This window comes from Bidens hawaiensis, unplaced genomic scaffold (assembly GCF_021521415.1).
Source record: "Bidens hawaiensis isolate Kalapana, Puna unplaced genomic scaffold, B.hawaiensis_p1.1 tig00006805_1, whole genome shotgun sequence".
NCBI classification, from domain to species: Eukaryota; Viridiplantae; Streptophyta; class Magnoliopsida; order Asterales; family Asteraceae; genus Bidens; species Bidens hawaiensis.
Window position 1 is genome coordinate 503,776 of NW_027491464.1, and position 60,948 is coordinate 564,723.

At 40.3% G+C, this 60,948-nt stretch overlaps 3 protein-coding genes across 3 annotated transcripts; all 3 read right to left on the bottom strand.

Moving 5' to 3' along the window:
* Window positions 1-19,062: 19,062 nt before the first annotated feature.
* LOC143633582 (uncharacterized) lies at window positions 19,063-28,028 on the bottom strand. Its single transcript, XM_077101855.1, has 14 exons — window positions 27,934-28,028; window positions 27,072-27,216; window positions 26,867-26,934; window positions 26,701-26,754; window positions 26,530-26,613; window positions 26,346-26,431; window positions 26,131-26,211; window positions 25,674-25,804; window positions 25,455-25,496; window positions 25,284-25,360; window positions 25,109-25,199; window positions 24,945-25,026; window positions 19,680-19,752; window positions 19,063-19,596 (listed from the first exon to the last, which is right to left on the bottom strand). The coding sequence occupies exons 1-14, from the start codon at window positions 28,026-28,028 to the stop codon at window positions 19,386-19,388; spliced, it is 1,320 nt and encodes a 439-aa protein (XP_076957970.1). The 3' UTR covers window positions 19,063-19,385.
* Window positions 28,029-29,104: 1,076 nt separating this feature from the next.
* LOC143633567 (protein KINESIN LIGHT CHAIN-RELATED 2-like) lies at window positions 29,105-32,235 on the bottom strand. The gene is made up of 2 exons (XM_077101842.1): window positions 30,118-32,235; window positions 29,105-29,494 (listed from the first exon to the last, which is right to left on the bottom strand). Exons 1-2 carry the CDS (start codon window positions 32,000-32,002, stop codon window positions 29,310-29,312), a joined length of 2,070 nt encoding a protein of 689 aa, XP_076957957.1. The 5' UTR covers window positions 32,003-32,235; the 3' UTR covers window positions 29,105-29,309.
* A 24,200-nt stretch (window positions 32,236-56,435) lies between these two features.
* On the bottom strand, window positions 56,436-60,464 carry LOC143633602 (protein FAR1-RELATED SEQUENCE 5-like). The gene is made up of 6 exons (XM_077101871.1): window positions 60,401-60,464; window positions 59,271-59,432; window positions 58,355-59,158; window positions 58,010-58,278; window positions 57,161-57,724; window positions 56,436-57,062 (listed from the first exon to the last, which is right to left on the bottom strand). Exons 1-6 carry the CDS (start codon window positions 60,462-60,464, stop codon window positions 56,436-56,438), a joined length of 2,490 nt encoding a protein of 829 aa, XP_076957986.1.
* Between the last annotated feature and the right edge of the window lie 484 nt (window positions 60,465-60,948).

The following is a 60,948-nucleotide window of genomic DNA, read 5'->3' on the forward strand; positions in this document are numbered from 1 at the left end:
CGGCCCGGACGTCAACCCGGAACCCTTACCGGGACAAAGGTCGGACCGACCCGAGAGGGCGGACCGGTGTTTGACCCGGTGACGTCATAAATAAAATAAATAATATATATTTATATATATTGTAAAAGTAGTAAGATATGTACAATTTCTAATGCACTAATATGTAAAAGTTTAGGGTCACTTTTGCTAAAACTATAATATTAAGGATGAAGAATGTAATTTGTATTAAAGAAAAGGTTAAAAAAAAAAAAATCTTTGCTTTTAACCTAAACCCACTGCCGCCACTCAGTCATCTCCCAATCTTCATCTCTTTCATCTCCTCATCTTCTTCATGTCCAAAATAAACAACTTTCTATCACAAAATCAACATGATTATTCCATTTATTCTTTGTTCAATGCACTATGTTGCACGGAAACGGCATTTAGTCGCCGTACCCCGTCCCGGAAACTCCCCGGGGACGAAAACACCTACGGGGACGGCCAGGGACGTTTCTTGACTTTTCGAAAAGTCAAAGGGTGTTTCCTAAACGAACCCGTTAAATGGGGACGGTCAACAAACGATTCCAAAACGTTTCTACAGCCAGTAGCATGGCGGAGCGGCCACACAGTATATTCCGGTGAAGAATTCTGGCGTCGGAAAAGCCATGAAAAGAAGGAAGAAGAAGAAAGTGGCGGCTGATTGATATTGTGTTTGTTTTTGTTAGGGTTAAATAAGTTCAGTTTTAACATTTAAACCCTTGATCTTTTCCTTGTTTGCATTTACTCTCTCAAACTTGTTAAGTTTTACATAAAAAATGTTAGATTACTTTATGCATTTTAACATTTAACCCTCTCTATCTAGTATACTTTATATTTGGCCCTCAACTTATAATTTTATACATAGAATGTTTAAAATTGACATTATATATAGATAAAAATTATATATTTATTTATTTTTTATTGATAATTAATTATCTATGGTTAATATATTTGTATTTTTTTATATTATTTTTGTCGTACCCGTGCTGTACCCGTTTCTTGATTTTTTGAGCTTCGCCGTTTCCCGTTCCCGTACCCGTGCCCGTTCCCGTACCAGTTCCCGTGCAACATAGTCAATGCATCTAAGCTTTAATATAGAAGAAGGATGAGAAATTAAGAGAAGACTGCATCACAAATTCCTTAATCGGATCATTCTTTAATTTTCCGATCTGTAACTGAATATCAATTCCGGTCACTTTTTATTTAATAAACAAAAATAAAAGCTTTTACCGGCCCAACCGGCGATTCGCCGGTTCCGGTCAAACCGCAACCCGCCAAACCCGGCCGGGTTTTTAGAAACCGGGTTGTATGAGTGAACCGGACCAGAATTTATAGCGGGTCCCGGTCGGACCGGCCGGTCCAGTCCGGGTTTCAAAACATTGGAAAAAACCCAAATTGAACTGGCATACATGAAACTCTAAACATTTAGGACAAATATTGGGGTATTACACCTAGTGATGATTGGTATGGGACGGATATGATATTAGGTGATTCACACCATGCTTACTAAAACATACAATACCCTAACAATGCCCATACACATTTTTTTTAATTGTTTTCGTTTTTAAGGTGAAGATATTGCAACCAATCAATCAACCGGTAATGATAAAGCCTCATTTTTTTACTTTAAGCACCCGAAAGTTTTCCAAATCATAAGGGGTGGTGTTCTCAAGCTTATCGATTCACTTTTCCACACAAATCAATATTGTTCTAGCTTTTTATACATTCAGATTCGCATACTCCGAGTTTCTTCCTCGAATGAATTTGCGGAACCATAAGGGGTGGTGTTGGAGAACTATCTTAACCCGGATTGGTTTTCCACGACGCTCCTCACACCCCGACTTACGGCCTAGGTGTGACACCTGTTAGTTGGTATTTGTTTTGTAAATGTATCAGAGTTGCAGGTTTGTTTTAGCGGAAGTCTTTAAATTAAAATATTCTTTTTTTATAAAATGCCGGGTTAAAATACCCGTTAACGTTTACAAAGCATGTTAGAGAAAACATGTTCTTTTCAACGGAAGTTTTTGAATAAAATATTATTATATTGAAAGCTTGGGATTTAATACCGTTTGATAATTAAAATACATGTTTTTAGAAAACATAATTTTTTATAATAATTTGAAATAAAATATCTGAGCCATCAGATAATAGGGGTGTTCAAAACTATCCGAATCCGAATCTGTATCCGTATTATCCGACTATCCGTATCCGAACTATCCGAATTTTCGGATATCCGATTCCCGGATATCCGAAAATTCGGATTCGGATTCGGATAGCAGTTTTCAGATTTTTCGGATATCCGAATTATCCGGTATATTTTAATTTTAGTTTTTTTTTAATTTAATTTTATATTATATATAATATAAAACCCTATCTCTTTGACTCTTATAACACACACATACCACAAACACGTAACACAAGCTGCAGCAGGCATCCCTCTTCTTCTCTATCAATGTTCAAACATTAATCCTCGCTCCCCCGTCCTCACTCCTCACGGCAGCCGCAGCAGCACCACCACCGTCGCAGCACCACCACCGTTCGTCCCACCCTCACGGCAGCACCAACACCACCGTCGCAGCACCACCGTTTTCCATCCCACCCTCACGGCCCAGGACCACCATCGTCCGTCTCCGTCAGTCCCAACCTCACAATTTTTTTATTTCTTTTTCGGATATTCGGATATCCGAACTTCGGATATCCGAAGTTTCGGATTCGGATGTCTGGTTTTGAACAGCCCTAACAGATAACATCTAATGACTATATCTCTAATTCTTCTATCATGTCTTGCTTGTCTATTCTAACCTTTCTGATTTCATGTAAAATGGGTTGGAAAATACGTAAGCACACAGCTGGTGAATGACACTGGCTCTGTTATAAAATATTTTCAATACCATTGTGAAATCAACAACAATACCTTTGTAACACTCATTAGACACCCAACTTAATGGAGAATAATTACCCTATGTACATGTTCAATTAAAACGAGAAATTTTCCACAAATCAATATTGTTCTAGCTTTTTATACATTCAGATTCGCATACTCCGAGTTTCTTCCTCGAATGAATTTGCGGAACCATAAGGGGTGGTGTTGGAGAACTATCTTAACCCGGATTGGTTTTCCACGACGCCCCTCACACCCCAACTTACGGCCTAGGTGTGACACCCGTTAGTTGGTATTTGTTTTGTAAATGTATCAGGTTGCAGGTTTGTTTTAGCGGAAGTATTTAAATTAAAATATTCTTTTTTATAAAATGTCGGGTTAAAATACTCGTTAACATTTATAAAGCATGTTTGAGAAAACATGTTCTTTTCAACGGAAGTTTTTGAGTAAAATATTATTATATTGAAAGCTTGGAATTTAATACCATTTGATAATTAAAATACATGTCTTTAGAAAACATAATTTTTTATAATAATTTGAAATAAATATCTAAGCCACCAGATAATAGGGGTGTTCAAAACTATCCAAATCTGAATCTGTATCCGGATTATCCGACTATCCGTATCCGAACTATTCGAATTTTCGGATATCCGAAAATTCGAATATCCGATTCCGGATATCTGAACATTCGGATTCGGATAGCAGTTTTCAGATTTTCGGATATCCGAATTATCTGGTATTTTATTTTTAATTTTTTTTAATTTTATTTTATATTATATATAATATAAAACCCTATCTCTTTGACTCTTATAACACACACATACCACAAACACGTAACACAAGCTGCAGCAGGCATCCCTCTTCTTCTCTATCAATGTTCAAACATTAACCCTCGCTCCCCCGTCCTCACTCCATACTGCAGCCGCAGCAGCTGCACCACCGTCGCAGCACCACCACCGTTCGTCCCACCCTCACGGCAGCACCAACACCACCGTCGCAGCGCCACCGTTTTCCATCCCACCCTCACGACAGCACCAGGACCACCATCGTCCGTCTCCCTCAGTCCCAACTTCACAATTTTTTTTATTTCTTTTTCGGATATTTGAAGTTTCGGATTCGGATTTGGATAGTGATTTTCACTATCCGAAAGGTTCGGATATCCGGTTTTGAACAGCCTTAACAGATAACATCTAATGACTATATCTCCAATTCTTCTATCATGTCTTGCTTGTCTATTCTAACCTTTCTGATTTCATGTAAAATGGGTTGGAAAATACGTAAGCACACAGCTGGTGAATGGCACTGCCTATGTTATAAAATATTTTCAATACCATTGTGAAATCAACAACAATACCTTTGTAACACTCATTAGACACCCAACTTAATAGGGTTGAATTACCCTAAGTACATGTTCAATTAAAACATATACACACAATAATTTCTCTGAACAGTCCAGTAGACTTCCAGAGGCGTCTAAATGATTTGCATGGCCTCGGTAAAAACTAAGTCACCATGTATGAATGGATCCAGACACATGTATACTTTTAATCAGAGTGTCCGTTTCTTATTATTGTAACACTAGGTTTTAAGGACTCATAGATCCTATGCAAACATTCTGACTTTTAAAGAGTTTGTAAAAGTTTAGGATGTATTCACATTTTCTGTTTATGATCAGTTTCTGATACTGATTTCTGCTTTTGATTGTTACCTCGGACCTATAGTACGAGAATAATCTTTGTATAAAATACCTAGATCAACGATCTAGCTTTAGACCTTTAGTCTGTTTTATTATAGCTTTAACCTTAACAATCACTTGTTTATATAAAACGTGTAGACCTTTAGTCCCTTTGTTTATTTATCAATTATATGTTACGTTTCTTTTACATGAAGAAACATCTATACTGAGTTTATTCTTCAAGAAGAAACATTAATTTAATTATAATCTTTTATATGAATATTATATTTCTTAATTATAAAGAAATATTATTTTTACTATACCCCTTGTATATAAAAGCTTACGTTTCTTATTCATGAAGAAACAATCTTCTATCTATAACCTCTATTTATGAAAAGTTACATTAAGCGTTAATGAAATCAAGGTTCGTGATATACCCCCGACAATGGTCTAAGCCTTTATAATAATAAAATAATAACTTAAGCGAAACCCCTACCTTACACGGGCATTCGGAGTTAGACGCCTAAGACTGATCGAGCAGCACTTCTACTCTCTATTGTGTACTAGCGTTTAAACTGTCAGAACTTCGGAGCTTGACACGCAGTTTGAGAACCGGCACGCTTCCTGAGACAAACTATGTGAAAATAAGGTGTTTTGGTGTGTGAAATGAACATGTCATGAGCCCTCATATATATAGCAACTTTGTGTTACTTCGCGTCGCGCAAAAAAACAAGCATATGTCAATTTGCGTCGAGCGACCGACATCAAATCTAATGAGTCATCACAAGGTTGCCATGTGGCTCCACGTGGTATGACACGTGATGCCACGTCTCCACACGTGTCACACATGCAGAATGGCCACTTAGCGTAGCGTGAAGACGTACTTTCCAGGGTTTTGTGTTTTGTCCTTTGCGTAGCGCGAAGAGTCTCCTTATAATCCTTCGTGTAGCGCGAAATGTCTAAAATACCAAAATTTCCATTTTAGTCCCTTAACTTATATGATTGATATTTTTAGTCTTTATACTTTCTAAAATACTAAGGCGGATCTCAAGCGTTTTGCGACGATACGAGCGTGCGAATTGCAAAGTGCGACATTAAAGCGCCACAATGCGCCCATCGCTTGAGCACGTGTCCATGCGCGTCGGGTGGTTTGCATCCTCCGCTAGGACCACTGGTTGCATCTTGGCATATAAGAATATTACTTTGGAAATTCATTTCCTTATAAAGATCTTCCAAGTTTTATAATCTTTCCATGTGGGAGGAAATTTTCTTTCTTATTTATACCCATGTGGAATGCTTCAACTTTATTCTTACTTTTCATGTGGGATGAACTTTCTTATTTTCTTAGCATGGAATGTTTTAATTTCCTTATCCATTTTTCATATGATTTATCTTGAATATTATTGATTCCTCATCTTTATTGTATTATAATTTTGGACCGAAATTTTCAGGATGCTACATCCTCCCCGCCTTGGAATGAATCTCGTCCTCGAGATTCGTAGTTTAGGGATTGATATCTTTTACTTATTGATTCATAATTAGATTCTATCTAATATGATTCATGAGTTTAACTCTAAATGAAAAATGGTTGAAAGTTCTGATTTGTTGTTAACTTACATATTTAAATGATGTATTCAGTTTAATAGTTCAGAACATCATAAGTAATTGTAAATTGCTAAGCACAATGGTCTATTGTGTTTAATTATTTACCTAACCTTTTGTATTCTAAATATTTACCGACGCTAATCAGGTTGTTGTTTGGATTCATTCCGTCGAATCTATTCCATCTCTAATCCTGATAATTGATTTTCCTTGTATTCTGACAGTTTCATTGTACTCTTGCTTAATCATATGTGTTATCCCACCATCTGTATTTCTTGAATCTTCTCGAACTCTTTTTCTGACTTTTTGATCAATCATAGTTGATTTTCTATCAACTATATTTCCTGCGGATCTTGTGGTTGATCAGAAATTCCTTTCAATAATATATTGTCCTTATATATTTGATGTTTTACATTTTTTATTTATCTTTTTCCCTTCTAGTCATCCTTTGAGATGATAAGTTAAATTAGCATGATATTGGTTCGGAGTGTCAGAAAATTCTTCAGATTTAAACAACCGATTGTCTTTCTTTTAAAGACAATGAATATAAGCATTCTTGTGTATTGACACGATCGGTATGCTAGCATTTTATTTATAACATAGGGAATTCAATGCCCTTATTTTGTTTACAAAATTTCTCGTTTGAAAACGAGTTACAACTAACGTACAAAAGTTAATCAAATCCATTTGACATTCCTTTTATATGCTCTAGTCTTGATTGTTATCATATGTCTCAATATTAGTCTTGATTAGTTTTTCTTTTCGGCAATTGGTTTTAAAGTGACCCGTTTCTCCACATATAAAACATATTCCTAACTTCTTTCGGCATTCTTCTATTGCGTGTCCTGCTCTCTTGCAGTATGCACAATTTTCTGTGCCTTTTAATCGACACTTCCCGGCATGTTTTCTTCCACATGTTTTACATGTTGACTTTGGAATATAATATTCTTTTTCTATCTTGTCTAAATCCTTCGGCTTCTTGGTTTCTTTTTCTTCCTTTTTTTCTTCCTCTTGATTCCTTATCATACTGTTAATTAAGTATTCAGCCAATTCCATAGCCGAATCAACTGCTTGTGGCATATTAGATCATACCCTGTCTCTTATTTCTCTCGGTAATCCATATATATAACGAGTTACTTTGTTATATTCAGGAGTAACTAGATATGGAACCAATCGGCAATATTCAAGGAATTTAGTATTATATTCCTTAAGATTTGTACCAACAACCTTGTGATTCCATAACTGAGTTTAAATTTGATCCATTTCATGAATTAGACAAAATTTCTGTATAACGAAACTTTTGAATGTTTACCAATTTAGATTATACATTGTTTCACTACCCTTATTTTGAATCAGGGTATTCCGCTATTCAAGAGCTTCTCCCTTAAATATTTGTGATGAATAATAGATAGCTTCTTCACTAGTACACTTGCTAATGTAGATAATTGCTTCTTGCTCTTCTAACCATCATAGAGCGGCTATAGCATCCTTATCTCTATAAAATTCTTTAGGATTGTAGGCTTTACTGTTTTTAAAGCTACATTATTTTTGAATTTTTATTTTTTCTTTCGTGTTTTGTCCCTTGTATTATGGTTAGATGTAAATGCGCCATCAAAGTGTCACATTGCGCCCATCGCCCGAGCCCATGTACGTGTGCGTCGGGTGCTTTATACCCTCTGCTAGGACCGTTGGTTGCATATTGTCATATAATAATATTACTTTGGAAATTCATTTCCTTATAAAGAGCTTCCAAGTTTTATAATTTTTCCATGTGCGAAGAAATTCTCTTTTCAATTTATACTCATATGGAATGCTTTCACTTTCTTCTTACTTTCCATGTGGGATGAATTTTCTTATTTTCTTAACATGGAATGTTTTTATTTCCTTATCTCATTTTCATATTCTTTATCTTGAATATTTTTGTTCCCTCGTCTTTATTGTGTTATAAATTTTGGACCGAAATTTTCAGGATGCTACACTTACTTCGATAATAGAGTACTCAACTATTCTATTGTTGTTTTAATTAGTGGTATGATGCAATGAAAATTGATGAGGGAATGGAATGGATAAAGGAAATGAATGGGCAAATAATTAGATAAATAATTACTATTCCATTGTTTTTGTTTGGTTACCATGTATTAAATAGGAATGGAATGGATTACTAGTTTATGTAGGTAGGAAAGACGAAGGAATAAAACAATGGTGGTGGTGTGTGGGGGTAATAGTGGGTGGTGGTGATGGTGGGTATTGGTGGTGGTAGCAGTATTGATGGTGGTTAGTAGTAGTGATAGTGGTGGTGGGTGGTGATGGTTGGAGTTGATTCAAGGCAGTCGGTGATGGTGGTTGGCGGTGTAGCTGCTGGTGGTGGGTGGTCGTAGTAGTTGGCAGTAATGAAGGGGGTGTTAGCAGTGGTTGTGGCGAGAGGTGGTGGCTGGGTGGCGACGATGGTGGTTGTCGGTGGTGGCGACGGTGATGATTGGTTGTAGTGATGGCAGGGTTGTGGAGGTGATGTAGGGTGAAAATGGGATGAAATGGAAAGAAAACAAACAAGGGATGGATGGAATGAATTTGAGGTGCTTTAAAGGGAATGAAATGAACAAGGTATTAAGTGATTTCATTCCCTTAGCCAATCACACACTCTTTTTTTTCATTGTTTGTATGATCCATTCCATTCCGTTTTTCATCTTGCATACCAAACTTTACCATAGTTTTGAATCTCTATAGGTAATTTTTAACATCTAACGTATAATGGGTTATCGGGTACCCAACAAGTTTGACATTAAGTGTATGATTACCAATACTAAGATCCTCTATATATCACTAAATATTTTAGCCTTCAACATGATTCTCCACAACCAAAAGAAGGGCATTATACATAAGTCATGAACACGGCAATCACTTCACCAAATCTTTATCTCTATACATATACACAATAGATAAAAATAATGGGGAAAATGTATCGGATTTGCAATTCACCTAAAAGTTAATTTTCCGGCTCTCTGCTATTAAATATAGGATATAAATTCTATATTATTGTGTCTCTTTCTTATTTTATAATAATGATTTCTTTAATTTGATAAATAATATGATTACACCAAAAAGTAATAGTTTCTTTTAACATGTAAAAGTATAATACACATTTATTCATGCATAATAATTCTTAATACAAATTAAATGTAGCATCCATTTTAACTTATTCACAGGTGAAGAGGTAGGTCCCAGCAGAGTCCAGTTGGACCCGCAAGACTCATCTTGAAGAGGGACGTCTGCGCAGAAACCAACTGGATCCGCAGGACCAACCATGCTCAGAGACGTGACGTCCTTACGCGCAGTACGCAAGCTGGTCCCGCAGGAAATGCCTCCCCATGGTGAAGGACTCCGCCTGTTCCCGCAGCTTCGGATACAAGCCATCAGGGAAGGCCACCCGCGTAGCAAGGCTACACGCACAAGGCACTTAGCTCTCACTCAGTGTCACCTGAGGGAATGAGCAAAGCCGGGAACAATCCCGCACAAGGGCGGGAGGGGGAATACTCCCGCCCAAATAAGCCAGTCCGTACGATACAGGAAGATCTACTGTACTGTACCTGACGAGGTATGGGAAAAAGATCTGACTAAAGATACGACAGCTTATTGACACAGTATGGCGAGCAGCATGCTCCTGTACTGTGTCACTATTGGCCGCTGCCTACTCACCAACTACTGCCATACCACGTGCGTAGCCGCCAGTTGGTGGAAAAGGAATAGTACACAGCAGGCCTGGTCACTATCAGCCGCTGCCTACCCACCAACTACCAGCAGGGCACGTGCGTAAGCCACTGTTGGTGGAACAGGAACACTGTTGCAGCCGGCCACACCTCCTTGGAAACCTACATTCGGCTATAAATACCACAAAAGGTATGACCATCTGATCTTATCATATTATCATCATATTATACCTGATATCTGCTCTAGCAATCTCTTAATATACTTTTATATTTAAAGAGCAATCTAGTCTGATTCTCACGCCGGAGGGTGGTCACAAGGAGGAACCCCCCCTCCTTCTCAGTGACAAGCTCACGGTGTCTGTTTTGCAGGTTATCAGAAGAACCATCTTCTCAGGGTCTAACCCCTCGTGGGAAACATCTATCTAACCCCCAGGTTATCAGTAATCTGCCCGGGGTCCGGATAGTGTTTCTTCATTGGCGCCATCCGTGCATAAAGCTAGAACTTTATTCTCCAGTTTTTTCAAACTTCCAAGATGGTTAAAGAAACTCCGGTAACCACAACCCCAGCTACTAGGGGGAATACCGGCAACACAGTTTTTACAAACACTACCCCGGCTACCCAAGCCGGGGCAAGTGAAGTAAACTTTACGAACACTACCCCAGCTACCCAAGCTAGGGCAAGTGCAGTAAATAATCGCTCACTGGAATTCACCGATACCCAGTTAGAGAAACGAACAAGACTCCCCCGCCAAACACTCGATGAAGTTAAGGCATGGGCGGAGGCACGTCAGAGGGAATTCCAAGCCGAGTTGGACGAACGCTTGCGCAACGTCCAACAGGCTGATGAATTCGAAGATTACTTGGATGACTCGGAGGAATCCGACTCCGACGCGAACCCTCGCCATAGGGCAAAAGGGAAGCGTAAGGAAACGGATTCCCAACCGAGAAGGCATTTTGGACAAGCCTTCAAACCAAAAAGCACAGGTGGAAGTCCACGAGACTTCTCCAAAACATTCAGACCAAACGTTGCAAATGCGGGAACGTCCAAATTTGCAAGGGACATTGCGGAAGCAATCGCCCCAAAAAGTGCTAAACAAATGTCCAGCATAGGCACATATGATGGCATATCTGATCCAGACGATCATTTGAACAGGTTCATAGCGGGGGCAACCGTCAGTAGTTGGACGGAACCTACATGGTGTTACATGTTCCAAATGACGCTGGTCGGGGCAGCTAGAGCGTGGTTCGATCGTCTACCGGTCAACCACATCTACGACTGGGCTGACTTCCAACAGAAGTTTAGCCAACACTTCAGCCAGCAAAGAAAGTATACCGAGGAACAATGGACAATCCTCAAGTGCATTCGAGAAAAAGATGAATCTTTGCTGGACTTCATCACTCGCTTCAACTCGAAGAAGCTAAGTCTGGGTAATATCAGCGAAGATCTTGTTCGCGCTGCCTTTATCCAGGGCGCGAACGACCCAGAGCTCATCCGCACCTTAACGGGTAAAGATGGCATGCCATCCACATGGGATGCCATCATGACAGCAGCTAAACGCTTTGCGGAAACGGAAAAGCAACTGGGTAGAGATCTCCCACAGAGCACAAACCTCTACACCCAGAAAACAAGGGAAGAGAACGTCCTTACCGCCCGATTAAACAAAAAGCGGAAGCCAGGCATTTGGCAGTCAAGGGTAAACTTTGACACCTCATCCGGCTTGCAGCATCGGTTAGGCGGAAGGGATAACGTACAGCCCAACAAGAACTCCAGATGGACGCCGCTCACCAAAAGCGTCACCGAGATATTCACCACGGAGGAGCTCCCATGGCCAAAGCCTCAAATAATCCGACATCGCCACAATGCTGATTGGAGCAAGTACTGTGACTTTCACAGGACAAAAGGCCATAACACCGAAGAATGCATAGACGTGAAGGACATGGTCGAAGCATTCGTCAGAGATGGGACGCTCGCGCACCTCGTGGCGCAATGAACGCTGAGCAGGCTGATGCGTGTAGAACCCCAGCGGGGGAAAACACGAATAAAATTTCCAGCTTCAATGTGGAGACTACATGCTGCGTAAAGAACGAGATCCCGAACCAGGTGCGTATCGGCTCGATGGCACTCCCATCCCAACAACATGGAAGGGAGCTCATTTACACAGTTTGCATGTAAATCAATTCCAAATTTGTAAAGAAAAGGCCAAGAGCCACTTCTAATGGAAACGATTCTCCTTAAAACATTGACGCTGATGATTTTACATTTTTATGAACAATCAACACGGATATGCCGGTTTTCACCGCATAAATACGTGGAAAGTCGTTGCGTGGGGAAGGCGGCAAAACCCGCATAAACCCAATAAACGACAAACCTTCACGCAGGTCAGTTGAAGGGGAAAAGTTCAGTCCCATTAAATGAAAGTGCAGGTCTATCCGCATGAATCATGAAAAAGGGAACTGAACACTAACCTATTGACAACCGCGCGTCGAACGCTTCAAAATAGAATTTCTAATAAATGGATGAGGAAAACCTACACGCAGGTCAGATGGTAAAGTTTAGCCATCCTACTACGTGCAAGTGACGGTCCTACCCGCACAATCACGGAAGAGGAAGCAAAACTTCACACCTATCTACCACGTTCAAAGGTTAACTTATCCTCAAAAGATGAGGAAAACCTACACGCAGGTCAGATGGTAAAGTTTAGCCATCCTACTACGTGCAAGTGACGGTCCTACCCGCACAATCACGGAAGAGGAAGCAAAACTTCACACCTAACACGTTCAAAGGTTAACTTATCCTCAAAAGGTAAGGAAAACCTACACGCAAGTCAGATGGTAAAGTTTAGCCATCCTACTACGTGCAAGTGACGGTCCTACCCGCACAATCACGGAAGAGGAAGCAAAACTTCACACCTATCTACCACGTTCAAAGGTTAACTTATTCTAAAACACTTGGAAAATTGCTAATTTAAACTAAAGTATACAAGTCATACAACGTTTACAAAGCAAGGAACCCAACGAAAGTAGCGGTCTTACACGCAAAAAGATTTATATTTCACAATGGTTGATTACAAGAATGGCCGGGTAACTACCCGCCTACAAGAAAATAAAACTATACAAGCTAAATCTATCCTAGCAGCGGGAAGGGATCTTCAGGATCAGGCTTCAGGGCCACTTCCACTTGGACCAGCCCCATCAGTAGAGCGTGGCAGTTCAAGGAAAGCTTTGAGGATAGCTAGCCCATCATCATCAGCAGCAACTTCGTTTACCTTCTCCACCACCGGATGCGGGAAGGCGGCGTATTGATTTACTGCTTGGTCATATATGGCTTCAGTATCTACATCGAATAAAGGGAAGTTGGAAGGCGGGATGCCTTTCTCAACGAACCCTAGACCAAGCAGGAAGCCGGCCTTTTCCCCATCCTCGTGAGAAGCGTTGAGGGCTGCGCTCATAGCATCGTCGTAAGATGTCTCTGAGAAGACACGATGCACAACCTACAAAGAAAAAATACAAGTGTCAGAACCTTTCTATTTACAAAGAAAAGCGTAAAGACATGAAAACTTACTTGAGACAACGCTTCTCGAAGAAGCCATTCCTTGGCAACCAGAGCCTCTTGGAGGGCAGCTTGAGCTTCGTTACGGGCGCGTTCGGCTTCATTCTTGTTGAGGTTGGCAAGCAACACTTCTTTAGCCGCAGCCTCTTCGACGCCCTTTAGCTTACGCTCGGTATGGTCAAGCACCCCCCTCTGGTCCAAGATTTCTTGAAGCTTCTTAGCATCCTCCATCGCCAAGGCATCATGAGCCTGCTGGAGAGCCTCCAATTTGGCTTTAAGTTCTTCATTCTCCACGCGCAGAGGCTCAGCAACAGCTTCAGCCTTGGTGGCCCTCTCGGTTGCGTTCCTCGCAGTTTCCTTAGCCAGCCGAAGCTGTTCATTAACAGCTTGGGCAGCCTTGGATCGGGCCTCGAGTCGTGCCTGAACTTCAACCTCAAGGGCCTTGAAGGCCTTCTCCCTTTCCGCAGCTATAGCGGAAAGCCTTTGGTTCTCCTCCCGGATGGCCCGCGCCTGAGCAACTTCTTTAAGGCGAGCTGCTTTTAACTTGTCGTTTTCACGACAAAGCAGCTCGACTCGCGGCTGCATCCGAGCAAGGAGAACCCGAAGCTCATTGGTTAGCCTACCCTCCTGGTAGCTAGCCATGGCTTCCCCCAACGCACTACTAGGAGCAGCGTGACGAGCCCATTCCACGCACTCCACAAAGGTGCGAAGGGTTGTTCCTCGGCGAATGTTCCATCGTGGAACATACACTTCATTGGAATCCGACACTGCAAAAAACAAAAAGCAGTTAGGAAAAGATGATAAAAAATATATGTAAAAAAATGGGCCAAAAGAACCCTACGCACCTGTAGGGTCAATTACAGGCCGATAGCCGCCGAACCCATCACCTGAACCCAACGGAAATCCATCCAAGAGGTCAGGCAGATGGGAAGGTGGCGGAGAGATGCGAGAACCCCCATGCGTACCTGATGGATCGGCCGTCGTTGCCGATGGCGGGGGCATCGTAGCAGCCGCCGCGGTCGCTGCCGCGGAATCCGCAGCAATCGTAACCGCCGGCTCAGTGAAAGATGCTGTAAAAATCGCACTCACGGCCGGCGGTGACGTCATCTCGGCTGGAACAGTCGGCTCAAAGGAGTGAGCAACTGAACCAGCGGAAGCAGGCGCAGGCGCCTGGGTCGACGCCTCAGGTAGGCTGACCAAGCCTACCGTCATTGGCGTGGAGGTACCACTCTGCGCTCCACCCTGGAATGCGTCAACATCCACGCCTGCGTAAAGAAGATAAGTGTTAACAATATTAAGCTATGGAGATAAAAGCAAAAGAAAATTGTACTTACGGGTTTTCTTGAGCCTGAAGGTACGGAGAGGCGGGGACGAACCCGATGGAGCCGGCCTCTTTGCGCCGGTTACCGTCGTCTTCTTAGGCTCTCCGGAGGTGACAGTCACAACCTCCGGAGCAGTGGTCTTATCACCACCGGGATTCCCCGCCACCTCTTCGCTCTCGGTCTCCGAATCAGACCGAGGCGCTGGATCGGCAGTGGAGGCCTTCTCCTTCCCCTTCCCGCCGGCAGCCTTCTTCTTCCGCACCAACGGAGGACCATCTGCGGATTCCTCATCAGAACAAACGATTAGAGGAATTCCAGCAGAGGTTTCAACATTGAGGGGTCGAGGGTCGAAGAGCGCCTTACCTGGCCGACGGGCGCTAAGGATTTCATGGCCTAGTGGATAGACCTCCACGAACCGATCCGCCGTTTGTTCGAGGATGGGCAACTCGTTCTCGTCCAGAGCGCGAGTACCCATCCGGGCGGGACCGTCAGCCTCCCGCGGATTAAGGAGCGACTGCAGGTCGTTCCCCTCTGAAATAAACAGGAAAAAAGTTAGAAGAAATTCAGAATCAACAATAAGAGACAAAGCATACCGTAAGGAACAGAGTTCGAACCGTATTCGAGGACGATCGGAATCTTGCGCGCATCAGCCTCCTTCCACACCCGGCTCATCCCCAGCATCACCATCCCGGACTCCGCAAACCGGTAAACCGGAGATTGGACCCGAGATATCTTCGCAAACCATTCCGCCTCCTGGTAGTTGGAGGCGTGAAGGTTGGGAAGTGCTTGCCCGTTCTTGAATTTCATGGCAATGGGGATGGCGCGAGCGGAGATGAAGAAGAACTCCCGCTTCCACGCGCGAAGACTGCGCTCGGTCGCGCAAATCTTCAAACCCTTAATCCGGGTTGTCAACGTGTACCACCCCTGGATGCACCTCCAAGTGTAGAAGGTCATCAGGCGGTCAACGTAGGGCTCAGCACCCAAAATCCGGCACACCCACTCAAAATGGCGAATCTTGGCGATCGCCATGGGGTGCAACTCGGTCAAATGAACACCGTGCCTCTCAAGGACACGGAAAACAAACTTTGTCAATGGGAACCTAAGATTCCCATAAACAAAGAATGTTGCATAAACCCCGATCTTGCCTCTGGGGGCATCGTACACAGTATGATGGGGTTCAGGAAACTCAGGCTCGAGAGACTCGAGCATGAACTTCCTGACGACATACCGGTACAGATCGCCAGGCAGAGCACACTGGCACTCACCAGCAGTACTTTTGTCATCGGCTATGGATTCAACATCACGAGACGACATCTTGTGAAGAAAAGAAGAAAACGATTTCGGGAGAATGCTTGCCTGAAAAGGGGAGTATTCGCCGGAAATCGCTTAAAAGATGAAGAGAAGAGTGAAAGTGTGGATTACAAAGAGCCCTCTGCCCCTTTATATACTAATCGCAATTAATGCGATGAAATTAATGCGGAGGAGAGAGAAAATGAAGGTGCAATGAAACTATGACACGTGGCAAAAAGCAAGCTGGCAACAGCTGTTGACAGGACGCATACCATTAATTTCGCGGCCACGCGCCCGAAAAATCGCGCTCACGCGCCTGAAAAAGCGTCTGGAATGACCATGTACTGTCACGTCACCATAACTTCCTGCACGATCTGACACAGTCAGAAGAAACCGTCGCACGACGTTTCAGAGTTTTGCACTGTTCTTTCCACCAACTCTTCGAATTTAAAAATTCAAAATTCAAAAAGATCAAATAGTAGGCGGGAAAATACCCACCTTACCTTGGCAAACAAGTAACCGTAAGACGGATGCGGGTACAGTGTTAAGGCAAAACCCTTCACATACCTAGCACCCGCAGGGAATTGAAGCCAAGTAAACCTTGGCGAACAAGTAACCGTAAGACGGATGCGGGTACAGTGTAAAGGCAAAACCCTTCACATACCTAGCACCCGCAGGGAATTGAAGCCAAGTAAATCTTGGCGAACAAATAACCGTAAGACGGATGCGGGTACAGTGTAAAGGCAAAACCCTTCACATACCTAGCACCCGCAGGGAATTGAAGCCAAGTAAACCTTGGCGAACAAGTAACCGTAAGACGGATGCGGGTACAGTGTAAAGGCAAAACCCTTCACATACCTAGCACCCGCAGGGAATTGAAGCCAAGTAAATCTTGGCGAACAAATAACCGTAAGACGGATGCGGGTACAGTGTAAAGGCAAAACCCTTCACATACCTAGCACCCGCAGGGAATTGAAGCCAAGTAAACCTTGGCGAACAAGTAACCGTAAGACGGATGCGGGTACAGTGTAAAGGCAAAACCCTTCACATACCTAGCACCCGCAGGGAATTGAAGCCAAGTAAATCTTGGCGAACAAATAACCGTAAGACGGATGCGGGTACAGTGTAAAGGCAAAACCCTTCACATACCTAGCACACGCAGGGAATTGAAGCCAAGTATACCTCGGCAACCAAGTAACTATAAGACGGGTGCGGGTACAGTGTAAAGGCAAAACCCTTCACATACCTAGCACCCGCAGGGAATTGACGCCAGGAATACCTTGGAAGTAAAGTAACCGTAAGACGAGCGCTGGTAGTGTTAAGGCAAAACCCTTCACATACCTAGCGCTCCGCTGGGAATTGAAACCAAGAAGGATCTTTTGGGCAATGCTTGCGGAAACGGAAATAACATCCCCGCATAGCGGGAACGTCGAGAACTTCGTTGTTTGAAGCTCCAGGATGGAATTGGCGGTCTTAACATAATTGATCACTATGTTCAAAACTACCAAAACTTCATGGAGAATCCACACAAGTGGGACTCAACGCTCCTGACGTGCGAAGAGGTTACAGCCTACCCGCATCATACCCAAAGACCAAGCAGGAAACTCGGGAATTTCTGCAAGTGACAAGGACTTCCGCGGGAGGAATCCCCATGGAAAACCTTAAAAAAACCCTTTTCAAAACCCTCTGCTTAGGTCCAAAAGTTCACCTCACTTTATTAAACACTCATGAGAAGAACATTGGACTGGGGGGACTTGAAGAGGTAGGTCCCAGCAGAGTCCAGTTGGACCCGCAAGACTCACCTTGAAGAGGGACGTCTGCGCAGAAACCAACTGGATCCGCAGGACCAACCATACTCAGAGACGTGACGTCCTTACGCGCAGTACGCAAGCTGGTCCCGCAGGAAATGCCTCCCCATGGTGAAGGACTCCGCCTGTTCCCGCAGCTTCGGATACAAGCCATCAGGGAAGGCCACCCGCGCAGCAAGGCTACACGCACAAGGCACTTAGCTCTCACTCAGTGTCACCTGAGGGAATGAGCAAAGCCGGGAACAATCCCGCACAAGGGCGGGAGGGGGAATACTCCCGCCCAAATAAGCCAGTCCGTACGATACAGGAAGATCTACTGTACTGTACCTGACGAGGTATGGGAAAAAGATCTGACTAAAGATACGACAGCTTATTGACACAGTATGGCGAGCAGCATGCTCCTGTACTGTGTCACTATTGGCCGCTGCCTACTCACCAACTACTGCCATACCACGTGCGTAGCCGCCAGTTGGTGGAAAAGGAATAGTACACAGCAGGCCTGGTCACTATCAGCCGCTGCCTACCCACCAACTACCAGCAGGGCACGTGCGTAAGCCACTGTTGGTGGAACAGGAACACTGTTGCAGCCGGCCACACCTCCTTGGAAACCTACCTTCGGCTATAAATACCACAAAAGGTATGACCATCTGATCTTATCATATTATCATCATATTATACCTGATATCTGCTCTAGCAATCTCTTAATATACTTTTATATTTAAAGAGCAATCTAGTCTGATTCTCACGCCGGAGGGTGGTCACAAGGAGGAACCCCCCCCCCCCCCCCCTCATTCTCAGTGACAAGCTCACAGTGTCTGTTTTGCAGGTTATCAGAAGAACCATCTTCTCAGGGTCTAACCCCTCGTGGGAAACATCTATCTAACCCCCAGGTTATCAGTAATCTGCCCGGGGTCCGGATAGTGTTTCTTCAACAGGTAAAATGTTAATTATTGGCTTAATAGCACTAGATGTACAAATTAATATATATAGGAAAAAAACCAATAAAATAATAATAATAATAATAATAATAATAATAATAATAATAATAAACCAGGCTACATCAACTCAAACTCCTATGAATCACAAAAATAGGGGTTATATACTCCAACATGAGCCAGAAACTGAGCTCAAGCTTGTTTCCAACTCAAGCAGACTTATGGCTCGGTGAGTTGTTTTCAACTCAAGCAGACTCATAGCTCGGTAAGTTGTTTTCAACTCAAGCAGACTCATGGCTCGGTAAGTTGACTCTTTTATATCAAACTTTGATAACTTTGTATCTACTTTTATACAGATCTCAATATAACAAGATAACCACAATCTCAAATTATTATGGTACTCCCACTGACCGTTGTACAAAAATATTCATAAATGGAATCTATTTAGACATCGGCTTAAATGCTTATACAAGCCAATTAGCTAGCTAGTGAGTTGCGATCCACGAGTTAGTTCATCCAAGATTTTGAAATTATTTAGCTTAAATATAAATCAGAAATAAATGTCTGATAGAAGTCCCCAAGTGTATGAAAGTTTGTTTTCTAGGACATGTAGAAAAAACTAGAAAAACAAAAAAGAAGCAAATTATAAATTCTACCCAAGGGTCTGAGTTCCCTGGGCATGCCATCAAAGTTTCCAGAGTTTACATCTGATTGCATAAATGGTCTCGTACCACTTTTCCACTGGATTCCCTCTGCTAAATGTTCTTTGTTTGGTGTCAACATTACAAAATTCGGATCCGCCCTTTGGTAACTGCAAACATCATTTATCAGTCTTCATCTTTCAATCCTTAAAATAACATCATTAATCATTAATTGCTTTAACACAACACAAACCTTGCTTCTCTCACGTTGTCCACACGAACACCAAACCCGAAAGATGTCGTCCCTTTGCCCCGCTCTCTTGTAGCTGCTCATTATTCAAATCATTATTCTTGTATAATCATAATCATTGGGATCGAATTATGTACACATGATAATATCATTAACTTAATAATATTAAGGATACTAATCATCGATTGTGTATTATATGTATTCCGGTTTACAACTTAAACAATTGTTAGATAAAAATTGTGGTGGTTATTGGTTAATAGATTTAGCCCTAGGTCTTTTCTTTCGTTGCATGTACATTGTAACCGGTTATTTATACCCTTTGTAACCAGGAGCAAGCTTTTACAAAATATATTCCGCTGTTATATGGTATCAAAGCCCTATGCGCTCTAATGAGTCCGATCATTAAATTTTTTTCTGATCCCTTTACCTTTTGTGATTCAACTCATAGCCTCGATCAATTTCAACATCACCCTCACAAGCACCAACTTCCCAGTGTCACATGCATGTCTATTATATGGTACTTGTTCACTTTATCACAAGAACCAAATCCCCTCAGACGGAATTTGCTGACACCGAAGCCACTAAACCTCACCCATAATTCTATTCATGGTACTGGCAGGACCAAATTATTCTGGGCAGTTGTTCACCCACCATACAAACCGTTGATTGCCTTGATTGAAACCTCTCGAGAAGCTTGGGAACTGTTGGTAACCAGCTTTGCGAACCCGTCACGCTCTAGAGTCATATCTCTATAATCCAAATTCGCATCCAACCTGAAAGGCACCTACACTGTTACTGAATATCTCTGTGATTGAAATCAAACGCCAACAAACTAGCTCTAGTTCAACACCCAGTGAAAGATGAGGACCTAATTGTTCATGTTCTTTGTCAGTTAGGTGATGATTTCAAGAATATTGCAATATGCCTTCGTCTCCTTGATACAAAGCTCACATTTCCAGAACTATTTGACGAGCTCGTTGATTTTGAAAGGGAGCTCAAGTGCTCAACCACACAACATCATCACCGACACTCATGGCTACGACTAATTATACCCAAGACAACCAAAGTTTGGCTTTAGATCTGCGCCTGACCGTTGTAATACGCATGACGATTCCAACAACAAAACATTTCGCAATCACTGGTCCAACGACTCACTCTAATGGAAATAATCATGTCAATTCCAACAACAAAAAGTCTCGCAGTTAGTGATCCAATGACTCTCACTCTAATGGAACTATTAAAGTAATCGTGAAAACCGTTACAATATTTGCTGTCAATTTTGTAACTTTGCAGGTCACAAAGATGCAGATTGTAGGAAGCTCGCTCGTTTTCTTTGTGAAAATCTACAAAAATCACATCGTAGGTGAAGTCATCAACTGATTTTTCTACTGGTCCCCAAACATCCGAATATATATTAGTTGTAAGGTTTTGTAGTAGTAAATGAGTCTATGCCAAAGGAATCCTTGTGTCTTTTATTGATAGAATACAAATTAAAATGGAAATTTTGAAGATGAAAATGTAAACCTAAGCATTTGGCTATTTTCTTAGAGAATCCGAATGAATGGGTGCCCAATTTGTGATGCCAATCAAGAGAGGCTGTGGTTGAGATCACATTTATTTGAGGCAAGGATGGAAGATTTACAATGTAGACATCAACTCACAATAGGTGGTTCTATGACTCAAAATTCGGCTAGCTAATGTCACTACTCCCCGCCCCTGGATGTTTGACAATGGGGCCTCCCACCATGTCACCGCTGACCGTTCGTCCTTCACTCTCTATCCGAGTATGACAGGCCAATGAAATTGTCCTTATCTATGGTAAAACCCTATCTATCACTTATATTGTTCAAACACACCTTAACACGTCTCATGGTTCCATTTCATTAAAAGACGTTTTGTGTGTTCCTCATGTTAACCATAAACTAATTTATGTTGCAAAATTATGTAAAAGTAACCATGTTTCTGTTGAATTCTTTCCTACGCATTTCTTTGTCAAGGATCTTCAAAGGGGGCACGTCTAATGCGCAAGGGGGTGGGGGGTATTACCTTGATGTTTGCTATGTAAATCTTCCATCCTTGCCTCAAATAAATGTGATCTCAACCACCGCGTCTCTTGATTGGCATCACAAACTTCGGCACCCTTCCATTCGGATTCTCAAGAAAATAGCCAAATGCTTAGGTTTACATTTTAATCTTCAAAATTTCCATTTTAATTCGTGTTCTATCAATAAAAGTCACAAGGATTCCTTTGGCATTAACTCATTTATACTACTACAAAACCCTTACAACTAATATATTTAGATGTTTGGGGAACGGTAGAAAATCATTTGATGGCTTCAACTATTATGTGATTTTTGTAGATTTTGACACTAAGTACATTTGGCTATATTCGATGAAACATAAATCCCATGTCTCTACTTTATTTCCACAATTCAAATTGCTAGTTGGAAATTGTTTTTAAACCCCCTGGTTTCTGTTTTCACAGATAATAGTGGAGAATACATTGGAAATTGTTTTCAAACCCCCTGGTTTATGTTTTCACCGATAATAGTGGAGAATACATTGGTCTTACTTCCTATCTTCAATCTCAAGGTTTCTCTCACTTCAACCCCCCTCCCCCACCCCACTCAATAACTCATAGCAAAATGGTGTTGCTGTCATCGTCACATTGCGGAGGCCGTTTAGCCCCTTCTTCAAGTCATATTCTTTTCTCATTTTGGAAACATGCATTTCAAACCGTGGTTTACCTCAAAAATCGCGTAGCCATTCTGATTCTCGATTTCCAGCGTCCATATTCCACCCTCTATAACCAAAACCCGACCTACAACAATCTCAAATCCTTTGGATGCTTATGCTATCCGTGGCTTCGTCTGTATGCAAAGTCCAAACTTCACCCACGCTCAAAATAATGTGCGTTCCTAGGCTACTCAGACTCCAAATTGGCCTACAAATGATATGATTACACCACCGACAACTCTCACTCCGGACACACACCAACCGACAACTCTCACTCCAGACATGTGGAATTTTTCGAGTCCGAATTTCCATTAAAATCTCCCAAGTAATTCATGTCCATTCCCACCGTGGATGAATTTTTTAGCATACCACTAGACCAACCCTTTCCCCTAGCCCAACCACAAACTACCATTCATCTTCCACTTCCAGTTAACATGCCCAAACGCCTATTTTGGTTACAATCAATATCCACCACATGGCCAAATATGCCATCTCAAGCCCATCAACCACCACCTGACCGAATAGACCCATCATAACCTCTCAGCCCCATTCCCCTCCTCCAGCATCATACTCCAACTGTCCACCACCCGTTTCCTACACTCTCGCTAACCCTCAACACACTACCGAATTCCACACTATTGCTCAATCTCAAACCGGTACCCCACGCCACTTCCTCGACCACTCCACTTTCATTTCCTGACACCCCTACATATCCGATTACTCACCTTCCACTTCTCCTCTACCCTTCCGCACCCGCAAACCAATTCCCAGTATTATAGTCCCGAATATGTCAACCACACTACACTTCATCCGATTTCTAAGAACCTTGAACTAACAACTCACAATCAAGCCTTAAAAGATCCCGAGTGGCGAAAGACAATGGATAATGACTTAATGCTCTTCTCACAAACGCCACTTGGGAACTTGCCCCTCCTTCGCAACATAAACCTATCGGTTGCAAATAGGTATTTTGCATCAAACGACGCCCCCGATGGATCCTTTGAGAAATATAAGGCTCGCCTAGTTGCCAAGGGGTTCCTTTAAGAGTATGGCAATGATTACTTTGAAATGTTTAGTCCGGTCACTAAACCCGTAACTATCCGAATGGTTCTTGGTATTGCTTTAATTCAAAACAGGCCCATCCCGCAACTCAATGCTAACAATACCTTCTTGCATGGAACCTTGCATGAAGATGTTTATGTCTCAACCTCCGGGCTATGTTAATCTAGATTTTCCCAATCACCTTTCCCTCTACGGGCTCAAGTAAGCACCGCGTGCGTGGTACACAAAAAACTTGCCATGATCCTTCTTAAACTTGGTTTTCGCAAATCCTTAACTAACCCATCTCGGTTCGTCTACAATCAGGATGAAACTGCCTCCTTTTTTTTGGTATATGTTGACGATATTGTCTTGACCGGCAACAACAATTCATTTATTCAACATATTTCGTGCATTATCCGAAAAACTTTCCATTAAAGATCTTGGCATGCTACACTACTTCCTTGGTATAGTAGTTTCCACCACTACTGGTTTATTTCTATCCCAACATACTCACGTACAAAATCTACTCACCAAGTTTAAAATGGACAGAGCTAAACCCGTTGCCGACCCCCTTAGTTCTACCGAGTCACTCTCTTTTCGACAATTGGTGGGCTCCCTCAATATCTTGCTTTTACTCAACCCGATGTTTCATACGCAGTTAACAAGCTCTCTCAATACATTCATGCACCAACTCAACTTCAACATTAGAACGCGTTCTCCGATACTTGAAAGGCATAATTCATCACGGTTTGTTTTTAAACCGTGGTTCTCCCATTGAACTTACCACCTTTACCAATTATGATTGGGGTGGAATGACCGTCTTGTGGGCACTCCTCAACTGCCTATATTATCTACTTTGGTTCCTACATACTCTCATGGCGTTTGGAGCGTCAAAAATCGATTTCTCAATTTCAACTGAGGCTAGGTGTACAAGGCATTAGCAAACGGAGAAACCGACTATCTTGGGCCCATAACCTACTAATGGAACTTGATCTATCAATCAGTAAATCTCCTACATGATATTGTTGGTGCTACTTATCCGTGTGCCAACCCGGTCTATCATTCACGTATGAAACATGTGGCACTCGATCATCATTTTGTTAGGGAAAAAGTAATTGATGCTTCATTACGGGTTCTACACATTCATTCTGCTGATCAACTTGTTGATGTGCTCACTAAACCCCTCGGCCGGGCCCATTTCACCTTCGATCCAAGATTGGAGTCTCCGATCCATCTTGCGGGGGCATGTTTAGGATACTAATCATTGACTGTGTATTAAATGTATTCCTGTTTATAGCTTAAACTACTTTTTGATATATATTGTGGTGGTTATTGGTTATCAAAGATTTAGACCTGGTTCTCTCCTTTCCTTGTATGTACATTGTAACACGCTATTTATAGCCTTTGTAATCAGTCTAGTAGATGCAAGCTTTTACAAAATATATTCTGCTGCTACAAACACGTTTCAGACTTTCATCACATAAGTTATACCTGACGCACTGAAACTGAATGCAGGTTTCCACCATGACTTGAAAGATAAGGACACTGATGAACTAGTAGGGCCCACTTTTCCCTGTACAAGACATGAACAAAATTCAAAACTTAACATGATAATTCACATGTGAAACATTGCAATTGAAATCAAGACAGCTAACCTTTAGCAAGATGTTTTTATTGGCTTGCCAAGATGCACCAATATTGAAGGTGGAATCTTGGATGTTGTTTGATCCCTTCTGTTCATTCATTCTGTTCACAAATGTAAAGACCAGATTCTCTTTTTAAATCATGTGTGAATGGATTTCATACTGAACAGTGAACATGCTAAATTACCTTGTCAGCAGCTCAAATCCAAAGTCTATGTAATTAGTAATTCCAATTACTTCACTCTCTTCTAGTGGATTCTTTACCTGCATAATTCAATAATCTATCATCAATCGCATAGACAAATGATTGTATACTGTATATACATATGCGTGTGCGTGAGAGAGAGAGAGAGAGTACCCTTCGTTGGACCACCACATGCTGATAGAAAGAGGCTATGAACTGCAGTTGGAAGTTTCATAAAGAAATATAAGTACTTCTAGTGGAGTATTAAAGAAAGCAAAAAAGAACAATGAGCACACAAGTGGGAGAGAATTAAAGATGTAAAATAAATAGTAAACTAGTACAAAACGGACAATGTTTTAATGATAATTCAAGAAACCATAAAAAAAGGGAAACCTGAGAGTTCTGTGCAAATTCGAGACCAAAATTAAAAGATGGGCTTAATGGGCTGCCAGATCCGATTCCATAGCCTATGGCGCAATTCCAATTCTTCAAATTTTTATATTTTGCACCACCTTCCTTTTCAACTACTCAAATCACAGAAACCATGAGAGCATGTCAACTTACAACTTCAATAAAATATTTAAAAAAATAGCAGCAATGTTTATAGAGGAATGACTACATGGAGTATAGAGAACATAACTTGATGAATCATATTATACCAATATAAGTCATATCAAATTTATCAAAAAAGTAAAGTATGCATATAGGGTAATAAGAACCATGGATGAGTGGATGACCAATAACTGCTTTCATACAAAATAAGTTTTTTCTTCAAAAGAGCAAAGAGTAAAGTACTTTGGAAATTAGACAGATAATCACAATATATAAGAAATGGCGCAAAAATTCTTACACTGAGGATCGTATTGGACTCCAGCAGTTAACCTTCCCATCTTGGTCACCAGCCATGCAGATTTCGGGAAGTCATTTCCCACTACAATCAGAAAATAATAAAGAAAAAGAAAAACTCAGTGTTGTAATATCAGTATTTAGTATCTGAAAGGAACATTAAATCATTAATGTATCTGAAAAGCAGATTTGTTCTAAAACATGCATTGCATTACATACCTGAATATGGCAAAAATGTGGTTCCAAATGATAAATGCGATGAGCCAAATCTCAAACCCATTGTACCATAGTCTTCTGAGCATGTTCTGTACAAAAGGTAAACTTTGCAAATGAATATAAAACCATAATAAGAAAGTCAAAGAGATTTGAAACGAATCGTTTTGCTCGATCCGGATGAGCAAACCTCTGTTTTTTAAGCACTGGGAAAATGCCAAATGCTCCAAAACCATATTTTGGGTAGTATGCGCATGCTCTCATGAGTAAAATCCTGAAAATACAAACATGTAAGAACATAAAGGAAGAATATTTTTGAACATAAAACTTACTCTTGATGGAAGATAAAACTACTACTTACGGATCAGCACTGGATACATAAAGATCTGTGAATGTGTGAGGATCTTCAGCATCACTATGACAAACATTAAAAAAACAGGTTTACTTTATAAAATACCAAAAGAAGTAAATAGCAACCCGCAATCACTAGAAGAAAAACCAGTAGCAAAATTGAAGGATAATAATACCTTTGCCAGCGAAATAATGCATTTCCAATTATTGGCTCCTCAGGCTTGTTATCAAGAGGACCTGAAACCTGAATGTGGGCTAAGGAGCTTTTCAATCTGTTGGTTATAAAAGTGAACTCCAAACTCTAAATGAAACATACGTAGATAAATACATATTGAACAAAACGTTATGTGCAAGTGAGTAATGAAATGTTTTGATGGATACAGATGCTACTAAATCTACATGACGATCTTCAATTGGCTTCAATAAGAATATCGTACTGAAATGATTTTCTGCATCAAAATAATCTTCGAAAAGGCTTTTTAAGACGAGCTTCCCAAATAAGAGATTATATGATGACTCCAACATCCTGCATCACTTAAGAGTTTATTATTATTATTATTATCAAAGCATTTGATTTTTAAGTAAACCCCTGAAACAGCATAAGCAAGGGATATGAACAACTTATAGTTACATTGTAAATGCTTGTCATCTCATCGAAGGTCAAATGGAGTCTAGTTCACATTATCTGAATGTACCACACTATTAGTAATGCATGCTGTAACGGAGTTTTAAAATGTAAACTTGAAAATTCCAGAGTTACACTTAATCCTATACCTTATTAATCGTTTTTTTCCCTCTAGTGCTACCAATAATTGTGATAGATGAAAGAAATGCAATGTGATTTAGCAGTCCTCAAACAAACAAATAAAAAACTAGCAAACAATACAAAACTGATACCAACGAAATCGCTTTTTTGCATCACTCAGAACTTATAAAACTGATTCGAAGGAAATCGCTTTTTGCATTATTCAGAAATCAGAACATACAACACCGACTCGAACAAAATTGCTTTTCTTCTGCATCATTCAGAAATCATATAATTCGAACGTAAATTGCTATTTGAATAATTCAGAAATCATAGCATATGACAGTGATTCAAACGAAATAGCTTTATGCATAATTCAGATATAATCAGAACATATAACACTGATTCGATCGCGTAATGGAGGTTCTGAAATCAAAATCAATTTAACGCATCAATAATAATAATAAATTGATGAAGGAAGATTACAATTAATCGGACCTGGTACGAGCAGCAAGCGGAGGGAAATCGAAGAGCGGCGGAACCAACACCATAGGCGGTGGAGGTCCTTTCTCCGATGACAAAAAGCCTCCCATTTTCTTCAATATTATTATTATTATTATTATTATTATTATTATTATTATTATTAATTGAATTGAATTGATGTTTTCCTCTTCTTCTGAATACCACTTTCTTCTTCTTCTTCATCTTCATCTTCTTTTTGTGTGATTGATGCATGGAGTTTATCGGGAAGCCATCAACCCTCGCCCGCGCATTTCTCACTCAACAGCATGACTCTTTCACGTGGTGGCCTCTTTTAACATTACTTTGGGCTCAAATAGATTTTATAGTAAACCTATTTATTATTAAATGATTCCTCTTATTTGATTGACCAACCCTTTTTTTTTAAACAGAGTGAAAAAAGGTTATACAGAAAACGTCGATATGATAATAATGGTCATAACAGACCAATCATATTTGAGCCATTGATCATACGACCCATATGTCTATCGTCTACTTGGCATACAGCATCGTATGACTATTTTCCTATGTTATATGACCAATCACCCATATGTAGTGAGTTTGGATAATGTGTTAGTAGTATATGTACAGATCCAACCATCAATACATGGGGTGAAATATATGAACGAGGTCGAGAACACGAAGTATTCGTGTTGACCATATAAACGGACGCAACTAATATTTATTTTTCCTTATATAAATACTCACAAATTGTAAATTTACAATAAAGGTACAAATATGCATAAAACCTTTAATTTACGATAAACGTACACATATGTATAAAAATATTTAACTCATAAAAAACTTATTAATTTCTCTTTTATTTTTTAAATTACAAACGTGAATAAAACAATTATGCTTAAAAGTAAAAAAAAAATTATCACTACTTATTTTACTTCTGACATAAGAAACTCAACCAATATAAACCAATTACAAAAAATCGAATTATCTGTTAGATCTATATCATTTTGTTAATTCACCATTCATTTTATATTGCTTAGAACATAAAAATGATACAATGATATGTGCCCAAACCCATGTAACCAATGTCTTTGCAAATCCCATATTCAATCCACTTTCTCATATGCAGCAGCCCAATACTGTCCACGTTCAACTGCAGCTAGTTCCCTTGTCAAGGTTAATTTCAATAATGATAATGTGATTAGTGGGTGGTTGACCCAGTGACATTTTCCTTTTGTAACTTCTAATTTGTATGCCTTTAAAAGGCTTTGAATTAGAAAAGAAAGCCATAACAAAATAAACAGAAAACAAAAATAAATGTACAAAACTATACATTTTTGTTAATACTACAAAGGTAGAAATTTAAATTAAAAAAAGGCGCCATTGTTGATTGATCAACCATCAAGAAGAAATTCCAGTGACCGGGATCCCTTCCTCCGATCCCTGCCGGATTCTTTTAACAGATCCGCCAGCCACTGCTTCTCGTTGTCCACATCAGGATTCGCCGTTCCAAGCTTATCTTCTCTCATCCCGACAACATATTCCAATATCTCAATTGCTTCGTCCCACCTATACAAACGTTTTCAAAAATCATCATACAAATATACAATCCAAGACAAATTTTGGGCCAAACCGCTAACTACTATTTCAAGATACACAAACCAAACCAGCTGGATTAGGCGCACGGACAGACTGCCAGACTGGCCGGTTTAAACAGTCTGACAGTTCCATTTTAATAGTTTAAAACGATTTTTGTTTATAGATTTATTTCAAAATGGCCAGTTTGTGTTAGAAATTTCTAAATGATAAAGATATTCAGATTCTGCTACGTAGACAAGGCTCGTTTGTTACTTTACTTATGAGCTCGTGTAGTACTCGCCCCTAGGGGGACGTGCAGACTGGCAAGTTTTAGCAATTTGACAGTTCGATTTTGACAGTGTGGGAACTTTTTAAAAAACTATTTTTTTTTCTAAATGGTGAGTTAGTATTAGAATTTTTGAAATGATAAAGATTCAAGTAATATAGATTAAGCTGTGAGTAAAATTTATATGACCGATTCCAAGTTCCAAAACGTCGCCAAATAGTAAAACTGTACCATATAAATCACAAACCAGCCGACTCGCGTTGGTTTAGATAGTTTTGTTTTAGGTGGTTTATTAACAACCTTTCCATTAAAGATAAAATTATTACAATCCGAATACCTTCCCATTGCATCATAAGTACCAGCAAGATTACTATAAACCCCAAGTGTATTAGGATGATGAGGCCCATATTCTGTCTCCAAAACACTTCTCGCTTCCTCAAACACATCAGCAGCTTCAACAAACGACTCAATCTGAACACACGCGAGTCCCATTTGGTTCAAAGTAACCCCAAAAACACCCGATTTCTTTTCACCTGTAGCCCGAAACTTTAAAATCGCACTTTTAAAATACTCATACGAGTCAAAATAACTACCCATCAAGTAACATAAAACCCCAATCTGAGCCTCGACTCCCGCCACCATGATCACTTGGCCCGGGCCCGTTCCATAAGCCTTAAGTGACTTCTTGAGCAAGTCAAGAGCCCTGTCCAACTTGTTCATTGACTCATAAATCGCTGATACTTCAATAAGCCCGTTTGCAATTTCATCATTTGGGCCTTTGGTATTCGGCTTAACGTATATACGCAACGCGTGTTCACAATACGTTTCCGACTCTCGAAACTTCCCGATTTTGTTGTAAAGATCCGCCAAGCGAACGTAAACTGAAGCGACTGATGGATGATTATCTCCTTTCGTAAACCGAAACACGTTAAGCGCTTTCTGATAAGTGAAAATCGCCTCGTCATAACGGGCCAACGATAGATACGCATCACCAATACACACATCAATAGCCGCCACGTCGGACTCATGCCCGTTTGATGACATGGCCATTCGGGCCAACACGTAATGCTCGATGGCAGTTTCGTAATTCCCCGTCGAGTCACAAATCAAGCCCATTAGCCTCCGGTCCGCAGCTTCTTCCAACGAGTTACTCGTCCCGTTTTTCCCGTGTATTTCAATAGCCCGTGTACATAATACTTTTGCCTCGTCAAACTGCATCGCTTGAACGTGAGCCTCGGCTACATACCGACACGTCTCACCTAACCGCGCGTCATTTTCACTCAAAACATGTTTTTGAATCTCCAAACCCGCTTTATAACACAGTATCGATTTTTCAATATTTCCTTGCATCGCATATGTGTCACCGAGTTGCATACACCCTGCAAACTTAGCCAACAAGTGTTTTTGGCCCTCGTTTATTTTCGTGAGGCCGATTGACTGTTCAACAACGGGTATCGCTTCATCATACTGCCTTAAAATGCAATAAAGCGCTGCCACCATATGCAAACACATCACAAATTCCAAGTTGGGCTTTTCGGTTTGACAACTTTCGAGCGAGTTCTTGGCCCGTAAAGCCAAATCAAGCGCCTTTCTCGGGTCACCACCAGTTGACACCAATTCCCGAGCCTGCTTTAGCAAATACTGTCCAATGTATCTCGGGTCATCAGTATTCAAAGTCTTCTCGGTTTTCTTCACGGTCAACTTTGACCCGGCCCCTGCTGCTTTCTTCTTCGGGCCGGGCTTCGGGATCTTTGCAGGCGACAAAGATCTAGCCGGTGAAGACGACTTCGTTTTCTTGTTTTTACGAGTGGTGGTTTCCGACTCTTCGTCTTCTTTTTCATCACCCGACACACGGGCCTCTGCAGGTGCGGGTTCGGGTTCTTTTTCATCACCAGTTATCTTGCTGTTAGTGGCGTCTTTGCAGTCCTTTGCAAAGTCACCACCCGCAAGATAACGTAGCTCGGAATCAATTCGTGATTCCTGACCATACGACAAGCAACTATATCTTGAAGTGGAGTGATCTGAGCTTTCCATTTCATATACATTGTTGTAGAGTTGATCGATCGAGTTGTGACTGCTGATGCTCAAATTAAATGACTCGTTATCGGTCGTTCGTGTGCTTAACGGGCTCGTTGGTGAGACCCGTGTGTCAGTGAAGTGTTGTTTGTGTTCGGGTTCACTGGTCGGGTTTGGTTTTGCTTTCTCGGTTATACCGTCGGGCATTTTCGGTTCAAATTCGTGTTTCGTCTTACAAACACAGATACTTCAATCTACACAGGCTGCAATTTTAAAAAATGATCCAAATCATATAATAAGAAAACACAAAATTATGAAACGGAAAAACGTTTTGTGGATAATATAATAAAAACTAAACTGAAACAGAAAATGAAAGGATAAATAATAAATGTTGATGGGAGCATGCATTTAAAGAATAACATTGGAATTAATTTATTGTATGTTTTGTGCAATCTGCATGAGCAGGAATTAACATGCGGATTAAAAACTGAAAGGCATGCGAATTAATGAATGTAGGATCGCAATAATAATAAATAAACAAAAACGAGACCTAATTTGTAGAAATGTAATAACAGTTAAGTTTATTTGTACTATTAGGGAAACAGAATTGAATTGAAGACGTACCGTTAATTAATATAAATATAATGAGACGAAAGAAACAGAGGGCGTGTTATGTTGTGTGTTAATGAATATGTTTAAAGGAGGTGAAAGATGGAAATGGATGGATGTTTTCTTTGATATGAACGAGAAATGAAATAGAAATGTGGTGGGGATAGGGAAGGGGGTTTATCTGCCACGCCACCAACACTTCTCCCTCGGTGACCGTTTCTATTTTTTTGTTCAAAAAAACAGAATTATACATGACATTCGTCTTGGTTAACCGGGTGAACTAGGTCGCTCGAACCCGACTCATATTGTTATTGGTGTTAAAGATTTTCATGCTAACCCATATATGTAGAAATTTGATTTGCCTCAAACATGACAGGTTTAACTCATATATCAAGAAAAAGAATTACAAATCAAGATATCAAGTAAGTACACTAAGGTAGCGTTTGTTATGCAGTAATGACATGCGGAATAGAATTGTTGCTACAATAAAGATAAGACCATGAATGGACTGGTTAGGCTAACAAGCTTCAAGGGTTCAAGTTAACCTAACGCAAGTCGTGGTGTCCCTCTACGTTTGCAAAACGTAGAAGGAGGTTCACTAGTTAGTTGTTTGTTGTTATAGATCACCAAAGATCAAGAACCATGATGTTTGGAATCGGTTTTAGAATGATGTTCTTGGTGAAGCTATGAAGTTATTGAAGTAAGAAAGAAATAAGCTAAGAGCATATTTCTCAAGGAAGAAGAGAAGATTAGGGAGATGGTGTTATCTGCCCAAATATGTTGTTTCTTGTTTGTGACTAAGCATCTGTTATATAGGTGAAGAGATGTAAGCCTTTTAGTCCAGTTAACTAAACTAGTTAGCCTCTTGTTTGCATAGAGAGTTGACCTTTATGGGCGGAAAGGTTTGGACCGTTGGTTCATAGTTAAAATAATAATACTTTATCTGAGCATGTCCTTTGGTCAGAGGGGACAAGGATGTGAACAGTGATTTGACATCGTACTGTAGCACGTGGGTACTTGTTTACATAAGTTTGGGCGGGAAATGAAGCTTTTAACCTTTTAACCCTTTTAGCGTTAATGTGTTTCAGTCATTTTATTATTTCCTTGGGCTACCCCTGTCATCAGCCCCCCAAGTCAGAGGTGTTTGAGGAGTAGGCTCAAGGGCTTCTGACTTTTGCACACATTTTGTTTATTTCTTAAAGGCTTCAAGGCTTGTAGGCTACGAATCTTTGTTCAGTTTTGGTTATTTTTTGAATTATTGATGTGACAGTTGATGTGATTGTAACTGTCAGATTGCGGTTTCCAATACCTGTTTTTTCATTAATAGTTATCAATGGGATAACTATTCACTTTCTACCAGATTTCTTTAACAATTTTCACCATAAACACCTTCAAGTTCCGTTCAATCCATTACCAGGTTAGTTTCGATCCTTCACTTTTCTTCAAAATTATGGTTGCCAAAAAGGATCTTTCGATCAGTTTTTCCCGATTAACCCAAGAAGAGGTTGAATCGTTTTGCATTGAGTGGTGGATAGGGTTAAAGTATAAACCGATTGCTCCGGCGGTCAATTCTTCAATCGGTCGTTGTCCGGCGGGTTTTATTGCTCTATATTGCCGTCATTTCGAGTTTTCTAATCTCCGACACCCTTTTTCGGTTTTTGTTCTTAATGTTTTGGAATATTATCGTATATCATTCGGTCAAATCCATCCTCTAGGGCTTGCTAGGGTGTTGCATTTTGAGGTTTTGTGTAGAGCCCTAGGTTATGACCCTTCTTTGTTGAATTTTAGCCGTTTCTTTCGCTTAGCAAAAAATGGTGATTGGTACACATTCGAACACACTAAGGTCGATACATGTTTGGTTTCCTCGGCGGTTACTTGGTTCTTGGAAGGACCGTTTTTTCTTTATTTCTGATTTTATCCTTCCGTTCAAGCCTGTTTGGAGACAACCTGAGGCTGTTCTCAATGAACCATAACCAACCGAGTCGGAGTTGAATGAGGCGTTTTTGAAATCGATTAGGGAATGCCCGTCACGTCTTCGTCCTTTCCCCGAACACCTTCTTGTGTTGTTAGGAATTATCAAACTTTGGGATAAGCCTAATCGGGATCCTGTGCTTATGAGGGATAATAAGGGTATGCATTTGTTTGTCCCGTATTTGCTTTGTTTCGTTGGTACGTTTGCTAATTATTTTTCTTTGTGTTTTGTAGTTATGTCTGCCTTAGACTTTTTGAAAAGCGATGACACTTCGGATGTTGGGTTTACTGATGCTACTGCTGTTGTTGGGGAGGATTCGGTTGTTCGAGGGAAAGAGGGTTGATTTGAGGATGCTGAGTATGTTGGGGTTGCAAATGTTAAAGGGTTCACCAAGACCGCTGTTCCAAAATCTTCCACTCATCATTCCACATGACGTTTGTTAAAGTCTGTTGCCACCTCATCCTCTCATGAGCCAGTTGAGGTTAGTGATGACATTCAAGTTTCTGAAGACCAAGGTCCAACTGTGGAGGTTGAGAAGGAACAGAGGTTGGTGGTTTCTAAGAAGGGGAAATCTGTTGGGAAGAAAGCTGCTATGTCTGTGGTTCAAGGGTTGGATGGCGATGCTGTTTATGTGCCAGGGTGGAGTGTCAAGGTCGGGGATAGTTTCAAGGATCCCGAAATTTGTGCTGATGCTTTAGCCCATTTTGCTCCTCCGGGGGTTCGTGATACTATCTCCAATATGGAAGGTGATTTCTTGCTGTCCATGTTGATCTTGAACTTTTGCAACGTTTCTGCCCTTTTGGCAGAAGGTGTTACTCGGTTTCGAAAAGGGATGGAGGAGTATGAGGAGTTCATGAAGACGAAGGAGAAGATGAAGGCCTCTATGGCGGCCATGAAGAAAGAAGTTGAAGGTTATTTAGAGAAGGAGAAAGTGCATGTGAAAAAGATTGAAGAGTTGTCTCGTGGCTATGCGATTGAGATGACAGGGTTGAAGAAAGCTATGGAAGCTGACAGGGCTAGGTTGGATGATGACCGTGAAGCCTTTGAGGTGCAGAGGAGATCCTTCGAGATGGAGAAGGAAGGCTTGAAGGCTTCGGTTACCCAAACTTCTGATGACAACAAGTGGTTGATTGAGCATGGGTTTCAGCAAGTTGTATCTTACTTGCTTCATTCTAAAGAGTTTAACTCGGTGCTGGGCGATGTTTACACGAAGCTGCTAGGCCATGGGAAGCATTTGGATTTTATTGCAGGCTTCCATCATCACGAAACCGGTCAGCCTATGGAGCAGTCCCCCTTGTTCAACCCTGAAGCTTACAAGCTTTTCACCGGTTCAGTTCATGCGATGGAAAGGCTCACTTACCCTTATGTGGGTGAAGTTTCGTCATGCTATGGTAAGCCTCTTTCAGTTTTGTAGGGCTTAAAACCAGCCGGCCTTGATGAGAAGGTTGCTAAAGAGGTGCTTGAGTCTTGGTCGAAAAAACGTTCCCGTTCCGGTGATAGTGAGGAGACTTTATCTGGGGGAAGCGACGGATCTCATGTGGCAAGCCTCGAAGGCTCAGCTGTTGCTGATGTTGTCCCACAAGTCAAGAAGTCCAAGAAGGCTAAGGGTGGTAAGGCTAGTACCTCAAAGCCTGTTTCTGATGTTTAAGTACCTGATTCGTAGCTTTCTTAGCACTTTTAAAACAATGTTATGTAATCTTAAACAATGTAGGTTTGGCATGGAACTCTTAAAGTTTCTGCCTTGTGGTTGTGTTTGGCCTTTACGGACCTTTGAACATTTTCTTGGGAATCCTTGTGATTTCCTCGTTTTAGCCTTAATTGGCTTATTATGTATGAATGCTATTTAGCTATGGCCATGGAATGGCCTTGTTTAAGAACTATGATGTTCTATGTATTTGTGTGTTGGTTGCTTGTCTTATTAGTTTGATGTGATTTTAGCTAACTTTCCTTAAGAAGTTTTAGTGTTGCAGTCACTTTTAGCTTCAAGGCTTCATTAGGTAAAAAGCACATGTTGGCTATCCTTTATATCACTACTTAGTTTATGTTTTTGTTTTCGTAAACTGTTTTGAAGTTTAAGGAACGAATTGGTGTAGGCTGTTCAAACCTGTCTATGAGACAAGTTTTGGTCGAAAAAGTTTTCTAAGTCTCATGGAGTCGAATTGATATAGGTACTCACCCCTTATATAGGTCCATTTAACCCTTGAACCTATTGAGCGATATGGCCTGGGAGCTCATCCCCTTACAAGGCCCTTGCCATGGAGTGTCTTGCTAGGTTCTCAACCTGATTATGACAAAAAGTTTATCATTCATTCAAGAGGTTGTTGTTTCACAAAAAGGAGAATTGTACATCTCTTGAAATACATTTTTACATTTTGACTAAGCATGGAACCTTTTAAGGGTTTTGCCGTTCCAGTGTCTTGGAAGCTTTTTGCCTTCTGTGTCGGCCAGTTTGTAGGATCCACCCTTGTGAGCTTCGAGGATTGTATATGGTCCTTCCCACTTTGGGCCAAGTTTTCATTGGTTTTCTTTTTTGCTGGCCTCGTTGTTTCGAAGTACAAGGTCTCCAGGCTTGAAGCGTTCATGCTTCACTCTAACATTGTAATAAGCTTCCATTTTTTCCTTGTACTTAGCCTCCTGAATTTCGGCTTGATCACGGATATCTTCAAGGAGTTGCAAATTCAACATGGTCTCATTGTTTTTTGATTCGAGGTCCATGTTGAGTGTTCTTTGAGTCACAACTCCGACTTCGGCTGGGATTACAGCTTCCGATCCGAACACTAGGCTGTAAGGCGTTCGTTTGTGACTTGTCTTTTCGGTTGTTCTTATTGCCCATAGAACGTTTGGGAGTTCTTCAAGCCAATTGTTGTTGTGCCTTCCCAGCCTTGTTTTGATTCCTTCAACGATGGTTCTGCTTGTTCTTTCAACTTGGCCATTGGATTGTGGGTATGCGACTGAGCTGAACACTTGAGTGATTCTGAACTCTTTGCACCATGTGCTAAAAGGCTTCTCAGCAAATTGTTTCCCATTATCTGTGACCAACACTCCTGGCATGCCATAACGGAAAATGATGGTTTCCCATACGAAGTCGATGACTTGTTTGCCCGTTATTTTTGCAAGTGGTTTGACTTCAAGCCACTTGGTAAAGTAGTCGACGGCTACTAGCAAAAATTTTAACCCACCTTTGGCAGGTGGGAAAGGACCAACAATATCCATTTCCCATTTGTGAAATGGCCTAGCCGAGGAGATGGAGACTAGATCGTGTTTAGGGCTTTTGGGAACCGGTGCATGAATTTGACAAGCTTCATACTTTTTGAGTTGTTCCGTTGCATCTCGGTGCATGGTAAGCCAGAAGTATCCAAGGTTCATCAATTTTTCAACCACCGTTCTTGGCCCGAAATGAGCTCCATATATCCCCTCATGAACCTCTTTGATCAGATATTGACTTTGTTCGGGGCCCACACATCTTAGTAGTGGTGCAAGGTAGGCCTTTTTATAAAGGATCTCTCCTTGCAACACATACTGTCTGGATTTGATTCGAACCCTTTCAGCCTCTGTCTGGTCCAAAGGTAACTCACCATTTTTGAGGAAATTTTCTATGGGAGTCATCCAATTGGGACCTTCTTCGGTGATTACGTCTTGAACCTCCAGTTCTTGAATTGAAGGAGTTTTCAAGACTTCCACCAATACTTTCTTGGTGAGGTGTGCAAATGTGAGAGATACTAGTTTACTTAGGGCATCGTCTCTTTTGTTTTGTGATCTTGGGACTTGTTTGATGGTGCATTCCTGAAATGTGGTTATCAACCCTTTTGCCTTTTCACGGTATTTCTTCATGTTGGGCTCTTTGGCTACATAGCTGTCATTGACCTGACTTGAAACAAGTAACGAGTCTGTTAAGACTTGTAGCTTGTGGATCTTCATCTCTTTGGCATCTTCAGACCAGCGATCAATGCTTCGTATTCAGCCTCGTTGTTGGTGGTCTGAAATTCAAGTCGAAGAGCATATGTAAATTCTAACCCTTTGGGGTTGATTAAGACGAGCCCAGCTCCTGACCCTTCGATGCTGGAAGCTCCATCGGTAAAAAGCTTCCAGGCTTCGGGGTCAGAAGGTTCAGTGGCAGTTGTATGTATTTCAGGAATGACTTGCTTCGGAATTTCTACAATAAAGTCTGTCAAGACTTGGGCTTTGATAGCTTTTCTTGGGACATAGGTGATGTTATGCTCACCTAGTTCCACAACCCATTTGGCCAATCGGCCTAAGGTCTCTGGTTTTTCAAGCACACTTTTGATGGGTTGGTCAGTGACCACTTGTATAGGGTGTGCTTGCAAGTACCTTCGAAGTCGGTGGGCTTGAAAGTACCTTCGAAGCCTTCTGGCCGTTTGAATTAAGGCCAGGGCAAGTTTTTCGAAAGGAGGGTATTTGACCTCTGCCAGTTTTAGTGTTTTACTAAAGAAATAAATGGGTACCTGAACTTTGTTTCGTCGATGGTTAGAACCGCGCTTAATGCTTCTTCAGCAACTGAGAGATAGACAGAGATCAATTCTCCCGTTTCAGGGGCTGCAATAGCTGGAAGTGAAGCCAAGTGTTGCTTCATATGGTTGAAGGCTTCTTCTGTCCACCTGAAATCTTTCTTATTGGTGCAACCCTTTAGTGTTTTGAAGAAGGGTAGGGACTTCTCAGCAAGCTTGGAGGTAAAACGCTTCAAGGCTGCAAGCATTCCATTCAGGCTTTCCACTTCTTTTTTGCTTTGTGGGGATTTGGTCTCGAGAACAGCCCTGACCTTGTTGGGATTAGCTTTTATGCTTTGTTTCCCCACGATGTGTCCCAAAAACTTGCCTTATTCGAACCCGAACAAGCATTTTCCCGGGTTAAGCTTCATGTTGATCTTTCTCAAGTTTTGGAAGGTTTCTTGTATGTCTTCAAGCATTTGATGCTCGGTTTTGCTCTTGATTACCAGATCATCGACATAAGCTTCCAAGTTTCTACTAATTTGGCTAGCAAATGCTTTGCCGATCAAACGTTGGTAGGTTGCACCGGCGTTTCGTAGGCCAAAGGGCATCTTTTGGTAACAGAAAATACCCTTGTCCGTGTGGAAAGCGGTTTTTTCTTCATCTTCCACTTTCATGAGAATCTGATGGTAACCCTTGTAAGCGTCGAGAAAGAGTCAACCTTTGGACATGCCGATTAAAGAGTCAACCTTGAGGTCCATCTCGGGTAAGGGATAACAATCCTTTGGACATGCTTTGTTCAAGTCTTTGAAGTCGATGCAAATCGTCCAAGACTTGTCAGGTTTTCGAACCATGACTGGATTAGCCACCCAAGATTGATACTTGACCTCACGTAGGATCCCGGCTTGTACAAGCTTTTCAACCTCTTGGCATGCCGCCAAGCTTCTTTCAGGAGCCAGGCTCCGTTTCTTTTGGACAACAGGCTTAACATCGGGGGGTATTTTTAGCTCATGTTCTGCAATGCTTCGAGGGATGCCTGTCATGTCTTCCGGGCACCAAGCAAAAACATCGCTGTAGTTCATTAACAGTTTTTCAAGGTGTGAAACTGTTTCTTTGGAGAGGCTTGTGTTTACCTGTACCTTTTGTTCAGGGTACTTGGGGTTTATGATTAAGCCTTGTTCTTCGTCTTTGCTTTTTGAGCTTTCCCCTTCAACCGTGTAAACCTCTTGAGTAGGTTGAAGGGTTGCGATTCCCATGTCGGTGGGAAACTTCACAGCACCTTGACTAACTGAGACAGCCATGTTGAACACACATTGCCCTGGCCTTCCTATGATCACATCATAGTTGGAAGGTGTGTTGATAACCACAAAAGTGAGTGGCTTGATTTTCTTCATCCTACCTTCAGTAAAACAGACATCAAGGTTTAGTTGGCCTAAAGGCTTCAAGGGTACATCGGTGATACCTTTTATAGATGACTCGGAGGGTTGAAGCCTTGAACGTTCTTCCTTGCTCAGCTGGTTGAAGAATCTTTCATACATGATCTCTGTGGCCGCCCCTGTGTCAATGTAGGCTTTGTTTGTTTGGAGTGTTCCCACGTTCCTTCCTCCGTTAGGGGGTTTGAGAGTAAGTTACCTTGAGGCGGTGGGAAGCAGATGCATTGAAGCTCCCAAGCCTCCAAGCGTTGTCGTTTGTGGGGAACACCTTGGTCTATATTCACCATATTCACTTCTTTGCTTTTTCTTTCAGCCATCTTGTCTTTGACCCCTTTCACCAAATGAGCCAATTCTCCAGACTTGACGGCTTCCTCAATTCTTCTCTTGAGTTGAAAGCAATCATTTGTGTGGTGACCTTTTTCTTCGTGGAACTCACAGAACTGGGTGGAACATTCGTTTTTCTTGCTCTTGGCCAAGGGTCGAGGAGGTCGGAAGTTGTGCTTCCCTTCTTCTGTGGCAAGGATTTCCTGAGGGGTTTTGGTTAAGGCTGTGAAGTTTACAGTCTTCTCCCTGCTTGGAGGGTTCCGGCCTTCAGGCCTTCGTTGATCTGAACTCCGGGGATACTTGTCATAAGAATTGTAGTTCCCTCTCTTTCGGTTGGGGTTGTTGCCTCGCCAACTGGGAGCTCTTTTTTGCTGCTCTTTGAAATCAACGGCCTCCTCGCCTCGAATATGTGCCTCAGCTCGTTCAAGATCTTCTTCAAGGGTTTTAGGCAGGCACTTGTTAAAGTCCCTTGTGAGGTGCTTGGAGGTGATGGCGTTCATGAAGCCTGCCACTCTCATTTTTTCATCAGCCCCCACATATTGTAACCCTTCTTTCTTGTACCTTTCGATGAAGTCTCGAAGGCTCTCATCATCTTTTTGTTTTATCTGAAAAATGACAGTGGCGTCATTGACGTACCTTCTTTGTTGTGAGAAGTGGGCCAAGAAGACTTTGCTCAGATCATCGAAGCTTCGAACGCTTTGAGCAGGAAGGTCGTTGAACCATATTCTTGGCGATCCGACTAACGTCTGCATGAACATCAAGCAACATTCAGCATGGGACCATTTTTCAATTCTGGCTGCCCCAGTGAAAACTTGGAGGTGGTCTTCGGGATCTTCAGTCCCATCATACGTTCTTATATGGGGTGCATCTTGATTTTTGTTTGAAAGTCATAATCGGCGATTTGTTGAGAGAAACATGATTAGTTATCGGGCTTGTAAGGCTTTGCCAGATCTTTATCTAGCCTCACAGCAGGATTATGACTTGTTGTTCCTTGGTGAGTACCCAGCGCTTGGTTGATGAGCTGGGTCCAAGGGAAATGTGCCATCATTTGAGCCATCATCTGAGGCATGAGGTTAAAGCCTTGAAGGCTTTCAGGTGTTGCTGCTGCTTGGTTCGCTCCCATGGAAGTGCTCATCGCTGCACTTCGAGCCAAGGGCAAGACCGACATGGCTTGCTCCCACGTAGTGGCTGTAGGAGGAGCACTTAAAGCTGGTGACTGCCATATTTGGTCGAGAGTGGTCTCGTGTCCAAGGGGTTGTGAAGTGAACAAAGGGAAAGCCGTTGGGCTTGATCTCCCATAGGTGTAGGGAGATGGGTTAAAGGGTTGACAGGTTACACTTGGACCAGCTTCAAAAAGAGAAGCAGCCGGGCGTGAGCTGATTAGAGGTGAAGGTGGACGTCCAAGCGACAGTGAGGCTCTGATTCGTCATAATCTAGCCTTATTCTTATCCCCTTTTCTCTTTCTTGGCTCACGTGTTGGTTAAGAAGATGTCTTAGTTGCAAGAAATGTCGTGATACCCCTTCCATTGTCAAGTCAACACGTTCCGGAGTGTTTGTGACTCCTGCATGAGGAGAAGGAACTCCGGATCGTGAAGGGGTTGGAGTTCGAAAAGGTGAAAATTCGAGGAACAATGGTCACGTCGAAGTTCCTCCCGGAGTGGAAAAAATCGAGGTTGTCGCCGGAGCTTCTTGGCCGGCACTTGGTGTCGGTGTTCTTGACACTTGATTGACTTCTCCAGGAGATCCACCTTCCGACATGGTGATGGAGCTACACTACTGGTCTTTATGATAAAGTAAGCGGCGTAGCCCCACGGTGGGTGCCAACTTGTTGCTACAACAAAGATAAGACCAATGATAGTGAATGGACTGGTTAGGCTAACAAGCTTCAAGGGTTCAGGTTAACCTAACGAAGGTTGTGGTGTCCCTCTACGTTTGCAAAACGTAGAAGGAGGTTCACTAGTTAGTTGTTTGTTGTTATAGATCACCGAAGATCAAGAACCGTGATGTTTGGAATCGGTTTTAGGATGATGTTCTTGGTGAAGCTATGAAGTTATTGAAGTAAGAAAGAAATAAGCTAAGAGCATATTTCTTAAGGAAGAAGAGAAAATTAGGGAGATGGTGTTATCTGCCCAAATATGTTGTTTCTTGTTTGTGACTAAGCATCTATTATTTAGGTGAAGAGATGTAAGCCTTTTAGTCCAGTTAACTAAACTAGTTAGCCTCTTGTTTGCATAGAGAGTTGACCTTTATGGGCAGGAAGGTTTGGACCGTTGGTCCATAGTTAAAATATTAATACTTTATCTGAGCATGTCCTTTGGTCAGAGGGTACAAGGATGTGAACAGTGATTTGACATCGTACTGTAGCACGTGGGTACTTGTTTACATAAGTTTGGGCGGTAAAATGAAGCTTTTAACCTTTTAACCCTTTTAGCGTTAATATGTTTCAGTCATTTTTTTATTTCCTTGGGCTACCCCCGTCATCAAGAATGATTCATTACGTGGGAATGAAATAAGAGTTGTTTGGTTGCACAATGGAATGGAATCATCCATTACACATGGAATCTCATTCCATTAAAATCATTCCTTCCCAACACCCCAACCCCCCTTCTTTTTTTTCATTTCATTCCTCCTTCAACCTACTTTCTCAACAACACCATCATCTAACAACCACCGCCACCACCACCACCACCACTACCATAGCCAACACCATCATCTAACCACCACCGCCACCGTCACCACCACCACCTCCGTCGCCACCACCACCTGACCACCACCGTCGCCATCACCACCTCCACCACCACCACCTTACCACCAAAGCTACCACCGCCACCATCGTCGCCATAACCACGACAACCATTGTCACCTTCGCCACCCGACCATAACCGCCACCACCACTATCATTGTCTGGCCACCACCAAGGTCATCACCACCCTACCACCGTCATCACTACTAATGCTACCATCGCTTGAACACCACCACCCCCGTAGCCTAACTGCCACCACCACCACCACAACCACCGCCGCCACCACCGTCGCCACCGCTACCACCATTTTCATCTCCACCATTTCAGTTTTTTTTGTAAAAATATATATATTTTGGGATATGAATATTTTTATTATTTCTATTTCATTCCTGAAAAATTTTTCGGATACCAAACAACATAAATTAATTATTCATTTCATTCCCATATGTTAATCAAACAAGACAAAGGAATGGTAATGATCCATTTCATTCCTTTGTCCATTCCATTCCTTCTCCCATTCCATTCCCCCTTCATTCCATTACTTTCAACCAAACATACACTAAATAAGTAGTTTGATTTTCTTTGAAAAAAAAAATTATTAAAAATCTTAGAAAAAATTTTGCGGCCTAACACGTGGAAAAGGGTAATGGATCAACCTAAGCCTTACTCATTTTTTTTATATTGCATGTTAGTAAACCTAAAACATGTTCTTTTTTTCGTGTCTAATTCAGGACTTCAGGTCACGTTTCAAATCATGTCAATAGTCATCGGCTCGTCGCCACAACTCTAGATTATGCTATTATACTAGTGTTTTTCCCGACGTGTTGCGTCGGGGCAGACCACAAAACCCGTACTTCGGTCTTAAGCGTTGAAATTGTACATCGACGCGATTTCTGTCGGTTTCAGTTATGTGCGTTATAAAATTATATATATATATATATATATATATATATATATTTAAGGGCTCAAATAAGAATAAGGAGTTTCCTACAAATGGTAAGAATCAACAAATTTTTGACATTTGGCATTACAATTATGGTGAAAGAACAATTCTAGGAAACTATGTCGGTTATTGGCAATTTTAAATCTCAACCATTGATTAACATGATCCAATGGCTATGATTTATTCCTAGTCTTCCTAGGAAACAACTTATTTTTATGATAACCCTCCCATATATATATATATATATATGGAGTGGTCAGTCTGTAAAACTCAAGTGCTGGTGAAACCAATTATTGTTGATTTCGGGTGTTGAAGTGGTAAGTGTACACAAATTCGTCCAGTTCCCGTCACACTCTTGAGGATATCATAACTAAAAAATCGGCATCCTCTGGTTTTCGTTACGATATCGAAACTAAAACAAAATGCGATGAGCCTATGCGAATTCTGCTGGCTTCGATTACATTTGTGACTATATCGAAACTAAAACAAAAGGGTAGGTAAAACCCGGTCGTGGGAAAAACCCGAACGTTCCGACGACAAGTCAACGTGAATAATTGATCTAAAACAAAACACAGTGAGTCTATGCGAATTCGGTCGGCTTCGATTACATTTGTGATGAAACCGAAACTAACACAAAAACGTTGGTAAAATTCAGTTGTTGATAAAAGCCAAACGTTATTGGCCCCGGACGTTTCAACGACGAGTCAACATGAATAATCGTTTAGATATCAAACTTTAAATAAATATAAAAAGAAAAAGGTTTCCTGGTCCAATCATACGGCGCCACATGGACCAATCATGGTCATGCGACGCCAAACTTATATTTTGTTATATATAATAATAATTAGACAATGGCAATTTTATGAACATTATAATTAGTTTCTTTTAATATTAACTAGTAAATTACTAGCGCATTGCACGGGGAAATTGGTTGGAACCGAGGGTGGTAATGGAGAGTTAACATGAATTTAGTGCGTCACGTTTATTATAATATTGGAACTAAACCTAAAAAAAGGTTTGTTAATTAACATGTTTAAAAAATGAGGTGGACCAATGGGTGGCGCGGTCACTAAACCTAGACGTTGTTTAAACCCGATCATTGAGAGTACGCTAATTTGGTCGATTAAAACAAAAAAAAAATAACAAAAAAAAGTAAAATTGATTTTTGATCGGTTATCATTACGTTCGTTATAGTACTAAAATTATATATTAAAAATTTTGGTACCCAATCAGGGCTTGTGACACAAACATTCATCTTCAGTATATATAGATAATAGATAAAGTGTAAGGGTGATATACTAATATAATAGATATAATATCATGTATAGCGGATGGGCTTCTATGGGGGTGTTATGTGTCATGTGACGTCACGTCACCATAGAGGCTTTATGTTTAAAATGAGTGTAGTGAATGGAGCCCATTCTATTCATTAGCATATTATTATTATTATTATTATTATTATTATTATTATTCTCTTTTTTATTTAAATTAATGCAAAGAACATTGTATTAAATGAAAAAATAGAAAAACTAAATTAAAATTAAAACAAATACATTAAAAAAATATCACTAGTAATAAAAATAAATATTACTCGTCAAGCTTATAATTTTTAATAATTTTATCCCTTTTATTTTCGATGGCCTCCGAACATGTCCGGTAAGGTGGTCGATTGGTTCCTGTAAAAAGCGAGATCTTTGTCCATTTGTCTCTCGTTTAGTATATCGACGAACACATTGTTGGAATTGGAATTTTGTTGCATCACCTGAGAACGTTGACTCCCAAGGTCATGTAAATCAGCGAGCGGCGGTTCATTTTGGTGAATTTTTCTCTAACTTCCATACTCGCACCTGCCGCCGCCGACCCCGCCCATTTCCCCTTTCAACGACCTCTTCTACCACTTGATCAAGGCAACTCTGCATACTCCTCATCGATATCACCAACTTTGTCATCATTTAATTCGAAGTTTGAGCATCGGACTACGGCGTTTTAGGAACAATAGAGGATGAGGTTTTGGACCTTTTTGCTCGCCTACTTCCGTACCCGACAGAGGATACAACACTCCACTTAGTGCGATGACGAAGAAAAACTCTATAGCATCCCTGGAGCGGTGTTCCCGGCGCTCTGGGCTCCATTGGTAGGGATGGCGCCCAGTACCTAATTTGATACCGCTACGGGTACGGTACCGATACGAATTAGTACCAGTACCGAAAACGCTCATCCCTACTTTAATGTTGTACTCTCGACTCTACTAATGAGAGACACTTGATCCTACCCATATATGTAAAGGAGAATTCAATATGCTTTTTATGCGTGATACATTTGAGTCATGTTATGGTTAGAGGTGCACAAATCGGGTTTTTCAAATACCCAGTTTCGGGTATAGAACCAGGTTCAAGTATGATTGGGTACTGGAAAATTGGGTATTGGTAATACCTAGGTCGGGTCCGGGTATTTTCTCTAAAAACCATATCTATGCATCGGGTTCTGGTCGGGTATAGAACCGGGTACTTGAATACCCTATTTTCGGGTATTGAAAAAACCCTATTTTTGGGGTTTTCGGGGGTTTTTTGGGCTTTTTCGCAGGTATTTTTCGGGTATAGATTGGATTTTAGAAGAGGTTGCACTTTTTAGGGTATTTTTCAGCTATTTTTAAGGTATTTTTCAGGTATTTTAAATACATGTTTCGGGCATTGGAAAAAACCTGGTTCCGGGTATGGAACAATTCGGGTTTTCGGGTATTACTGGGTACAAATCGGGTCCGGTTCAGGTTCAGGTTCCGAGTCCGGATTTTTCGGGTATTACCGGGTACAAATCGGTTCCGGGTATTTTTTTCTGATCCGGTTCCGAGTCCAGATTTTTTTACACCTCTAGTTATGGTTGTTAGTAGGGGTGCACAAATCGGGTTTTTTCTAATACCCAGGTTCGGGTATGGATCTGGTTTCGGGTAAAATCGGGTATTACAAAATCAGGTATTGAGAGAAACCGGGTAGGATTCGGGTAGGGTATTGAGGAGAAAAACTCAACTCTATGTACTCGGGTATGGTATGATCGGGTTCGGGTATTGGAACCGGGTATTAATACCCGGTTTTGAATTTGTAATTTTTTATACATTTTTTATTTTTTTTTAAATTTAAATTTGCTTTGTAATTTATAAAAATAATTAAACGATATTACAAAAACCATAAATCCACTTAAATACAAATTATTTACTTAGTAATATGCATTTTACAAAAACTTAAACATAAAAATTGTGAAGTAAACATAAAAATATACTACAAAAACTCATGTATTATTTCGGGCATTAGAAAATTGGTATCGGGTATAACCGGGTATCGGGTATAACCGGGTATCGGGTATAGGGTATGACCGGGTCTGGGTATTTACGGGTATAAATCGGGTACGGTTTCGGGTACGGGTATTGACCTCAAAATGCATACCCTATCCATACCCTACGGGTAGGGTCGGTTCCGGTTTCGGGTATAAAAAAACTGGTTCCGGGTATTTTTTCGGGTCCGGCTCCGGATACGGGTTTTTTGTGCACCTCTAGTTGTTAGCCAAATCCTCTACTCTTGGGCTTCTTCTTATCATTTTGTTTGGGCTCATGACATAAGCTCCTCAATAATTCTTGGCACAACAATTCAGTAAGCCGCCATTTTCTTTTTTAATGCCACTCTCGAGTCCTTAAAATAGGGATGAGCTCGGAAAGGTATCGGTGCCGACAGATTATTGTGATATAGTCATCAACGAGAGGGTTAACTGACCCCAAACCCTCTCTAATTTTGTCAACACTTATTGAGCCCCCTAACAAAACATGTAATTATCAATAACTTTATCATTCTTTTATATGTTAATTGATTTACGGTACCTGAAGGGCTAAACAAGGGGGGGAAATTGGGCCCTCTCTTGAACATATGCATATATGCTTATGATCCACCTTGCCTCTCAAGTAATTTTTTTTACCATAATTTCATAAAAGTTATTTGCCCAATATATGCTACAACTTACATGAGGTTGTTGATTAACAAGATATTAGCAGCATTAGTTTTTTTATTAATGGCTTCTCATACTTTCCTTATAAAATGATAATTTAAATAAACAAACAAACAAATAAATAAATATTAGAGGTACAAAGGAGTCAAAAGAGGAAGAGGAGATAAGGGATAATCCCATGGGGTAGGCCTTCCATCACTTTGCTTTTGATCCACATCCACCTCTTTGTTCCAGAATAAAAACTTTTTCCCATCACCTCCTTTTTTTGCCAATTTAATTTATATTGCTTTTAAGCACACGTGCAAGTATACAATCCCTTAAATACCAAAGTCCAAACAAGGAATCATTTAAAACTTTTAATAGAGTTCCTCAAAGTTGAATAGTGGGAACTATCACTAATTACTAAGAAGTTAGCTCAATGGTGTCACTAACGTACTCCTCATTCATACCACTTTTATTGAATGTATTCTCCTTCCTCAGCATCTCTAATGTTTGGTGATGTTTTGAAATTCAAACATCTTAATCATCCATTCAAATTTTATTTCATTTCATTCTCACTCCTTCATCCTCTCACACACACCTTACAAACCATATTGAATTCCAAACCCTTTTCACTCTCTCTCCTCCTCTCTCTCTTCCACCTAGGAGCCACCTAGGATTCAAACCTCCTAACAACACACCATTGGAGATGCCCTAAACTTATCAAATCATCTACCATTACCCTTTGACATTACTACATACATATTAGTCCATCCAACATATTTTTATTTAATAGTATCTACTAAATATATCAAACTAAAAACTATTAAGCTATTATTATTAATTTATTTTTGTTAAATATTTTAATATTTTTTGTTATATAATAATATCAAACTTTATATATATATATATATATATATATATATATATATATATATATATATATATATATGGGATGGATCTTGCGAGAAGCAATCTTGTAATGAGAAGTGCGAGAAGTAGATCACAACCGTTGATGAGAAATATCAATGGTGGATGTTGCAAGATGGTATATTTGTAAATAAAAGGATATTATAACCAGATTTTAATTGATACAGGGGGTAAACTAGTAAAATTAGTGTAGCTATTAAAATGGAATTGGTTTTAATATCCCATCTTTCACTCTGTAACCTAAACACAATTAACGAGGCACGAAGTATCCCACCCAATTTCGACTAATACAATCAATTCAGTTGAAGAATGCCTACACACAGATCGATGCACCAAATCACCTCAAATATCCGATCATTTTTAAGCCACCAATTACACAATAATCTAGCCACAAAATCCTCTGCCATATCAAAACGAGATACACAATCTATACAATTAAGTGTGTTGATTCCAATCGGGTGAGTATAAGAAGCAACAATCGCTAATCAATTGTTCACCCTTCTTCTTGAAGTCGATTAGGGGGTTTTGGTCGGTGCGTTGTTGGTCAAAAAGCTGCATAAGTTTTCGAAGGTATGTTCATCAGTGGTTTGTGTAGTTCTTGTGTTCTTGTCGATTTCATTATGTTAGATGTAGCCGGTTGTTGTTGTGTTGATTATGTTAGAGGCAGCGTAAGCCGATGATGTTGATGATGATGTATGCGCTGTTATCATAATAAGATGGATGATGATGTATGATTTGTGAACTGATTAGTTGTGTTTTCTATATGCCTGGTTAAATGTAGGTGATGTCGACTCAATGTTCAGTAGTTTTGTAGCTTATTAAAAGTAGAATGATGGCATCCACATTTTTTGGTCGAATTTGGTGTTGTCATGTATTAAAGCGTTAGTGTAGCTGTGTGCGTGTAGTATGTTTGTGTGTAATAGTTATTAGGTGTTGTGTAGATGGTTGATTTGTGAAGTTTGTGTTGTGTAGCATCGTGTTGGTATGTTTCTTGTGTTGCGTAGTTGGTAGATGTGTGAAGTTTGTGTAGGTACTAGTTTGTATGTTGATTTGTAAAAATTGTGCCTTACTGTTTAGATACATGTTGGTAGTCATGGGAAAACGTCATGCTCATAATGAGTAGGTGGACCTGAGTGTTAAGTGTAGATGCGTAAGGTAGCGAGGTCGTTTGTGTTGGCTAAATCTGTTGCTGATAGTTTGTAGTGTGTGTAATATAAGGAATTGTATGTAGAACTAGCATTGATTGAGTTGGTTGTTCTGTGTTTGTGTATCAAAATGTTGTGTAGGTGATAAAAATGAATGAATATGAAATTGACAGTTCGGTTTGTATTGCAGGTAGTTAGCGGATAAAGCCAGGTCTTACAATGTCGTCAAGTAAGTGGTTGTTAATATGTTGGTTTGTTTTTTTTTATGAAGATAGTTGTTTCGTAATGTGTATTGTGAGTTGTTTTAATAAATGTTTGGTTTCTGTTGTGTAGAGAGGAAAAGCGAAAGGATTGCGAAGAGAACTAGCTTTTCAAAATTTGTGAATGATGAGGGGAACCCAATTGATGTTGACGCGGAGGAGGAGAATAGTCATATGAGTGAAGGTTTGTTTTTTTTTTGTGTAATCATTTCTTTTGTGTATTACAAAAATCATGGATTGCTTTGAAAGCAATACATGGTGGTGTCTTGTTAGTGGTTCAATCAATATATAGTAACAACTAAATGTGCGTGTAGGTAATGTGGAAAACGTTTCAGCAACCAAGAAGGTGCTAAAAGGACAACGTTCACCGGCGACGAAGAAACTGAGAGGTATGTATGTTTCGTATGTAATGCATGTCGACTATTTTTGTTAGTTGCATATATTCATATGAATGTTCACATATATTCTATTTAATTATAGGCGAAGTTCCAGATGATCGAGGTGGATCTCATGTTGGGGGTGGGGCGTGCGCGAGAGTAATGGATGTTGATGACGACTTTGTGAACGAGCAACCTAATGTAGTTGGAGGTAATCAGGAACTACTAGTTCCAAAACAAGAGAAATTGAAAAGAAAGACGAAGCAGGAGAAGTATGATGTGCCAAGTATTAGGACTAGATCGTCTCCACACACATTGTGTAATACGATGAAAAAAATTTCGAAAGCACAGAAGGATTGTGTGGAGAAAATGGGTTTTGGTAAGTTTATAATGATGACGGTGGACGGAATACCTAGTAACTTGGGGTACTATGTGGTGGACAATCTTGATACCACCACAATGACCTTGAAACTCAGCCATGGTGGAATAAAAATAACAAAGGCCGGTATTCATGCGTTGACGGGATTACCAAACGAGGGTGTTGTGATTGAAAAGTCGGATGATGCCAAGTCCGTACTAAGCGCAAGTAAAACATGGAAAGCTGTTCACGGTAAAGCTGATGTGAGCCCCCCGGATATAGACATTAGATTAGGGGAGTATGATGAAACTGGCTCGTCGTTTAAGGTGGATTTTCTGATGCTATTCATTGCCACCATGGTTGAGTGTTCTGGCAACGGTAAATGTCTGAAGGCGTTCCTACCATGCTTAAGTAAGGATTGTGATTTCAAGAGCATTGATTGGTGTGAGGTTATATACCGGAGTGTTAGAGAGTGCACGGACAGATGGAAGCGTGATGAGCGGAAGAATTACTTTCTCGGGCCGTTGACGATTCTTACTGTAAGTTAACCAACACTTTAATGCTAATTTGTAGTGTAGTATATTGTGTAATGTATGTGAAGTTGATTGCAAGTAGTTTGTTGTTACGTATCAGTCTGTTGATGGTAGTAAACAGATGTGTTGTATTGGTATATAAATACGAGTAAGTTAACGTTAATGTAAGCAGTGTATTGATGTTGGATGCTAATAACTTTTTTGAATGTTATAACTTATAAATGTGAGCAACGTATGTAGTTATGTGTTTTGAAAGTAATTATTTGTTGTGTTGTTGGTGCAGTTGTATTATGTTGACATGGTAACAAGTGACAACATACCACACACACTATTTAAACTTGGGTTATCAGGATGGACTTTGGAGAAGTTGAAGGAAAGACAGAATATTGAAATGGCAGGGGTGGGTTTGGTTTATGTACAATCAAGGAGGTTGGTGTAGCAGGTTGCAAAAGGAGTGGTAAAGCCAAAGATAAGATGAAGGCCAGCAAGTCTGTGGAGACATCTTATTTGCAGGTAGTTAAGTAGACACGGTATACAGTTAAGGATTATCGTATTAACGGAAGTATGTATGACTGATTTTATGAAACTTCCTGTTGATATTTGTGTAGGATAAGTTGAAACGTATGGGGGACGTGTTGGGCATGATTTACCAATGCAAGGATGAGTTTGAGAAAATAGGGACAGTCGCGTATGCTGAGTCTCCAGAAATGCTGAGTTACGTGTACTTGTCGACAAGTACAAGGAAACAGTTGTAACAAAATCGGGGTGGCTAACTGATGTCGGTACACGTGGAGGAAAAAATAAAAGTGGGAATCTGATGGAGGTACGGGTAGAAACTGCTCAGCAAATGGGAGGTTGCAATCAAGATTGGAGTCATGGTAAGAGCCACGAGAATATCCTAGAGAAGGGGCTGACTAATAAGGCAGAAGGAATAGCTGAAAATTCTTCTAGAGAACTTGTTAGTGTATGTGCGGCTGAACCTATTAGCTCACAGTTTTGGAGTGATCCAGACGTTGTTAAAGAAATTTGTGATAATGTAGACAAGGTTAGTGTAGGTGGTAGTGGAGGCGGGAGTGGTGGTGTCGGTGGATCTGTTGGTGGGAGTGGTAGTGGTAGGGCGACGATGAATATGATGCAGGAAAATGATGAGAATTTGGATGAGCCAACATTTAGTTTGGGACTTACTCAAGTTGGTGAAGGGAATTCGTTGAAGACACCAACCACGACAACAACACGGGCGATTGAAGTGTGTTGTCAAGAAGGCTTGCAGAAAAAGGTAAAGGTATTGCAATGGAGAAAAGAGAAAAACGTTTGAGCTACCGAATTAGATCGCCGTATAGGAAAAGGCCGGTGGACATTAAGAGTAAGGAAGACAAATCTGAAACACTGGTGTGGAGATACATACATGTGACTGGTGGTCCGGAAACGTAATTTTTTTTGTTGCAATTCATATTCTGTTATAATGTTGTCGTTATTGGTTCTAACCAAGTTGTGTGTATGTGCAGGGAAGCCATTTTTGTTACTGATGAAGGTGTGATAGGGTGTAGAGGTGCGTTTGAGTCAATGCAGCCAAACATGGCGATAAGTAGTAACGTCATCACATGTTTCTCCCTGGTAATGAATGAGGGGGAGGCGAATAGGAGCGACTCGTCACTGTATCGGTTATTCCTTGGACCCATCGAGCTTGTAAGTAGTGATTGTGTTATCGAATCATATAGGCTAAATTATTTTAATACTTAAAATTTTTGGTGTGCTGGTGAACAATGTTAGTGGACATTGCATGTGATAGATAGATGGGAAGCGATTAGGGACATAGTTTTATGGGCACGTTAGTTAAAGAGACCTAGGTTGCGGTCGAAAATGTTGTGACGGTAGTTTGGTGTGTCTAGTATATAGTTGGAGTCGTTGCAGGGTACACACAGGCTTCGTGAGAGCTATGTTTATCGATATTGTGCGGCAGGCGTTAGTAGTATAACCTTATTATTAACTGGTTATGTTTTATTTACAAAAGGGTAGCATGATCGGATTTGAAGGTGTGACATTCACAGCGGGTGTTGGGATGATCAGGGAGAGTGTTAGGCATGTAGTGAAGAACGATTTGAATAAGCTAAAAAATAAGACCATATGAGATGTTTGTTATACCTATTGTGTCCGGTGACCACAGCTATTTGGTGTGTTTTGATGTGAAAAATTTAGCTATTGATGAGTTAGACAGTGTTGACAAGTCAGCAACCAAATGCCGGTCGAAAGCAGATAAGAAGTTGGATGAATAGTATGTTGGTGTATGCACGCGTATGGTCGTGAAACTGGTTAGTATGTTTTCATTTGTATACTTGTTTTGATTATTTTTTTATTGCTTGACGGCAGAGTTCCTAGTTGTAAGTTAAATAATTGGTGTTGGATGCAGAAGGAGTTTTTTTGTGAATTATTTGACAATTGTCGATCATCCAAAAGCAAGTCCAATGGAGAGGGTAGAACCAAGATGGTTGAAGTTAAAGTGTATGATAAAGGGTTACGAGGAGTCCGGGTTGTTTAAGATGAGGCATATGGAGACGTACATGGGTGGAGTTAACTGCAGATGTGGGCTAGGTGAAGGTACGCTGAGGTCTAAAAAGGTGTTGCTCGGCTTAAGGGTAAAGTACACAGCCAAGATATTGCTAGCTTCCATAAACAAGCATAAAGGGAGTATCGATGAAGCGGTGACAACCTAAAGGGTAGTACCTAAGTTAACTGGTTATATGTTTTTTTGCTTTTATGTTTTCTGGTTTTATGTGTTTGGAACTTTTTGGTAAGACAATTGAACTATGTTTTGTTTTGGCTACGTAAACGGATGTGATGTGATGTCTAGTCGTTTGTGATGTTTCAGCTGTTTACCAAGGCTGGATTGTGTGTTTGGTTAATGTAATCGAAAGTAACCTTTTAAAGTTATTATGTTAGTAACAATTTTATATTGTGTCCAATGTAGTTGATAAATGATGAAAATATTTTGCGTGTATGGTCTGTATTTTCCAGCATTAGATTAATTGGGTTATGATGTTGTTTTCTAGTCGTACCGGTTATTGTTAATGTGTTTGGCATTAGAAGGATACGTGCCAAAAGCTAGTGGATATAACGGACATATGGAATAACGAATTTGATGTAGGTAGTCCAAAAGTGGTTAAATCTTGAGCATTTGTTGTGTGTTTAAGAAAATTGAATGTGTATAACATGGGGAGCATCGGTATGAAAAATTAAGTTGGCGTGAATGTGTAGGCACCGACGGTACATAAACAGATACTTTTAAGACATCCAATAAATCCTTAGTCATGGTTTAGTGATAACACATCAAGTGACAAATCTCAAATAGCAAGTTGTGTGAAATAATTCGTACTAGTAAAATTGATTTTACGAGTGTTGTGAACTTGGATGTGTGGTCATGTTTAAGAAGCCGTCCATGAGCGTGATTTATCATACAAAACCTACAGAAACACCACCCAAACATATGTCCCTACATTATAAGCCGCGTGCACAAGTGTTAGTGGTTACCTGCTCCCCGATGTTAGCGGCAACACCATTACATGTAAAGCGTGTTAGATACATGGCAAACGTGTGTAGGAAGCAAATGTGTGTAGATTCGCGTGCTTACCTAGTCAGACCACATGCATCGAGACACAGGCGTGGAATCAAGTTCTTTCGAAATTCCATTGAGATTGGCCATGAAGCGTACAAACAAATATGCAGGTGTATGTTAGTAGATGTCGGTGTATATGCGTACAAACGTGAACATTATTATATGGGCGTGCACACCCACGGATGTAAGTGCAATGTGAATGCAAATGTGCGTATGCAACAGTGTTAACGCGGCCAGCGAATAGTATGTATACATATGTTTGTCAGAGATACGTGTGCACGTTCGTGAACACGTGTCTTTGTATGTGCATACAAGCAGCTGTACTGTATGTCATGTGAAAGCATCTTTTGGCGCCTACAGCTGAAGTGGCCATATGTACTAGAAGAGTTGAACATACAGTGCGACTTACATGGGTACATACGTTTAAAAGAGAAAACAGAAAGTTTTAAAATAGTGGTTGATCATTTAAAGAGTAGTAAGTATACAGGTACACACATCTAATGGCTAAAGGGATGTATGTACACATGGTTTAACACGCTGATCCTTGATTTTGACATTCATGCTGAACAACCGGTGTTCATGAACCGACTGGTGTTCATGGTGAACAGCAGTGCGTATCGAGACACAAACGTATGTAAGTTAACAAGATTTTGCGAGAGGCAAATGGCTATGTACATCGTATGTACAAACAGATTACGTATGAACGGACTTCGTACACAGGGACTGTTAATAAAAAAGTTTTAAAGGAAGCTATCATTTAATAAAGAAAAAGGATAAAGACAAAGGTTGTGGTACATAAAAGATAAAAGGAAAAAAATAAACAAAAAAAACTTTCATTCGTCAGAACTCGATTAGGTGTCATTGCTGTCATCAGAATCGCCAGATGAGTCCGTTTCAGATGTGTCAACGGTCTCGTCACTTTCCACATATTCCCTCCCCTGTTTCTCCATCATTGAAACCTTTTCTTTTCTCTTTTGGTCCCTGACGTTTCACCTTTGCTCCCTCTCTTTTCGTCTTTGTTCTTTTAGTAGCATAATTTTCTCATGGTTACGTGAGTCGTAGCCGTGAACATGTTTGTTACATTTTTTGCAGAACCTTTTTGGTTTCTTGCTTTTTCTTTTTGCCTTCTCCCCAGGACCTATCGTGCGCTTGTGAGAACCAGAACCTTTATTTCTAATCCTTGTCGGTGGAGTTATTGTGACTTTTTCGGGTATTTTGTATCCAACCAAATCTTCGATTATGGCAGTATTGCTATTATAGGACGGTTCTATAGGAATTTTGTCCCATATGTTATTCTTCATATGTTGCATTTGGTCGACCAAGGTCTGAAGAAGGTCTATGTTACCACGTGCCCGGTTCGCGCAATGATTGGCTAAAGACAAAAACTGTTGCCTTAGTTTAGACCTTTCATCAACCGGGGCACTGTATCTTGATTCAATCTTGAAAAGTGACGATGGTAGGACGTCACTCCTCCACCGTTTGGGGATGTACGTTTCAGGGATTTCATCTATTAGCTCGATTTGGAAGACTTTGAAGATGTGTCTACACAGGTAACAAATACGAGTGAAACCCTTGAAGGAACATGAAAACGTGTCATCATTGGGATTGTGAAACACCTGAAAAAATACATTATAATAAAGGGTGAGTAGGTAACGACATTGAATTAGGTAAATGATAAGCATAAAGATTGTTGTTCTCGTGATAAAATAAGAACCTTAAATTCACCAACGAAACCATTCCTTTTGTCTTTGTGATGGATGCAGTGGATGTTTAGTCCGTCTTTTGTCTCAAGACAAGAACGTGCACAGTGATAAAGTCCCTTTGTAATATCTTTCTGAACCTCTTTGAAAATTGTTATAGTGTAGACATAGGAAGCATGGCGCTCAATTGGCAAACGGGTGTCTATTGGCGGTCTCTTTGTTGTGGTATCATTCTGTAGTTCGCGTTGCATATGTCGCTGAGCATTCAAAGCCATTTCGAAACAGTTCATGAATTGAACAAGGTTGTTTCCATGGCTTGAATATACTTTGAATTGTGAATTTGAACTCTCACACCGAGATGTAGTCTTCATCAAACAACACATTGGCAACTCTCTAAAGTAAGCGGGTACCCAACGATCCCTAATAGCAAACATGTCTTTCAACCATTTGTTTTCGCTTAAGTTGAAATCGTCAATCAATTGATGCCATCTGGACTCAAACGTCTCAGGCTTGATGAATACATTCCAAACCAGCTTATTAACACGGCATCTGATTTCTTCATTAACCTGCATCTCGCCCTTCAACTTTAAAAAAAAATCAATTCAGTAATATGTTTGATGCGGTACTCACCGTACCAGGTTAATAAAATGATGCTAACATAAATTTGTAAGTAGAAAATAATGAAACTAAATTGGGCATTGTATGTATCCTAAAATGTAACAACATTATATAGTTGCTAATAGGTGTGTGTACTGAATAAAAATCAACAAAGGGTAGATACAGTGATGAATTAAAAAAATGTAATGTTAGGATGCAGTCAACCCATCGGTCCAAAAAACTGAATCTGACCATTCTAATGAAACGCATATACGTACCTTAACCGGTATTTTATTTGTGACGTGCCACATGCAAAGTCTGTGTGTAGATTCAGTCAAAACAGTGGAAACTGCTTGTTTCATAGCTGCGTCCTGATCTGTCAACACCAACCGCGGCTGCTTGCCATGAGATGTTACAAAAGCATTTAGTAACCACTTATAAGAGTCAATTGTCTCATTATGTATCAAGCCAACACCAAAAGTAACACATTTCTTATGGCTATCAACGCCCGTGAATAGAACAAAAATCATATTATGGTTGCACTAACAAAAAACTTGATTAATAAAACAATAACAAGGGATGTTAATAATAAATGTTATACGACGATCAGTACCAGTTGGTATCGTATGTAGCGTCGAAAGCTAAAACTTCACCAAACATACTGTAGTTGCATCTTGATATGCCATCAGACCAAAATATTGACGATAGCACACCGTCAACAGCTTTATATTCGAAAAACAAATCCTCCAAATGACTCATGTTGTGGTTAAACCTATCCACAATCATTTGTGCATCCGCATCAGCAATAAAACCCCTTACATTGCGAGCATGGTTCTTAAAGTCGGTCTTTGATCCCGCTACCAAGTGTTGGCCACCCTTCAAAGATGATTTCACACGGTGAGCAACGGTTGGACCGAAACTCGTAGTTTGAAGACAATGTATGAATTTCTTCTCAGAAAACTGTAGTTGTCTTCTTCCTCTAGTTAGATCCATATTAAAATCATCGACAAGTCCATGATTGTGAGCCTTTGAAAAATTATATATCTCGAACGCCACAGAGCTTGATGGAACTTTAAGTCTAATACATGCATTGCAACCAGCAACCTTGATATTAATGTTGCGGCGCTTAGAAGACGATGATAAGGTTTCCAAGGTATCCACGTCTTTACAGCGTGGGCTACCGGCTTTGCTGCAAACAATGTACTTATGAGAAATAACACCCTTTGTCCATGTTGAGGTTGACTTCCTTACATCAAAACCAGCTTTAGCAGCGTAAGCCTTGTACATATTAAAAGCATCATCCCAAGATTTAAAACGTAGTCCGACATTAGGTTTCTCATAAGCTGGAACATCTGGAATCCATTGTTTGGTCCCATCAGCTGTGTAGCAATAGTTAGGATGCACGTATTGCGCCTCTTCCGCATTTTAAATTAATTAAAAAATCTAATTAAAAACAAATAAATAAAGGATGATAACAAACATTACATTAAAGAAGCTCGGGAAACTTTTTACATTATTAAGTCTAACCTTCATGGTTCATACCCTGTTGAACACTAGACTGGCTGAATATTGTCTCGTTAGTTACGGGAACTATGGTTTGTAGATCAAGAACCTCTTTCGATGTAGTTTCTTGGACCACGGGTTGTTTATCTGTGACCACAGATTCATCCTCAGGAGCATGAGTAGTTGCTGTTAACATACGAGTGAACGCGTGTAAAAATAATTATACACAAACAAAATAACAAGAAAAAAAAGTAAGCTACTTTAGCAAAAAGAAATGAAAATACAAGATACAAGTCTACATATATACAGACACACAAAGAAATATATATGCTTGCATACCGAGATATAAAACGATGACTGACATGAATACAAAAACATATACACACATACGTATGCACATATACACATACACACAATACAGAACATAAACAAATGGACATACATACATCAAAGATGGACATAAAGGGACCAATGGACATGCATGATAGAGATAAGCAAACCTACACAAAATACAGAACATACACAAACATCGTCCCATACATGAAAACATACAGACCTACGTACATAATGACATACAAACCTACATCCAAATATAAGAATCGAAATACACACATAAAAACCGATCCTTTATGGATTCAATCATGCCACCATATCACTACGACGGAAAAACAAGATACATGTCTACATATATACAGACACACAATGAAATAAATATGCATACATACCGACAAATATAACGATGACTGACATAAATACGACCACACATACACACATACGTATGCACATATACACATACACACAATACAGAAAATAAACAAATGGACATACGTACATCAAAGATAGACATAAAGGGACCAATGGACATACATGATACAGATAAGCAAAGCTACACAAAATGCAGAACATACACAAACATTGTCCCATACATGAAAACATACAGATAACCGAACAGACCTACGTACATAATGACATACAAACCTACATCCGATCATAAGAATTGACATACACACATAAAAACCGATCCTTTATGGATTCAATCATGCCACCATATCGCTATGACGGAAAATTAATACAACAAACTACCATGGATTTTTAAAGATAATAAGATGAATATGTCTACAATCGTGATAACAATACACTGCCAGGTAACTTACCGTCATAATCATCAGACAATAGGCTGCTTGACTGACCAACATGTGTATTTGATCCAATTTCCATAGCACCTATTAATAGATCAAATTAGAGAGAAACAGGGCAAATGAACATTTGAAAATAAGATGAACACTTATACAAAAATATTACTTACGTGTTTTGTGTAATCTGAAGATAATAATGAAGAGGTGAGGATGATAAGTTAACGAAAACCAATAGTTTTATACTGATAGTCATACATTTATGGTTGTATATTCAACCAATGATTTGTAAGCATTAATGAATTAAACTTTGACAAATAATAACAAAATATCAACCCTAACATTAAAAAGATATCAGATTAAATTTTTAGTAATTGAAAATCATTACAAAACTTCACCATTAGGTTCGGTAACAATAAACGGTCTCGACATTTATTTAATCAAAGCCTAAAAAATTAAATTATCATGCTAGACATAATTGGGAAACACAATGAATGATTAAAACTGAAATTGATAGAAATAAGTTGAGATAAACCTGATGTTGCTGATAGAGAATATATGTATCATCG

Bases quoted from the DNA above. Each gene is read 5' to 3' on its own strand.
- LOC143633582 (XM_077101855.1), bottom strand. From the start codon at position 28,028: ATGGGAGGCTTTTTGTCATCGGAGAAAGGACCTCCACCGCCTATGGTG. The intron at 26,935-27,071 runs GTATCCATCAAA...GCCCACATTCAG, and splicing joins ATGTAGATTTAGTAGCATCT to GTTTCAGGTCCTCTTGATAA. The intron at 26,432-26,529 runs GTTTGCTCATCC...CCTTTTGTACAG, and splicing joins CCAGTGCTTAAAAAACAGAG to AACATGCTCAGAAGACTATG.
- LOC143633567 (XM_077101842.1), bottom strand. From the start codon at position 32,002: ATGCCCGACGGTATAACCGAGAAAGCAAAACCAAACCCGACCAGTGAA. The intron at 29,495-30,117 runs GGTATTCGGATT...ATTTTTGAAAAC, and splicing joins TACTTATGATGCAATGGGAA to GTTTGTATAGGTGGGACGAA.
- LOC143633602 (XM_077101871.1), bottom strand. From the start codon at position 60,464: ATGGAAATTGGATCAAATACACATGTTGGTCAGTCAAGCAGCCTATTG. The intron at 57,725-58,009 runs GTTTCATTAGAA...TTAAAGTTGAAG, and splicing joins CGGTTAAGGTACGTATATGC to GGCGAGATGCAGGTTAATGA. The intron at 57,063-57,160 runs GTTCTTATTTTA...GTATTTTTTCAG, and splicing joins GTTTCGTTGGTGAATTTAAG to GTGTTTCACAATCCCAATGA.